Source organism: Gorilla gorilla, chromosome 23 (assembly GCF_029281585.2).
Source record: "Gorilla gorilla gorilla isolate KB3781 chromosome 23, NHGRI_mGorGor1-v2.1_pri, whole genome shotgun sequence".
Taxonomy (NCBI): Eukaryota; Metazoa; Chordata; class Mammalia; order Primates; family Hominidae; genus Gorilla; species Gorilla gorilla.
In genome coordinates this window covers 18,910,928-18,978,926 of record NC_086018.1, presented here as the reverse complement: position 1 = coordinate 18,978,926, position 67,999 = coordinate 18,910,928, and the positions used below count along the sequence as shown (strand labels likewise).

The following is a 67,999-nucleotide window of genomic DNA, read 5'->3' as shown; positions in this document are numbered from 1 at the left end:
ATAGTGAGGGCTAGGGCTTTATGGGGAGGGTGGATGGGCCCTGTGGCCGGGGGATGTTTAGGAGATCTTCCAAACAGAGCATTCCAGCCTGGGGGAACAACCCATCATAGACCCCACCCAGCACCGAAGACAGGGACAGGTGGGGCTGAGCCTGGAGGCTGGCAGGACCTGTGCGGCCGGCTGCGGTGTCAGCAATGCCACCGTGTGTGGAACCCTCTGTGCCTAGGTTCCTGGAGCCAGCTCCACCTGGCAATGTGCTTTGTTTCACAAGACTAGAGTTGGCCCATCTTGTTCCGCCTCAGATGGAACACCTGACCTCCTGCACACCCCACCCAGCCTCCAAATTCAACCACCCCAGTAGTGAGACAGGGAGAGTAGGGTGTGACCAGAAGGTGGAATGAGCTTAAAATAGGCTGCCGAGATATCTCTGAGCTTTTAAAAAGTCATATCTTTCATATCGTGTTCTTGTGAAATCTTCTCCAGATTTTTTACAATGACTCTGAAATTGATCAGTTAGCCTCATGCTTTCAAAATCCATAGCCGCAGTGAGCGAGAGGGGGCAGGTCAGCTAGAGGTGGAGGGGGCAGATGGGCCAGAGGCGCCTGGGCAGGGGTGGATGGGGCCTGGACAGGCTTAGTGACCCTTGCACCAGAACTCTCCAGACACCACCCCTTCGCCCACTCGTTAGGCTCCTCTGCCTTCGGGCCGGCTGGGCTGCCCATCCCCCCTCGTTCCCCTCCTGGGCAGGTCTGGACTGGACAGGTTTTGGGCCTCCAGGTCGTGCAGTCAGTCAGGGAAGGGGCCTGGTGCAGGCCACAGCCAGGCATCCACCTCCTTCCCAGCCCACCCCTACCCCCCAGCAGCCTGCCAACTTGCTAGACCTGTGCGGCCTTCCCTTCTGCTGAAAGTCTCCAGATTCTCAGGGCTCTGCACGGGGAGCCAAGCTGGGGCTTAGAACTGTGCTCCCTTGCCCCCACCCCCGACTTGTGCCCTCATCAGCTTTCTTTTTTTTTTCTTTTTTCTTGTTTTTTTTGAGACAGAGTCTCGCTCTGTCGCCCAGGCTGGAGTGCAGTGGTGCGATCTCAGCTCACTGCAACCTCTGCTTCCCGGGTTCAAGCAATTCTCCTGCCTCAGCCTCCTGAGTAGCTGGGAGTATAGGTGCGTGCCACCACACCCCGCTAATTTTTTGTATTTTTAGTAGAGACGGGGTTTCACCATGTTGGCCAGGATGGTCTCAATCTCCTGACTTCGTGATCCGCCCGCCTCGGCCTCCCAAAGTGCCGGGATTACAGGCGTGAGCCACCGCGCCCGGCCTATTTTAAATTTTTTTTGTAGAGACAGAGTCTCACCATGTTGCCTAGGCTTGTCTCGAACTCCTGGTCGCAAGTGATCCTCCCCCCTCTGCCTCCACCGTAGCTGGGATTGCAGGCACAAGCCATGACACCCCCCTTCTCATCAGCTGTCTGGGTCTTTCTCAGGGTCCTGACACCAGGCCAAGTGTTCTGCACACCTGACCTGCTCAAAACAAAACCAGTTCTGCCACAGTCTGGGAAAATGAGGCTCAGAGAGGCCTTGCAGCTGTCTGTGAGCAGGCTGGCATTTGGATCCAGTGACTGGGTTCTGGAGCCCAGTGGCTCTGTGGCCCTGCCTCTCCAGCCTTATGCTTCTTTAAAACTGCCCATGGCCTCTGAGGTTGAGGATTTAGGGGAGCAGGGCTGCCAGAGGGGTGAAGAAGGAGATCTTTCTGTGGGTGGGTGTCAGAATGACCGGGCCTGACACTGGTCCCTGCTCCCCTGGAAGGACAGCCCCTCTCGGTTATGTGGGGGGGTGGGCTGCCTATGGTGCTCTGGGGAGAAGGGAGGGAGAGAATGGGGCTGGTCGGGTGGGGTGTGGATTCCAGGCCTGCTTGGTCAAAAAGATACAGTATTTCCTATTCCCCCTTATACTGGGCAGGCAGGTGTGGCCCAGGCAGCTCTGCCAGGTGTGCAGTCCCTGGAGAATGACCCTTAAGTGCACCTAGGCTGCCCCCTGGCGGCAGCATGAGGTCCTCCTCCCAGGGCTTGTAACCCTCCCAGGGGGAGGAGGTCCACACCAGCTGATGGGTTGGCACCTGTCCCCAGTCCCTTTCTTCTTTCCTGTGCCACTGCTCCCAGAGTTGCCCAAAACACACGATCAGGTGCAGTGGCTTGAACGAAACCCTGCCTCTACAGAAAATACAAAAATTAGCCAGGCATGTTGGCTCATGCCTACAGTCCCAGCTACTTGGGAGGTTTAGGTGGGAGGATCAACAGCCCAGGAAGTCAAGGCCGCAGTGAGCAGTGAGCTGTGGTTGCGCCACTGTACTCCACACTGTAGCCTGGGTGACAGAGTGAGACCTTGTCTTTTTTTTTTTTTTGAGACGGAGTCTCACTGTGTCATCCAGGCTGGAGTGCAGTGGCGCGATCGGCTCACGGCAAGCTCCGCCTCCCGGGTTCATGCTATTCTCCTGCCTCAGCCTCCCGAGTAGCTGGGACTACACGCACCCCTCAGCCTCCTGAGTAGCTGGGACCACAGGCGCCCGCTACCACGCCTGGCTAATTTTTTTGTATTTTTAGTAGAGACGGGGTTTCACTGTGTTAGCCAGGATGGTCTCAATCTGCTGACCTCGTGATCCACCCGCCTCGGCCTCCCAAAGTGCTAGGATTACAGGCATGAGCCACTGAGCCTGGCCGAGACCTTGTCTTAACTAAAAATAAAAATAAAAAATAAAAAAAAATAAAAACCTAGGTAACATGCTGGGGGGTGATGAGGGTTATGGAGGAAAATAAAACAGGTGGGGGCTGGAGTGAAGAGTGGGGGTGCCCCTTCATAACTCTGACAAAGACTACAATGCAGCTGTCAGAAAAAAAAGCTGATTTGAGGCAATGGTCAGGGAAAGTTGTGAAATTAAGTAAAAAGTGATGGAACAGGCTAGGTGGGAAGTGGTGGCTCACACCAATAATCCGAGTGCTTTGAAAGGCCAAGCAGGAGGATCTCTTGAGGCCAGGTGTTTGAGATCAGCCTGGACAACATAGCAAGACCCTGTCTTTACAAAAAAATGTAAAAATTAGCTGGAGGCTAGGCTCAGTGGCTCATGCCTGTAGGGAGGCCAAGGTAGGTGAATTGCTTGAGCCCAGGAATTTGAGACCAGCTTGGGCAACATGGCAAAATTCCATCTCTACAAAAAAATTGCCAGGCATGGTGGCTCACGCCTGTGATCCTAACACTTAGGGAGGCCAAGGTGGGCAGATTACCTGAGGTCAGGAGTTTGAGACCACCCTGGCCAACATGGTGAAACCTCGTCTCTACTAAAAATACAAAAATTAGCTGGGCGTGGTGGCGCATGCCTGTAATCCCAGCTACTCGGGAGGCTGAAGCAAGAGAATTGCTTGAGCCTGGGAGACAGAGGTTGCAGTGAGCCTAGATCGTGCTACCTACTGCACTCCAGCCTGTCTGACAGAGCAAGAGTATGTTTCAAAAAAAAGAAAAATTAGCTAGGTGTGGTGACATGCACCTGTAGTCCCAGTTACTCAGGAGGCTGAGGTGAGAGGATCACTTGAGCCCAGGAAGTTGAGGCTATGATCGTGCTACTGCATTCCAGCCTGGGTGACAGCCAGATTCTGTCTCAAAAATCAAAACACAACAGGGCACAGTGGCTCACTTTGGCCTTCCAAAGTGCTGGGATTACAGGTCTGCACCACCATGCCTGGCCTGAGAGTGCATGAATTAAAGTTTCTATTCTCTTGCTAGTCTGTCATTGCTTCCCTAGTGTGTGGGAACCATACTTGTCCCCACTTCTCAGTCAGAGAGCAGCCTGCCAACCTCCAAGTCTGTTGCCCCTGACCCAAAAGGTCCCAGGCTGTCCTCTCGGCAGAAGCAGCTGTCTTGTGGCTTACTGTGCTCAGACTCCATTTCTAGGCTGTGGGCTCATCAGGGATCTAGTGCTTTGAAAAAGTGTAAAGGAGAGCAGCAGTATTATTCACAATAGCTAAAAGGTAGAAACGACTAAAGTATCCATTGACAGATGAATGGATAAACAAAATGCATTACATACACACAATGGACTATTATTCAGCCTTAAAAAGGAAGGAGGCCAGGTGTGGTGGCTCACACCTATAATCCCAGCACTTTGGGAGACTGAGGCAGGCGAATCACTTGAAGCCAGGAGTTGGAAACCAGCACAGACAGCATGGGGAAACCCCCTCTCTACTGAAAATACAAAAGTTAGCCAGGTGTGGTGGCACATGCCTATAATCCCAGCTACTGTGGAGGCCAAGGCATGAGAATCGCTTGAACCTAGGAGGTGGAGGTTGCAGTGAGCCAAGATCATGCCACTGCACTCCAGTCCGGGTGACAGAGTGAGACACTGTCTCAAAAAAAAAAAAAAGGAAACGTCTGGTGGAAGAAGGGAAGAAAATTGGCCAGGCACACTCTGGTAGGGGATGGTTGGATGATGAAATACAGACAATAGAAAAACCTAGATAAAGACCTGGCATAATGGCTCATGCCTGTAATCCCAGCACTTTGGGAGGCCAAGGTGGGCGGATCACCTGAGGTCAGGAGTTCGATACCAGTCTGGCCAACATGGAGAAACCCCATCTCTACTAAAAATACAAAATTAGCTGGGCGTGGTGGTGTGTGCCTGTAATCCCAGCTACTCGGGAGGCTAAGGCAGGAGAATCGCTTGAACCCGGAAGGTGAGGTTGCAGTAAGCTGAGATTGTGCCGTTGCACTCCAGCCCAGGCAACAAGAGTGAAACTCCATCTCAAAAAAATAAAAATAAAAATAAAAAAGAAATAGGCTGGGTGCAGTGGCTCACGCCTATAATCCTAGCACTTTGGGAGGCCAAGGGGGGGGCGCGGGGTGGATCACTTGAGGTCAGAAGTTCGAGACCAGCCTGGCCAACATGGTGAAACCCAATCTCCACTAAAAACACAAAAAATTAGCCGAGCATGGTGGTGGGCACCTGTAATCCCAGCTACTCGAGAGGCTGAGGCAGGAGAATGGCTTGAACCTGGGAGGTGGAGGTTGCAGTGAGCCAAGATCACCCCACTGTACTCCAGCCTGGGTGACAGAGTGAAACTGTCTCAAAAAATAAATAAATAAATAAATAAAACTTTTAAAAAGTAAGAAGAAGAAGAAGAAAAAATATGGAAATAAAAAAACAAGAAAAAAATAATAGGCCAGGCGCAGTGGCTCATGCCTGTAATCCCAGCACTTTGAGAGGCCGAGGTGGGCGGATCATAATGTCAGGAGTTCAAGACCAGCCTGGCCAACATAGTGAAACCTCGTCGCTACTAAAAATAGAAAGAAATTAGCCGGGCATGGTGGCGGGCACCTGTAATCCCAGCTACTTGGGAGGCTGAGGCAGGAGAATCACTTGAACCCATGAGGCGGAGGTTGCAGTGAGCCGAGATTACGCCATTGCACTCCAGCCCGGGTGACAGTGCAAGACTCCATCAAAAAAATAAATAAATAAAATAAATAAATATTAATAATAATTTTAAACAATTAAAAAATATGGTTTTTTTCTGAGACAGAGTCTCACTCTGTCGCCCAGGCTGGAGTGCAGTGGCATGATCTCGGCTCACTGCAACCTCCGCCTCCCAGGTTCAAGTGATTCTTCTGCCTCAGCCTCCCAAGTAGCTGGGACTACAGGCACGCGCCACCACGCCCAGCTAATTTTTGTATTTTTAGTAGAGACGGGGTTTCACCATATTGGCCAAGCTGGTCTCGAACTCCTGACCTTGTGATCCACCCGCCTCGGCCTCCCAAAGTGCTGGAACTATAGGTGCGAGCCGCGCACCTAGCCAAAAAATATGTTTTTTAAAATAATAGAGATGAGGCCGGGTGTGGTGGCTCATACCTGTGATCTCAGCACTTTGGGAGGCCAAGGTGGGTGGATCACTTGAGGTCAGGAGTTGGAGACCAGTCTGGGCAACATGGTGAAACCCTGCCTCTACTAAAAATGCAAACCTGAGCTGGGCATGGTGACGCATGCCTCTAGTTCCAGCTACTCGAGAGGCTGAAGCAAGAGAATCGCTTGAACCCGGGAGGCGGAGACTGCAGTGAGCCAAGATTGCACCACTGCACTCCAGCCTGGGAGACAGAGCAAGACCCTGTCTCAAAAAATAACATAACATAACATAACATAACATAACATAACATAACATAACATAACATAAAATAGATGAAGGCCAGGTGCAGTGGCTCACGCCTGTAATCCCAACACTTTGGGAGGCCAAGGCAGGCAGATCACCTGAGGTCAGGAGTTAGAGAGCATCCTGGCCAACATGGTGAAACCCTGTCTGTACTAAAAATACAAAAAAATTAGCCAGGCATTGTGGCGGGCGGCCAATAATCCTGGCTACTTGGGAGGCTGAGGCAGGAGAATCACTTGAACCTGGGAGGCGGAGGTTGCAGTGAGCCAAGATGGAACTACTGCACTCCAGCCTGGGTGACAGAGCAAGACTGTGTCTCAAAGTAATAATAATAGGCCGGGCACGGTGGCTCATACCTGTAATCCCAGCACTTTGGGAGGCCGAGGCGGGCAGATCACAAGGTCAGGAGATCAAGACCATCCTGGCTAACATGGTGAAACCCTGTCTCTACTAAAAATACAAAAAATTAGCCAGGCGTGCTGATGGGTGCCTGTAGTCCCAGCTACTTGGGAGGCTGAGGCAGGAAAATGGCGTGAACCCGGGAGGCGGAGCTTGCAGTGAGCCAAGATCGTGCCATTGCACTCCAGCCTGGGCGACAGAGTGAAACTCCATCTCAAAAAATAATAATAAAATAAAATAAAATAAAAATAAAAATAATAATAATAGAGATGAGGTTTCGCCATGTTACCCATGCTAGTCTCCAACTCCTTGGCTCAAGCGATCCATCCACCTTGGCCTTCCAAAGTGCTGGAACTACAGGCTTGCGCCACCACCCTGGCCTTAAACAATTATTCATGAAAGGAAGGAAATTCTGACACATGCTGCAACATGGATGAAGCTCAAGGACATTATGCTAAGGGAAGGAAGCCAAGGACCTGCCAGCCGAGGTCCCAGTCCGTCAAGGGCTCCAGTGAGCGAGCAGGATTGAGCAGGTCCCTGGACTGAGCAGTGGGAACTCTGCTTTGCTGTGAGTGTGGCACAGGTGGCGGCAGCCTGTGGAGTGCAGGCTCTGTGGAGCAACTGGACACTCTGTTGAACGAAGTGCAAGGTGGTAGGTTTTTGCTTTTTTTTTTTTTCTGAGACAGAGTCTCACTCTGTCTCCCAGGCTGGAGTGCAGTGGCATGATCTTGACTCATTGCAACCTCTGCCTCCCGGGTTCAAGCAATTCTCTGCCTCAGCCTCCTGAGTAGCTGGGATTACAGGCGTGAGCCACCACGCCCAGATAATTTTTAAAATATTTTTGGAAGAGACGGGGTTTTATCATCTTGGCCAGGCTGGTCTCGAACTCCTGACCTCGTGATCCACCTGCCTCAGCCTCCCAAAGTGCTGGGATTACAGGCATGAGCCACCGCGCCCGACCACAAGGTGGTAGTCTTTCTCAAGGACGCTGGGGCAACCCCATTGCGTCTTCACCAACACCCTGGTACAGATCCTGCAGCTGCAGTCTACCCCGCATACAACATGTTCAATGATCCGTAGCTAGACAAGGCATTGAAAACTATCCCATAGGCCAGGTGCAGTGGCTCCTACCTGTAATCCCAGCAGTTTGGGAGCCAGGCGGGTAGATCATCTGAGGTCAGGAGTTCGAGACCAGTCTGGCCAACATAGCGAAACACCGTCTCTTCTAAAATACAAAAAATTAGCTGGGTGTGGTGGTGCATGCCTGTAATCCCAGCTACTTGGGAGGCTGAGACATGAGAATCACTTGCACCGGGAGGCGGAGGTTGCAATGAGCCGAGATCACACTACTGTACTCCAGCTTGGGTGACAGAGTGAGACTCTGTCTCAAAAAAAAAAAAAAAAAAAATTAGCTGGGCGTGGTGGCATGCACCTGCAGGCCCAGCTACTCAGGAGGCTGAGGCAGGAAAATCGCTTGGACCCAGGAGGCTGCAGTGAGCCAAGATCGAACCACTGCACCACAGCCTGAGTGACAGAGTGAGACTCCATCTCAAAAAAACAACAACAAAAAAATCAACTATTCCATGGGAGGCAGAGGCAGGAGGATGGCTTCAGGCCAGGAGTTGGAGCCAAGCTAGGCAACATAGCGAGAATTCCTCATCTCTACACACACACACACACACACACACACACACACACACACACACACACATTAATTAGCTGGGTGTGGTGGCGCATGCCTCCAGATACTCAGGAGGCTGAGCGGGAAGGATGGTTTGAGCCCTGGAGGTTGAGGCTGCAGTGAGCCATGATCACGCCATGACAGAATGAGGACCAGGTGGAAGAACTGAAAACGTTGGGGATCCACACGTCCGCTCCATCCTTTCAGATGGAAAGAAATACCAAGACTCAAAAAAATGAGGGTGCCCAGGTCCTCACTGAGCAGAGATTCACTGCTAAAAAAAAGCCTTACCTATTTGGGTTTTCACTAGTAAGCTAACAACTGCTAGCACTGATCTTTATGGTTTGTAAGCAGTTGGTGATTTTAGTTTGTCTGGGTTTCAGCCATGAATATTCTATTGTAAACTTAATTATAACAACTGCACTGTAATAATTCAATGTCCTATTATGATGTTGTTATAGACAAAATTTGCCTTTACATTGTCATTTATTTTATTTTATTTTTCTTTTGAGACAGGGTCTCACTCTGTCACCCAGGCTGGAGTGCAGTAGCTCAATCTTGGCTCACTGAAACCACTGCTTCCCAGGCTCAAGCGATTCTCCCACCTCAGCTTCTCGAGTAGTTGGGACCATAGGTGTGAACCACCATACCAGGCCAATTTTTGTATTTTTAATAGATACGGGGTTTCAACATGTTGCCCAGGCTGGTCTTGAATTCCTGTGCTCAAGCAATCCACTTGCCTTGCCTCGCCTCCCAAAGTGCTGAGATTACAAGTATGAGCCATTGACATTTAATCTTCCTTCCTTCCTTCTTTCCTTCCTTCCTTCCTTCCTTCCTTCCTTCCTTCCTTCCTTCCTTCCTTCCTTCCTTTTCTTTTTTTGAGACAGAGTCTCGCTCTGTCGCCCAGGCTGGAGTGCAGTGGCACGATCTCAGCTCACTGCAAGCTCCACCTCCTGGGTTCAAGCATTTCTCCTGCCTCAGCCTCCGGAGTAGCTGGGACTATAGGCGCGGGCCACCATGCCCAGTGATTTTTTATTTTTATTTTTTTTGAGACGGAGTCTCGCTCTGTCACCAGCCTGGAGTGCAGTGGCGCATTCTTGGCTCACTGCAACCTCCACCTCCGGGGTTCAAGCAATTCTCTGTTTCAGCCTCCCGAGTAGCTGGGATTACAGGCACCCACCACCACACCCAGCTAATTTTTGTATTTTTAGTAGAGATGGGGTTTCACCGTGTTAGCCAGGATGGTCTCGATCTCCTGACCTCGTGATCTGCCCACCTTGGCCTCCCAAAGTGCTGGGATTACAGGCGTCAGCAACCACGCCCGGCCTCTTTCAGTCATTTCTGACGACACCGGAGAAGGCAGTGTCCTTCCCTTATTGTCTCTTTTTTTTTTTTACCTGGGTATTCTGGAAGTGTCTTTCCTCTGACAGTGTTGTTGGACGTGGGGAAGCAAAAGGGTATCAAAGAGAAGGAGAGAAGGGTAAAGACCGCCCCTCATTGCTGCCCTCCCAGAGGGGCAGCCTGGGGAGTCTATGGAGGAGGTGACTTTGAGCCATGATGTGACCTTAGATGAGGGGCCTCTCTGAGCCTCAGGAAGCTCTTCTGCAAAATGGGGCAAATAAAGAAATGCCCTCTGTGTGCAGTGGCTCAGGCCTGTAATCCCAGCACTTCGGGAGGCCAAGGCAAGAGAATCACTTGAGCGCAGGAGTTCCAGACCAGCCTGGGCAACATAGTGGGACCCCATCTCTACCAAAACATTTAAAAATTAGCCAGGCATCAGGTGTGGTGGCTCAGGCCTGTAATCCCAGCACTTTGGGAGGTTGAGGCAGGCGGATTGCTTGAGCCCAGGAGTTTGAGACCAGCCTGGGCAACACAGTGAGACCCCCTGCTTTTACACACACACCAAATTAGCCAGGTGTGGTGGTGCACATCTGTAGTCCCAGCTACTTGGGAGGCTGAGGTGAGAGAATCATTTGAGCCCTGAAGCTCAAGACTACAGTGAGCTGTGATTGTGCCACTGCCCTCCAGCCTGGGCAACAGACCAAGACTCTGTCTCAAAAAAAGGAAAGGGCCGGGCGCGGTGGCTCATGCTTGTAATCCCAGCACTTTGGGAGGCTGAGGTGGACGGATCATGAGGTCAGGAGATCGAGACCATCCTAGCTAACACAGTGAAACCCCGTCTCTACTAAAAATACGAAAAATTAGCCAGGCGTGGTGGCGGGTGCCTGTAGTCCCAGCTACTCAGGAGGCTGAGGCAGGAGAATGGCGTGAACCCGGGAGGCAGAGCTTGCAGTGAACTGAGATTGCACCACTGCACTCCAGCCTGGGCAACAGAGCAAGACTCCATCTCAAGAAAAAAAAAAAAAAAAACCGGAAAAGAAGGCTAGACGCAGTGGCTCACGCCTGTAATCCCAGCACTTTGGGAGGCTGAGGCGGGCGGATCACAAGGTCAGGAGTTTGAGACTAGTCTGGCCAACATAGTGAAACACTGTCTCTACTAAAAATACAAAAAATTAGCCAGGTGTAGTGGTGTGCACCTGTAATCCCAGCTACTGGGGAGGCTAAGGCAGGATAATTGTGTGAACCCGGGAGACGGAGGTTGCGGTGAGCCGAGATTGTGCCATTGCACTCCAGCCTGGGTGACAGTGCGAGACTCTGTCTCCAAAGAAAAAAAAAAAAAGGAAAAGAAATGCCATCCCAAGGTGATCCCTCACAGGAAGTGACTCAGAAAAGCAGTGAGCTACGAAAGCTATCTGAATGAAGCAAGATCGTCATCTGGGAGACACTGACTACCCACTCCTAGCAAAGGGCTCAGCAGCACACGGCCTCCCTGCGGGGATGCCCTCGGGGAAGATGTGGCCCAGGGGAGATTTTTGGACCTTGCTCCTCAGTCCTGGCTCTTAGTAGGACCCTCTGCAGCCAAACTAGCATATCTTGAGCCAGGCTGACCTTAAAAAGTAAGCATTCAGGGCCTAGGGACCTTGGGCAAAGCAGAGAAGCTGGTGTCAGATGAGGTGCAGCATGTACAGTAGGATAAGGTGTTCTCAGGTCCCCAGTGCAGCCCCAAGATGAGCCTGCAGTATTTTCCTTATATGATCTGGTCCTACTGTGGGCAGCGCTGCTGCCCAGAGCCTGAGAGGATTATGAAAACATGGCAACGGAAGTGAGGCCAGGGGACACAGCATGGGGGCATGAGGAGCAGGGGACAGCGGGTGGGGCTAGAGGAGAGGGAGGTTTAGGGAGGCCTCTGCTGCTGTGACTGTGAGCCCCAGCCAGTGATGACGTGGCCACCGCACAATCTGAGTTCTGGGAACCATGTGATGGAATGTGTTCTGGGAATAGATTGCAGCCAGGAAAAAAAAAAAGCAGAAGGGTGCACCCTCCCTTCCTCAGCCAGGAAAACATTTCTGTAGCCCTTGCAGACCCAATGCGCAGAAGTGAGAGGGAGGAAAGCCAGGCTCATGTTTCCTTGGTTGTGCTTCAACTTCTAAAATATGTTTTTTCTATGAACATTTTAATGAGGGGTTGGACATAAGACAGAAAAATAACATTCTGAGAGCTCGTTTGGAGGTTCTAGCAGGGGAGCGCAGCTACTCTTATACTCTTGACTGAAGACCGATCGTCCTCTATCGGGGATGGTCATCCTCTTTCATTGAGCACACAGCTTCTGGAGGGACGCACATGGAGTGGTGAGGGAGGAAGGGGATACCCGCCTAGTCAGCCAGATCAGCCGAATCAACCCTGATGATCAATGGGGTGACACATGTCGCAGCCAGATCACCCTCACATCCCAAAAATAACATTCAGAATGCTTTTTTTTTTTTTTAAGATGTAGACTTTTCTTGAGACTTTCGTACAAGGCAATGGATAGATAACCTTAACCGCCTAGACAAAACACACATTGGCCACAGAAAAAGGCGCTTCTCCATATACCTGCCATAGTTATCAGCAACTTTGAAATGACTTCTCAGACTCTCAGGGGTTGGCTTATTGTGTTTGCTTTTGCAAATAACTCAGGCTTAAGTCCTGCTACTTTCAGAGCCTAGGGGACGCTTAAGGACTATCATCAGTTTAAGACAGTGGCACTTGGAGCACATGCTACTTATGGTGGTGAGGAGGGGTGCTGGTGTGAGGGTCTGAACGCTTGCTTCTCCTCTGGCAGGGTGTGAGCAGCCAGAGGCCACTACCTGGCTTGCTCAGTGTCCATGGAGGGACATGTGATCCAGCAGGTGGGCAGGAACCAGGCCCCTGTGGCCGCCCAACTCTCCATAATAGAATCCTTGGTCATCCATGGGCCCGTAAACCATGACCACGTCTCCTGCCCTCAGCGCCAGCCTGCCCTTCCCCTGGCCCCCCATTTGCCCATCCCCAGGATCATAGTCCAGAGCTGCTATCATGATCTTTGAAGTCCACAGTGGGAGTCTCTTGGAGTTCCCCTGGAGCACCAGGCAGGAACCCTGGGGGTTGGTGAGCCCCTGAAAGTCCTCGAGGTGGGCCACAGAAGGCGGGTGCCCTTGGGCCAGAGAACGCCACCTCCTATCAGTCTGCTCTGTCCCCACCTCCATTTCAGCCACTAGGCGCCCAGGGATATTGCCCACTTGCCTGTTGCACTCGCTGAGGTAGAAATCATGGGTGTCCTGAGAGCCCCACACTCTTAGCAACTGCCTTTTCTGGAAGACCAGCTCCTCCTCTGCAGCCTTGAGGTTGGCAGACATCACCAGGGGGTTGTAATCAGAGAGGGCCACAAAGACCCTGGCTGGAGTGTTGGCCCCCGTCCCCAGCTGTTGGGGGCCACCCCTGGGCATCTTGATGACTTTGGCGGATGGAGCTGGACACAGTGCCGAGCTGGGCTCATGGAGCTGGCACTCTCTCTTGACCCCCAGAGCTTGTCCTTGCCTGCTGTGGGGCTCAGGCTCCCTCCTCTCCTCTCGCCTCTCTGTGCCCCACAGATCCAAGCACAGTGCCTCCTGCTCCTCCTTCAAAATGTTATGGAAGTCAGATGCATACTGTTGGCTGGCGCCCAGCTGGGGAGGTGTGAACCCTTGGGCATCTTGCTTTTGCCGAAGTACCCTCTCAAGGGCAGCCTTTTCCTGACACGCTTCTTTCCTGGGCCCACACTCGGTGCGTAGATGGATGAATCCTGGAGCAGGGCTTTTGCTGGTGCCCATGTGCTGGTAGCAATTTTCCTTCTCCCCAGGCTGGTCACTGACCGAAGGTGGCCTGTGGTTCTGGGGACTCTTCTGAAAGAGCAGGTCCTTTCTACAGCCCTCCCAGGCCTCTGCAAGCTCCTGGGCTTGGCTGCCAGCCCCTGAACTCGGACATTCTCCTTCTGAGCCCAGGTTGGACACTGGGGATTGCCTCCTTGGGGGTTCTTCAAAGAATGCTTCTAGGAACTTGGCCTGGGGCTCCCCGCAGCTTCCAGGGTTGTGGGGGCTGGCCTTGGCACTCAGAGGAGCCAGTGCCAGCTTCTGGGGGCAGACGGGGAAGGTGACTCTGTAGGTGGATGGGTCGCCACAAGTGTAGCTAAAGGGTGGAGTCTCTGGCCATCGGTGACACATGAAGAAGTCGTCGGGGATCTGAGCCGGCACTGAATCCAGGGACTCACCACAGAGTGACATGGTTCTCACTGAGACCTTCTGCCACGTGAGGGGCACCTGTAGCTGGGAGAATTCCAATAGGGTGCTCCCAGCAGTGGCATCGGCGACCTCACAAACCTTAAGCCCATCTGCATACACAGCATAACCGGTGACCTGGACTCCATTGGAGGACCCAGCTGAGTCAATGGTCACAGGGAGCCAGCTGACCACCAGGACACCTGGCGAGGCATGGCGCTCCACCAGCACATCCAGCGGTGGGTGGGGAGGTCCTGCCAAGAGTGTGTCGAAGGTCATGGTGGAGGACATAGTTCCCCAATACACCTGCAGCAAGTCCCATGGCAGCCGCACCTCCACCCGCGCCCGGTAGTGCGTGCCGGGGCACAGGCCCTGGAAGGTGTAGCAGCTCACGCCCGCTGGGGTCAGGGCATGCTCTCGGTCATCAAGATATACCACATGGGGGTGGCGGTGGCTGCTGTAGACCCAGGTGATGTTGGCTGATGTGGCTGTGACATTCTGCAGGTGTAGCTGCATGGGAGCCATACGGAGCACCCCTTTGGTCCCCAGAAGGGGTCTGGAGAGGCCCTGCTTCCCCATGCTCTGCAGCAAGCCCAGCTGGCAGGCTTCCATGTTGGTATCCAGGATCTCTGTTGCTACTTCTGTCTTGGAGCCCACCCTGACCATCTGGCACAGCCCTCTGTCCACCACTCCCTGGGCTTTCCCAGATAATAAGCTGTCTTCCTCCAGAGCTTCATCCTGCCCCGCTGGGAGTTGATTGGGGCCAAGATCAGGGCATTTGGCAGGCAGGCAGCCTGGGATGTAGCTGTCCGGAATCTGCTCCACGAAGTTGGAGGGCACCAGCCCCCGCCGGCCATCCTCAAGCTCCCCCTCATAGAAGCCATCCTCATCCATGTCCCCGAAGATATATATGTAGTCCCCAGCTGTGAGGGGCAGCTCACCCTCAGGGTGATCATTGGGCCCCTCAAATGGGTTGTAGTTATACTGAGCCATGAAGATCTTGAGTTTGGGGGCAGCAGGAGCCGCCGAGTCCCCCATTTCCAGGGCCAGGGACACGCTGTCAGGCTCCAGGTCATCCACCTCACTGGCTGTGTCCCTGTCCAGAGTAGGGCAGGATGGCACGGTGGCCCACATCGACCCCTCAGAGGAGGAGTTTGACTGGGAGCTGGTTTTCTTGGACAGAGGTTGGCTGGCAGGGACTGTCTCTGAAACTTGGGGGACACTGGCTGACTCCCCAAGGGCAACTGGGCTCTCCTCGAGGGAGGCTTCCCTTTTCTCCTGTATGTCTCTGTTGGGCTGTGACACTGCGTAGTCTTCAGGCCGTGCCTGGAACTTAGGCCTTCTGCTACCTTTAACTTGGGACTCCGGCATTTGACTGGTCTCCCAGGGCTGTTCAGGAGGGTGACCAGGCTGACACTGGAGCGCCTGTATCTCCTTCCAGGAAGCATGGAGGTCACACAGGGCCTTCTGCGGGTCGCGTTGCAGCTGCTGCTGCCTGTCCTGCCCGCGCGCCGCCTGCTGCAGCAGCTGTTCGGCGATCAAGCCGGAGGCATCGCGCTCTTGACACGCGCGGCCCAGGTGGCCGCGCACTTCGCTATTCTCAGCCTCCACCTTCCGCACCCAGTCGGTCTTGGCCTGCAGCCGCCCATTCTCCTCCGCCAGCCAGGCGTTTTTGAGCAGCGCCGCCTGCAGCTGTGTCTCGGCCTCCTCGCCACGTCGCCGCGCCGGGGCCGCCTGCGCGCCCAGCTCCTGGCACTCGCGCCGCCGCTGGTCCAGCTCGCGCTCCAGCGCCAGCATCTGCCGTCGCACCTCCTCGCAGGTTGCGCTCTGGCCGCCAGCCTCAGGCGGCGGCCTGCTGAAGCCGTTGCCCTGCTGAAGCATCAACTGCCTCTGCAGGCGCAGCACTTCCCGCTGGGACTCGCGCTGCAGGCGGTCTAAGTCTCTGACGTTGAGCCACTGGGTGCAGAGGCCGCCCCTTCCAGTATGCAGGTCGCTGCAGGGACCCGAGGCGACACGCGCCTGCAGGAGGTGGCACTCCTGCCGCAGCTCTTCGATCTGCTTGTCCTTGGCCAGCGGCGCGCTCGCCTGCTCCGACAGGTCCCGAGCGCGCTGGCGGGCAAAGACTTGGCATAGCTCCAGGCCGGCGCAACTCTCGCCGGGTATAGGCGCGCTCACGGCCCGGAGGTTGGTCTCCTGCAGCTTGCGGGCGCGGTCAGCTAGGCGCCGCGCGAGCCCGGTCAGCTCCGCGCGCTTTACCTTGAGCCGCTTCACCTTCTCGTCTGCCTGGTAGGGGCAGCCTGCACGCCGCAGCTGCTTGTTCTCCTCTTGCAGGGTATAACAGCGGCGCGCCAGCACCCACAACGCCTTGGCCAGCAGCCAGTTCAGCTTTATCAGCTCTTGGTGGCCCAGGCCCGGGGGTGAGGGAGTCAGGACTTCGCAGGGCTGGCTCTCAGAGCCTTCTCCTCCCCGCGGGTTGCTGAGTTTCCTGTGGGCTGATGGTGGTGGTGGCGGCGGGAGTGGCGATGGTGGCGGCGAGAGCCTCCGGGAGCCAGGGGTGGAGGTGTCTGGTGAGGAGGGCCGCTCCTCGGATTTGGAGGCCTTGGGGAGGCTCCGGGTGCTGTCAAGCGAGCGGGAACACGCAGGTGCGAAGCAATCAAGGGAGCTGGCGTGCGTGGAGCTGGAGCACGCAGAGGACACCAGGTCTGGCGAGCGGGAGCGCACACCGACTTCAGCACTCAGGCTGTCTAGAGATCCGAGTTGACAGGCGGGTTTGGGGGCGTGGCAAGAGCCGCTGGAGGTCTGGGGCAGCGGTTCTTCCAAGGAATGCACAGCTTGGGGGTCCGGTGATCCCGACAAAGCCGGGTGCCCGCGGAAGTGCGCCAGGATGTACTTGAGGAAGAGCTGGCGCCCCACCTCCAGCGCCGCCTGCAGATAGCGGATGCGCGCCGCCTGCTCGCCGTCAGTCTGCCAGCGAAGCTGCGCCAACACTTCCTGCAGGCGACAGCGGCACTGCGCCGCGGAAACCTCGGACGCCCCCGGGCGGCTACAGTGGCCGCGGTTCACCAGCTCCTCGGCCAGCTGGCGCTGCAGCTCCCGGGCTTGGCGCACCACGCCATCGCGCTCCCGCTGCAGCAGCTGCTGCAGCTGCCGCTGCTCGGCCTCCTTCCAGCGCAGCAGCTGCCGGATCTCGGCCTCGCGTTCCCGCTGCATCTCCTCTTGCAGCTGACGCAACTCCCGGCTGCGCTGTGCCTCCCACTTGGAGCGCAGATGGTCAGCCAGCTGCCGCCGCTCCCGCTCGGCCTCCTCACGCAGCTGGCGCTCCCGGGCAGCGAAGCGCCACCGTTCCGCCCGCCAGCCTGCCCGCTCCGCCTCCAGCTCCGCCCGTAGCTTCTCCAGCTCCCGCCTCTGGTTCTCCAGCACTGCCGCCGCGGGGCTGGAGCAGCCCGGCTTCTTGGGCGACGCGCCCAAGGGGCTGGGCGAGTCCTTGGCCATTGCGGCCGCGGCCCGGCTGGTCTCCAGACTTCGCCTGGCAGGCCTCAGCTCGCCAACGGCCGCCGCCGACCGCCCGGCGCGCCCCTTCCGGCGCCCCCTGGGGGTCTCCGCGTGCCCCTTCCGCCTCTTGGCGTGTTCCCCCGCCTCCTGCCGCGGATGTCTGGCCCAGGCGCCTCTCCACCTGGCAAGGCCAGGGCTGGACTCCCACACCCCTGCTCAAACTGGCCCATGTCCCTTCCAGGATGCACGGGGGCTTTTCCGGTCCCTACACTTTTCCTGCTTCTAGCACCAAGTCCCTTGTGACCCTCCCCAGGCACCCTCCCAGGCACTGTGCAGTCCCAAGCAGGCCGCGGTGCCCTGAGGGAAGTCTGGGCTGCTGCTCCTGTACTTGGAGAAAGGGGCAGGGTGTGTGTGTTAAGGCCACCCATGGGGTGTGGGCATACCTGGTCGTGGGTTCAGGTGGTGTATTTGGGTCAGGTGGCTGGAAAATGCAGCAGGATAGGCCTCAACTTGGCTAGACCTGGACTCCCCAGGACCCTTCAGCCCCCTAACAGCCCTGATCACCCAACTGGTCATCCACCTTTTGGGGAAAGGATGTGCCTGATACACATTTGTGTTACTGCGCAGAGTCGGCTCAGAGGAGGTGTAAGCGAAAAGACCCTCCCCAGCAAGGTGGCATAGGGACCCAGGGCCAGATAGGCATGAGGGGCACTGCCCAAACTGGCCATCTGGCCTGTCTACCTCCCACATCCAGGTACCACCTGGTGACAAACGCTGGAGCCCCAGTGTCTGGGCTACTCATTGGCATCTTAGGTAGAGGCCTCAGGATGGGCCAGGAGTGAGGGTGAGGCTTCAGCAGAAATGTTGGAGGCATCCTGAGCTGCAGAAGAAACACACACACACACACACACACACATAGAGCTGCAGAAGAAACATACATACATACACACACACACACACACACACACACTGAGCTGAAGGAATACACACATACACTGAGCTGCAGAAGAAACATACATACACACACTGAACTGAAGAAATACACACACACACACACACTGCCTCTCTGACTGGTGGCCACCTGTGTGGCTTGGGAGCTAAGAAGCCCTGCTTCAGTCTGGCTCCTCTTTGCCCTTCCTGTCTGCTCCTGGTGCCAAGTGGCTTTTGGGAGACATGGATGGACACCTGATACCTGGCAGTCTGCATCGAGACATTGATTTTTTTTTTTTTTTTTTTTTGAGATGGGGCCTCACTCTGTCGCCAGGCTGGAGTGCAGTGGCGCAATCTTGGCTCATTGCAACCTCTACCTTCCACGTTCAAGAGATTCTCCTGCCTCAGCCTCCCAAGTAGCTGGGATTACAGGCTTGAGCCACCATGCCCAGCTAATTTTTTGTACTTTTTAGTAGAGACAGGGTTTCAGCATGTTGGCCAGGATGGTCTTGAACTTCTGACCTCAAGTGATCCACCCGCCTCGGCCTCTTAAAGTGCTGCGATTACAGGCATGAGCCACTGTGCCCGACAAGACCTTGATATTGAAGTCACATCAGAGGCCCCTTGGCTTCTTGGTCTGTCGTATCTCCCTGTCCCCAGGAAGCACCTGGGATCTCTCACAACTGCTGTGTTCACTCAGCTTATGGCCCTCCTTTACAACACTCAAGTTTTTCAAATCAGTTTCCCCGGAACCCACAGAACATGCCTTTAGGCAGTGTCAAGTAACAAGAACATTGGGAATTATGGCTCCAGATGTTCTTTTTTTTTTTTTTGAGATGGAGTCTCGCTCTGTCGCCCAGGCTGGAGTGCAGTGGCGCGATCTCTGCTCACTGCAAGCTCCGCCTCCTGAGTTCACGCCATTCTCCTGCCTCAGCCTCTCAAGTAGCTGGGACTACAGGTGCCCGCCACCAGGCCTGGCTAATTTTTTTTGCATTTTCAGTAGAGATGGGGTTTCACCATGTTAACCAGGATGGTCTCGATCTCCTGACCTTGTGATCTGCCCGCCTCGGCCTCACAAAGTGCTGGGATTACAGGCGTGAGCCACCGCGCATGGCCCTTTATTTATTTTATTTTATTTTATTTTATTTTATTTTATTTTATTTTATTTTGAGACAGAGTTTTGCTCTGTCACCAGGCTGGCATGCAGTGGCACGATTTCGGCTCGCTGCAACCTCCGACTCCCTCGTTCAAGTGATTCTCCTGCCTCAGCCTCCTGAGTAGCTGGGATTACAGGCATGCGCCACCATGCCCAGCTAATTTTTGTATTTTTAATAGAGACAGGGTTTCATCATGTTGGCCAGGATGATTTCGATCTCCTGACCTTGTGATCCGCCCACTTTGGCCTCCCAAAATGGTGGGATTACAGGCGTGAGCCACCGTGCCCAGCCCAGATGTTCTTTATGAGAGGTGAGGCAGATGTAGTGTGTATGTGAGAGGAAGGGGAGGTGAGATGCAGGGATGGCCTTAGCCTTGAACTGGTGCTGGGCTCCTGGACATGGTAGCCACAGGGAGGACTATCTTGAGAGAATCTTCATCACAGCCCTGTTTTACGGAAGAGAACCTGAGGCTCAGTGAGAGCCACTGGCTTGCCAGGGCACATAGGCAACTGAGGCAGAGCTGGTGGGTGGGGTTTCACAGCCTGGATGCCCTGCTGCAGTCTCCAGTAGGGCCTCAACTGTCAGGTCAGGAGGGCAGGCTGGGCCGGGCATGGTGGCACAGACCTGTAATCCCAGCCCTTTGGGTGACCAGGGTGGGAGGATCACTTGAGCCCAGGAACTCAAGACCTGCCTGAGCATCATAGAGAGACCCTGTCTCTACAAAAAAAATTTTAGCTGGGCGTGCTGGTGCATGCCTGTAGTGCCAGCTACCCAGGAGGCTGAGATGGGAGGGTCACTTAAGCCCGGGAGTTTGAGACTAGCCTGGGCAACAGAGTGAGCGAAACCCAGTCTGCATTTCCAGCTGAGATGAAATGATTGCTTGAGCCTGCAAGGTGAGGTCAAAGTCACAATGAGCTGTGATGGCACCACTGCACTCCAGCCTGGGCGATAGAGTGAGATTCCATCTCAAAAAAAAAAAAAAAAAAAAAAAAAAAAGAAAGAAAAAGGAAAATGAAAAGGAGCAGGTCAAAACTCCTGTGCTGGCTGGGCGCAGTGGCTCACGCCTGTAATCCCAGCACTTTGGGCAGTTCAAGACCAGCCTGACCAGTATAGTGAAACCCCATCTCTACTAAAAATACAAAAAATTAGCTGGGTGTGGTGGCGGGCGCCTGTAGTCTCAGCTTCTCGGGAGGCTGAAGCAGGAGAATCGCTTGAACCCGCGAGGCAGAGGGTGCAGTGAGCCGAGATCATCCCATTGCACTCTAGCCTGGGTGACAGTGCAAGACTCCATCACAAAAAAAAAAAAAATTTTTTTTTTTTGTAGGCTGGGCGCCGTGACTCATGCCTGTAATCCCAGCACTTTAGGAGGCCAAGGTGGGTGGATCACTTGAGATCAGGAGTTCAAGACCAGCCTGGCCAACATGGTGAAACCCTGTCTCTATTAAAAATACAAAAATTAGCCAGGCATGGTGGCACGCGCCTGTAATCCCAGCTACTCGGGAGGCTGAGGCAGGAGAATCGCTTGAACCCAGGAGGTGGAGGTTACAGTGGGCTGAGATCGTGCCATTGCACTCCAGCCTGGGCAACAGAGAGAGACTCCATCTCAAAGAGAAATAAAAAAATTGTGGCCCAGAATGGTGTCTTAAGCCTGTATTCCCAGCCCTTTGGGAGGGGGGGATGGGTGGATTACTTGAGCTCTGAAGTTTGAGACCAGCCTGGGCAACATGACACCCACCTCTACAAAAAACACAAAAATTAACTGGGCATGGTGGTGCATGCCTGTACTCCTAGAGACTTGGGAGGCTGAGGTGGGAAGATTGCTTGAGCCTGGGACGGCAAGACTGAAGTGAGCCATGAGTGAGTCACCGCACTCCTGCCTGGGAGACATAGTGACACCCTGTTTCTAAAACAAACAAAAAAAGGCCAGGCATAGTGGCGTGTGCCTGTAGCCCCAGCTACTTGGGAGGCTGAAGTGGGAGAATAGTTTAAGCCCAAGAATTCAAAGCTGCAGTGAGCAATGATCATGCCACTGCACTCCAGCCTGGGCTACAAAGAGAGACTCCATCTCTAAAAAAAAAGTAAAATAAAATAAAATTTAAAATTGTTTTATTATTTATTTTTTGGAGACAGGGTCTTGCTCTGTCATCCAGGCTGGAGTGCAGTGGCGTGATCTCGGCATACTGCAACGTTCGCCTCCTGGACTTAAGGAATCCTCTCACTTTAGCCTCCTGAGTAGCTGTGACTACAGGCTAGCACCACCATGCCCGGCTAATTTTTCTTTTCTTTCTTCTTTTTTTTTTTCGCTTTTTTTTTTTTTTTTTTTTTTTTTTGTAGAGATAGGGTCTTACGATGTTGCCCAGGCTGGTCTTAAACTCCTGACCTCGAGCAATCCACCTGCCTCGGCCTCCCAAAGTACTGAGATTACAGGCATGAGCCACCACACCTGGCTAATAAAAAAATTAATAGGCTAGGCACAGTGGCTCATGCCTGTAATCCCACTAAGGAGGCCGAGGTGGGCGGATCACGAGGTCAGGAGTTTGAGACCAGCCTGGCCAATATGGTGAAACCCTGTCTCTACTAAAAATACAAAAATTAGCTGGGCATGGTGGCAGGTGCCTGTAATCCCAGCTACTCGGGAGGCTGAGGCAGGAGAATTGCTTGAACCCAGGAGGTGGAGGTTGCAGTGAGCTGAGATCATGCCATTGCACTCCAGCCTGAGCAACAGAGCGAGAGTCTGAGTCAAAAAAAAAAGAAAAAAAAATTAACAACAGGCCAGATGTGACGGCTCGTGCCTGTAATCCCACCACTATGGGAGGCTGAGACGGGCAGATCACTTGAGCTCAGGAGTTCAAGACCAGCCTAGACAACATGGCAAGGCTGCATCTCTATAAAAAAATTACAAAATTTAGCCTGGCATGGTGGTGCACGCCTGTAGTCCCAGCTATTTGGGAGGCTGAGACGGAAGGATACCTTGAGCCTGGGAGGCAGAGGTTACAGTGGACTGAGATTGTGCCATTCCACTTCCACCTGGACGAAAGAGCCAGACCCTGTTTCAAACAACCAAAAAAACAAAAAACCCAACCCCCCAAAATAAAAACAATAATAATAAAAATAAATAAAACAGAAATACCATAGGCCTGTTGGGAGGAGGTATGCAGGAAGTGGATGGGGAAAGACACTGCCCCTACTTGCTTCAATGGGCAGATCTACTCTTTTTTTTTTGAGACGGAGTCTCACTCTGTCACCCAGGCTGGAGTGCAGTGGTGCAATCTCGGCTCACTGCAACCTCCGCCTAACGGGTTTATGCCATTCTCCTGCCTCAGCCTCCCGAGTAGCTGGGACTACAGGCGCCCGCCACCGAGCCCGGCTAATTTTTGTATTTTTAGTAGAGATGGGGTTTCACCGTGCCAGCCAAGATGGTCTCGATCTCCTGACCTCGTGATCCACCCTCTTCGGCCTTCCAAAGTGCTGGGATTACAGGTGTGAGCCACAGCACCCGGCTGGCAGATCTACTCTTAAGTGTCATTTATCAGATTCAAAGAAGGGTTTTGGTTTAATAAAGCGTTATGCTCCTTGAAACAAGTTTGAGAACCCCTGGGTTAGAGGACCTCTTGCCCATTGTGTGCTCACACACACACGACACACACATACCCCATCCCAGTACGTAATGACTTCCCTGACCCGGACAGAAGGCGATATGTCCCCCTTACATCTCAGCTGGCTCCACATCGCCAGCTCTGTATTCCACTTTCCCTCTCTCTACAACCCCAGTCTATGACTTTTGGGCCATGGAGTCTGGGTTCCTGGGCAACCTGGTTCACATCCTTCTCCTGCCGGCATGGCCTGGCTCCATTTCTGTTCGGCTACCAAAGCCCCAAGCTTTGTAGAGCCTGCCTGGCCTTGAGGAGGGGAATGGGCTCCATCCTGAGAGCCTGCAGGAGGGTTTAAGCTTCCCATCCCCCATTGCTACAGTAGCTCCCCCAGCTTTTCATTCCATATCCTTTATTTTTATTTATTGAAAACTTAATTTTTGGCCGGGTGCGGTGGCTTACGCCTGTAATCCCAGCACTTTGGGAGGCCGAGGCAGGCGGATCACGAGGTCAGGAGATCGAGACCATCCTGGCTAACACGGTGAAACCCCGTCTCTACTAAAAATACAAAAAATAGCCAGGCGTGGTGGCGGGCGCCTGTAGTCCCAGCTACTTGGGAGGCTGAGGGAGGAGAATGGCGTGAACCTGGGAGGCAGAGCTTGCAGTGAGCTGAGATAGCACCACTGCACTCCAGCCTGGCAACAAAGTGAGACTCTGTCTCAAAAAAAACAACAACAACAAAAAAAAACAAATTTTTTCTTTGTAGAAACAGGGTCTCCCTATGTTGCCTGGGCTGGTCTCAAACTCTTAATCTCGAGTGATCCTCCCACCTCAGCCTCCCAGAGGGCTGGGATTACAGGCACGAGCCACCACACCCAGCCACATATTTTTTATTTTTGTTTCTATGTGTTTTCTGTCTGTTCTTTGCTGTCTCCTCCATGTCTAGAACAGTGCCTGGCACATGATAGGTGCTCAGTAAATACAGGACTGAAGAAGACAGAGGCAGACAGGCCAGATGTGGCTGCTGTCCTTAGGGAATTGACAGTCCATGATCTATGAGAATGAGCTGCAGACTGGGAGGCAGGTGTCCCAGCACGGGCTCACCAAGCTCCTACCCTCTCCCGGTCCAGCTTTCTCACCTATGAAATAAAAGTGAAACTGGACATGGTGGCCCACGCCTCTAATCTCAGCAGTTTGGGAGGCCAAGGTGGGTGGATCACTTGAGATCAGGAGATTGAGACCAGCCTGGCTAACATGGTGAAACCCCATCTCTACTAAAAAACACAAAAATTAGCCGGGCGTGGTGGCAGGTGCCTGTAATCCCAGCTACTTGGGAGGCTGAGGCAGGAGAATTGCTTTAACCTAGGAAGTGGAGGTTACAGTGAGCTGAGGTTGTGCCACTGCACTCCAGCCTGGGTGACAGAGCAAGACTCTGTCTCAAAATAAATAAATAAATAAACAAACAAACAATAAATGAAAGTGATGGATTACATGAATGGTTTTCAAACTGGGTTCCTCAGGGCTCAGTTTGGGGGAGAATGCAAAGGTTAAATACAAATAACAATGGGATGTAGTAACATTGGCGCTTGGGCGAGTGCTCTGGGTGAGGAATGTGGTGCTCATGGGGAGAAGAGCCGCATCAGAGCAGGCTTCCTGGATGAGGCAAGGAGGAAACACAAGAGCTGAGAGCTGAAGGAGAGGGAGTGAGGGCTGCCAGAGGAGCTGGGAGGCGATTTCAGGCAGTGGGAACTGGAGCTGCAAACCCCCAGCCTCCTGCAGTCTGGCTATCTGTACCAGCCCTCACCCATGCCCACCACCCTCAGGGCACGCACATCCCTTCTTGCACGGATATTTTCCCGTCCTATCATGACCCTCGTTTGAGGGTGCAGGGAGGACTGGAGCTCAGAGAGGGAGGGTCACCTGGCCAGACCCTAACCAGCTGAGTTCCAGTGGAGTTCCTTCCATCCCCCAGCACTGGATGGGGCTGGATACCTGGAGAGGGACCGTGCTGCTCTTCCTGGGCCCTGCAGCCTGCCTGGCTGGTCCACATCTTCCTGGGCCAGGAGGGCAGTATTGTGCGAGCTTCTAGCTCTCTGGCTGGGGCCCCCTGGCCTACTGGGCTGGCTTCCTGCCCTGGTGGCCCTGGCCCAGCTCCCCAGCTCATGTGCCTCTGCAGCGAGTGGGTCAGCCCCTTCCCATCTGCACTTTACAAGCCTCATCCCTGAATCCTCCCCATAGCCAGGGAGCCTGGCACTCTCCTCTCCAGAGAAGGAAACTGTCCAGGGTCACACAGGGACTTATGGGCAGGTCTGTGTGACCTGAGTCTGGGCTCTGAACTGGTGCTTGCAGGGTCTTGCCCTCTGGCTCTGGCAGCCTGAGTGTTACTGTAATTCCTGAGCCTTTGAACAAGCAGGCACTGCTTCCTGAGATCACCACTGCTGCTGTCAGCGTCTCTGTTTCCCAGCTCCACACTGCTGCCAGGACAGACGTATCTTCTGTCTTGTAGCATCTCCATTTCTCTTCCCTTTAGATATATATATATATATTTTTTGAGATGGAGTCTCGTTCTATCATCCAGGCTGGAGTGCAGTGGCGCAATCTTGGCTCACTGTAACTTCTGTCTCCTGGATTCAAGCGATTCTTCTGCCTCAGCCTCCCAAGTAGCTGGGATTACAGGCGCATGCCACCACGCCTGGCTAATTTTTGTATTTTTAGCAGAGACGAGGTTTTACCACGTTGGCCAGGCTGGTCTCAAACTCCTGACCTCAGGTGATCTGCCCACCTCAGCCTCCCAAAGTGCTGAGATTACAGGCATGAGCCACCGCTCCCGGGCTGGGTCTATTTCAATCACCCTCCTTCCTCTGCAGCCTGAAACTTGAGGCTTTGCCCACTTCCCAAAGGCACGAGTAGCAATGACCATTTGTTCTGTCATTTGGCCATAGCTCTAGGTCAGAGGACAGTCCTTCATCAAATGTTTGTTAAGCATCCAGTCTAGCCAGGGGATGACAAGGGCCAAGTAATGTGTTAATTTCTTCATTCACGAAGCACAGAGAATGGAGTAGAAGGAAGGTGGAAAGGAGAAGGAAGGAAAAGAGAGAAGAAGGAGGATAGAAAGGAAGGAAGGTGGGAGGGAGAAAGGAAAGAAAGAGGGAGTCCTTTAGGTTATCTAAGCCCCCTCAGGACTTGGTCTGGCCCTCACAGTCCAAGAACAGACTTGGGCTTGAGCCTCTGACCAGCCAGATGACTGAGAAGCTGAGGAACAGCTTGAGCCTCAGTTTTTTCCTCTGTAAATGGGGTTGATAGCAGTTCTGACCCAGCGGGCTGTTGGGGGAGTCACAGAGATGCTGGGTGCTGCCTTTGCACTCAAAAGGGTCCAGGCTAGGTGTGGTGGCTAACACCTGTAATCCCAGTACTTTGGGAGGCTGAGGTGGGAGAATCTCTTGAGTCCATGAGTTACAGACCAGCCTGGGTAATATAGAGACAAACTGTCTCTATAAATTTTTTTTTCCAAAAATTAGCCAGGCATGGAGGTGTGCACCTGTAGTTCTAGCTGCTTGAGAGTCTGAAGTGGGAGGATAACTTGAGTACAGGAGGTTGAGGCTGCACTGAGCCATGATCACACCACTATACTCCAGCCTGGGTGACAGAGCCAGAACCTATCTCAAAAAAAAAAAAAAAAAAAAAAAAAAAAAAAAATCAAAGGGGTCCAGCATGCATCTTACTGTCAGCTTACCTAAGGGAGCATGATAAATTGAGTCCCTGCCACGATGGACATGGGGAGTGTAGTGGGAGGGAATGGCAAAGGCACCACAGGCAGAGGGAACAGCCTGGGCACAGTGGGGGGTGTGATGTGGCACAGCACTGATCGTGGGAAGCGAGGGATGTGGGAGATGAGGCTTCAGGTAGTCAGAGGGAGGTTGAGGCAAAGTCTCACCTGCATGCTCTAGATGAGGTCCAATTCCTGGTACCCAGCTTCCTAGCCCAGTGATGGGCCACTTCTCTCAGGGCCACAGTTTTCTCTCCTATCAAATAGAACATGTTAGCACTGCTCTATGGTGCCAATGAAGGGTATAAGTGTCCAGTGCCCATTTCCTGCCCCAGCAGAGGCACTTTCTTTTCCCTGTCCTCTTGCCTACTGGGGAACTCCTTCCATCCCTGGTTCCTCCCCCAGCTTCTGCGAGGCCCCTCCTCTGAGCCCCCACACCTCATCAAACCCTCAACACCCTCTGGTGTTTTCCTTGGTGCCTCTTCAAGATGCTGTGAGCTCCTTGGGGGCAGGTGGTGCCTGTTTACCTCTTTTTTTTTTTTTTTTTGAGTCGGAGTCTCGCTCTGTCTCCCAGGCTGGAGTGCAGTGGCACAATCTCCGCTCACTGCAAACTCCTTCTCCCGGGTTCACGCCATTCTCCTGCCTCAGCCTCCCGAGTAGCTGGGACCACAAGCACCCGCCACCACGCCCAGCTAATTTTTTGTGTTTTTAGTAGAGATGGTGTTTCACCGTGTTAGCCAGGATGGTCTCGATCTCCTGACCTCATGATCTGCCTGCCTCGGCCTCCCAAAGTGTTAGGATTACAGGCGTGAGCCACCACGCCCGGCCTTTTTTTTTTTTTTGTATTTTTAGTAGAGATGGGCTTTCCCTGTGGTCTTGATCTCCTGACCTCGTGATCCACCTGCCTCGGCCTCCCAAGGTGCTGGGATTACAGGCGTGAGCCACCGCGCCTGGCCCTGTGTATCTCTTTTTCTGGACCTCGGCCCAAGGCCTAATAGGTGAGTGCCCAGGACTCCATGCTGACTGGAGGAAGGAACAGCATGTGGTCAATGTGAGCAGAAGGGCCTGGTAGTCCAGGAGAAGGAAGAAGCCACTTCTTTTCAAAAAAATTTATTGCCAGGCATGGCGGCTCACGCCTGTAATCCCAGCACTTTGGGAGGCCGAAGCGGGCGGATCAGGAGGTCAGAAGTTCGAGATCAGCCTGACCAACATGGTGAAACCCCGTCTCTACTAAAAATGCAAAAATTAGCTGGGCATAGAGGCGCGCACGTGTAATCCCAGCTATTCGGGAGGCTGGGGCAGGAAAATCGCTCGAACCCAGGAGGCGGAGGTTGCAGTGAGCCGAGATTGCGCCACTGCACTCCAGCCTGGGTTGACAGGGCAAGACTCCGTCTCAAAAAAAAAAAAAAAAAATTTATTACTGGCCGGGCGTGGTGGGTCACGCCTATAATCCCAGCACTTTGGGAGGCCAAGGCGGGCGGATCATGAGGTCAGGAGGTCAAGACCATCCTGCCTAACACAGTGAAACCCCATCTCTACTAAAAATACCAAAAAAAAAAAAAAAAAAAATTAGCCGGGCGTGGTGGCGGGCTCCTGTAGTCCCAGCCACTCAGGAGGCTGAGGCAGGAGAATGGCGTGAACCCGGGAGGCGGAGGTTGCAGTGAGCCGAGATCGCGCCACAGCACTCCAGCCTGGGCGAAGAGCGAGACTCCGTCTCAAAAAAAAAAAATAAAAAATTATTATTTATTTTATTTTGAGAGGGACTCTCACTCTGTCACCCAGGTTGGAGTGCAATGGCGTGATCTCGGCTCAAAGCAACCTCCACCTCCCGGGTTCGAGCGATTCTCCCGCCTCAGCCTCCCAAGTAGCTGGGACTATAGGCGCCCTCCACCACACCCAGCTAATTTTTGTATTTTTAGTAGAGACGGCGTTTCACTATGTTGGCCAGGCTGGTCTCGAACTCCTGACCTTGTGATCCGCCTGCCTCAGCTTCCCAAAGTGCTGGGATTACAGGTGTGAGCCACTGCACCTGGCCTATTTATTTTTATAGATATGGTGGTCTTTCTATGTTGCCCAGGCTGGTCTTGAACTCTGGGCCTCAAGTAATTCTCCCGCCTCAGCCTCCTAAAGTGCTGGGATTATAGGTGTGAGACTGTACCCAGCCAAAAAACTCTACTTCTGTTTTCCTTTTCTTTTCTTTCTTTTTTTTTTTTTTTGAGACATGGTCTCACTCACACAGGCTTGAGTGCAGTGGCACGATCACGGCTCACTGTAGTGTCAATCTCCCAGGCCCAAGTGATCCTCTCACTTCAGCCTCCCAAGTAGCTAGAATTACTTGGCCATCACACCTGGCTAATTCTTTTTTTATTTTTTGTTGAGACGGGGTCTCCCTATGTTGCCCAGGATGGTCTCAAACTCTTGGGTTCAAGCAATCCTCCTGCCTTGGCCTCCCCAAGTGCTAGGATTACAGGCATGAGTCACCACAAGGTTACTTCTGATGGGAGGCTTGGGGAGATGGCACAGAAAGGATAGGTCTGTATGAACAAGGTTTGGCTGAGTGCAGGGGATCGGGTATGACTAGAAGCCAGGCCTGCTAGAGGGAGCAATGAAGGTTTTAGAGCAGGAGAGGGGCCCCAAAGGCCAGGCAGCCCTTCCACTGGGACTGGGTACATTTCCTGAGTGCTTGTTTAGTAAAAGCACTCTGTAGCTCAGCGGCTTGACTCCCCACCTGCAAAGTGCAAGGGAGTCATCTTGCAGGCAGCGGTGAGGATGTAAGAAGATGCCATGGCAAAGGCTAGCTAGTCCTTGACATTGAGCCTCTGATGATCCCACTCTGTATTCTCAGCTTAGCACATCCGGGTCAAAGGTATGAATTGTGCTTCCTCAACTGGCTTGGAATTTCTCAGCGTAAGCGTCCCTTTCCTCCGTAATTCTCCACAGAGGAAAGCAGTTCCCAATACAGCTATGTTTTTTCTTTGTCCTGGGCCCAGTAAGGGCAGGTTCTGTGCTCACAGTAGACCCCAGAGTCAGTCCCAGGCTTCTAAGTCCCACCATGACCCTAGAGATCTGATGGGGTCCCTCATACATACGCTGAATGTGTATTGAACACCCAGTGTACTGGCCTTGGGGGAGGTAAAAGGCAGGCAGAATCGCTGATCACATGAGGCTTGTCATCTAGTTTCTCCCTCCTTTACTGTGTCAAGCCTGGGCTCCCAAGATGAGTGTGAGGCCAGCCTTATTCCAGGATATATATATCTATATATATATATTTTTTGAGACGGAGTCTTGCTGTGTTACCCAGGCTGGAGTGCTGTGGCGTGATCTCCGCTCACTGCAAGCTCCGCCTCCCCGGTTCACGCCATTCTCCTGCCTCAGCCTCCCGAGTAACTGGGACTACAGGCGCCCGCCACCACGCCCAGCTAATTTTTTGTATTTTTAGTAGAGATGGGGTTTCACCATGTTAGCCAGGATGGTCTCGATCTCCTGACCTCGTGATCCGCCCACCTCGGCCTCCCAAAGTGCTGGGATTACAGGTGTGAGCCACCGCACCCAGCCCCAGGATATATTATTTCCAGTTCCCTTTCCTTCTCTCCTTTCAGGAGAAACCCACTGTTCTTAGAAATGGAGAAAAATGTCCAGGCCCAGTGACTCACACCTATAATCCCAGCACTTTGGGAGGCCAAGGTGGGTGGATCACTTGAGGTCAGGAGTTCAAGGCCATCCTGGCCAAAAATGCTAAAACCCTGTCTCTACTAAAAATACAAAAATTAGCTGGGCATGGTGGCAGGTGCCTGTAATCTGGGCCAACAACAGTTGACCAGCTGGGGCCAGTGATGGCCTTTTATTGACTTTCCACTCATGAGAGATACTCCTCTACTGGGGGACCATCCTGGAGCCAGGATGGTCTCGATCTCCTGACCTTGTGATCTGCCTGCCTTGGCCTCCCAAAGTGCTGGGATTACAGGCATGAGCCACCGTGCCCGGCCCCAGAATTAATTTTTAAAAATTAAAAAAAATAAGTTAGAGAAAACCTAACTTACATCGAATTTTCTGGGGAAAAAGAACAAAATATTTTAGGCAAAACAGATCTTTCACAAGTCAGCTGGCTAGAGTCTAGAAAAGGCTTACAAATGGGAACACATATTCTATTTTATGTAATAAAGCTTTGCTCCTACCACCCCCAAAAAGGAAAAGGCTTATGACTATCATAAACACTTACAGTCTATGAGTTCCGCCTCTGGCCTCTGTGGCCACCCAGTGGCAGAGACATCCAGGTCAGGGCACTGATACCTGGTGCCCTGTCAGAGTAGGAGGCCCGGTGCAGGTGGCCCTGCAGGTGCAGGCTGGACCCAGCTCAACCATGTCTGCTAGACTGGTGTCTTTAGAGATAGTGCAGTAACCTCGAGGGAAGTGCCCTGATAGCAAAATGAGGCGAGAAGACACCAGCCTTCTCTGGCACAGCCTCAGGCCCCACAAAAGCCAGAGGGCACTCAGGCCCCTCTCTCCCGCCGGTATCCCAAGGGAGGCCTGTCACCCTTCCTCCTGGGTGCTCAGCCTCTGCACCTCCACATATCCCATCCCATGCTCCATTTGGAGAGAGTTGGGAAGCACACATGGCCAGGCTCTAGATTCACATTAACCAACAAAATCTCTGTGACCAGCCCCAGTCACATGGCCAGGTGGAACTGCCTGCTTTAATCCTATTTAACTCTTAGCTCTAATTTAACTCAGAAAGTATTGCTGTGTGAACCCTCTGTCCTCTAGATTAATCTCTAGCAGAACAAGAAGCTGAAGGCATTCATGTGCGGTTCAGCACCTGCAGAAAACAGAACTGTTCAGGAGTCCAGTATACGCTCCAGGTAAGTGCAACTGTGGCATCGCGCTGCCCGTGTCAGGCGGAGCTCTGTTTCCATCCTCTCAGATGGGGACATTCAAATCAAAATCTGATCAGTGACATATCAAGCACTGATGCCCATAAATCCATAAATTAAAAAAAAAAGCACAATAAGGAAACACTCATTTCAATGGCCACCTCTTCTTTGGGCCAAGGTGCGGCTTGCACCACTACCATTGTCAACAGACATCCACAGCAACCTGCATGTACTCATGTGCGTCATGAAAAGCGACAGCCGAGCTCTAAGCCTTCCCCTGCACTGTGGCTCCTATGGTCTAAGGGGTCACTGCTCTCCAGAAGGCTCGCACATACCCCGAGAGTTGTGTTCTGCTTGTTGTAGCCAGCAAAGTGAAGGATGCTCTCAGTGGCCATGGCCAGCCCCGTGTGCTGGGACAGTCCCGATACCCAGTTCTGATGTTTGTTCAGATATTCCTGAAATAGGAAAAACACATGGGGTTTCAGTTATTTATCTGATTTTTTTAGAGGCAGGGTCTCGCTCTGTCACCCAGGCTGGAGTGTGGTGGCACGATCATGGCTCATTGCGGCCTCGACCTCTTAGACTCAAGCCATCCTCCCGCCTCAGCTTCCCAAGTAGCTGGGACTATAGGGGCACACCACTATGCCTGGCTAATTCTGTAATTTTTTTTGTAGAGATGGTGTCTCACTATATTGCTCAGGTTGGCTTGAATTCCTGGGCTCAAGTGATCCTCCTGCCTCAGCATCCCAAAATGTCAGGATTACAGGCATGAGCCACTGTGCCTGGCCTTGCTATTTCATTTAAAGGGGAAAATAAAACTTTATAAATTAAGGTGTGGGCAAATGGACCAAACACTGGGTTTCTGTCCTGGGTCTGCCCCTCCCTAACTAGCTGTGGGACTGTCAGTAAGTCAAAGCCCCTCTATGACCAGCTACTGCTCATTTGACTGAGGATGAGGCCAATTCCCCGAGCGGCTGTCATGCAGTCACTGCAGTGTTGCACCGTCAACGGGGGAGGGCCATTTATTCTTTCAGCACATCCTTGCTGAGCATCTGCTGTGGTAGCCACCAGGCAAATAAGCTACAAAGCCTTGGCCTTGCGGTCAACAGGCAGGCTGCGTGGTGTGGGGCCTCGGTTCTTTACTGCAGCATACCAGCAGCCTGGAGTGGGTGAACTGGACAGCAGGAACGAAGAACACCTGTGTCCACCTGGCCACCCAGTGGGAGAAGGGTGCTGGGCAATGGGATACCTGGCAGAGCCCAGAGGTGTGAGGGAGGCCTCCTCTTCTGGGGACCACAGGGGGCTCAGCCTGCAGGAGTACCAAGGACAAGGGTCTGGAGGGTGGGGGCGAGCCTTGGCCAGATGCAGGCCAGGCGAGAATGGCCTCCAGGGTCACACAAAGGTGTTTACAGGAGTGAACCAGCTAATTCCCTTAAGAAGAAATGTACAGGAGTATGTACATGCAGAATTGTCTCAATGGTTTTGGGGGACTCCTGGGGCTCCAGAAACCCATCCTTGGACACCATGGCGATGAAGAGTGACTAATGATCAAGTTTAAAAGGGAAGTACACTGATCAGATATCCTATTAAAACCAGACTACTCTGGTGGGTGGAGGAGAGGGCAGATTCGGGGAAGGCTGAGGCTGGGCACGGAGGGTGGGGAATAAGCGCACTGCAGGGGAAGTGAAAGGGCAGGCCTGGGGCACGCCAAGGGGACACTTGGTGGAAAAATCAAGACTGCTTCAAGCCTTTTCATTTTCCATTTCCTTCTTAGGCCAGACCTGCGTGAGAAAGTAAAAAGCTCTATCAGCTGCTTTTTTTGTCCACTTAAACTTTCTAGGCATTAGAGGGGGCCTCCCCTCTTCAGACGATAGACAGCCTTGGGACCTGAGGCCCTTTTGCTGTAAACGAACAAAGGGAAATAGTTTCTTGCCACTGCCTTTCCACACAGCTCTCAGGGCTCTTGGAGCTGGCTGCTCTATCCTTCCTGGACTCCACAACCAGAAACACTTTTGAGCCTGTTTCATCTTTAAAGTGCTGCCAAGGTAAACCTCACAAGAGTTCCTCTCAGCACACCCACTCTCTGCTAACACAGATTCCTTCCAGAGGTACTTTTCTCATCTTTGATTCCTTTTAAGGCAATTCTTTCCTCTCACACCCTGTGGCATTACATGGTTTACCTCGTGGCCATCTGAGTTTCCAAACCAGTGTTTTTGTCTGAAAGACTCCCATGCACCTACATGTGCAGTTTATGTGGAGCTTTAATGGGACACAAGTCCCCAACCCTGCCTCTGCTCCACCAGCCTTGGTCAGGCCCCTGCCTTTGGGCATAGGTGCCAGCAATGCACTTGGCCCTTAGAGATGCTGCCATCTGGCAGCCTCCCACATCCACCACACAAGCCCTTGCTCTCGTGAGCAGCCCCCAAGTCTTGCCACAGACCTGGCACCTCACCTGGTGTGAGCCATCAGATGCCCTCCTTGTGCCCTGGCGAGCACTGGCCCCACAGGCGCTCCTAACACACAGAGCAGCCTCTGAGGCATCTATTATTCTCAGGCCCTAGACTGATGCTTCCAGTCTCCATTCACACTAGTGCTATTTGGATTTTGAGTTCTTCATGTCTCTGTAAAGCTTTTTGGGGAGTTTGAAGGAGCTTACGGTGATTGCCTTTTGATGGTTTCAAGTACCTGCAGGTGGGACTTGGTGACGGTAGGCGCCCACTTCATGGCCTCCTGCAGGATCATCCCACAGCGTGCAGCGAAGTCCTTCACAATGCTCTGGAAGAGGGTGAAGCTGCTTCTCAACAACCCGAGGTCGGTTCATCTGAGCTGCGGTAGTGACTGTCATGGGCTGAACTGTGTCTCCCCAAATCCCTATGCTGCACCTTAACTGGTACCAGTACCTCAGAGTGGAACTCATTTGGAGACAGGGCTTTAAAGAGGTGATTCAATTAAAAGGCTGATAGGGTAGGTTCTGATCCAGTCTGGCCAGTATCCTTCCTTACGTGTGTGGAGAGGAAATCTGGACACACAGAAATACTGGGGCAGGGAGGAGGGTGTGCACAGAGGGAAGAACACGTAAAGACACAGGGAGAAGGCTGCCATTCACAAGCCGAGGAGAGAGGTCTCCACAAAAACCAGCTCTGCCAACACTTTGATTTTACACTTCGGCCCTCAGAACTGTAAGACAATCAATGTCTGTCAAGACATTTCAAGCTGCCCAGTCTGTTGTCTTTTGCTACAGAAGCCCAAGAGACTAGCACAGCCACTAAGTTTGAACCTCAAGGCCCCTGGGGCCAGGAAGCCCACACACAGTATGATCTGTAATTCCTGCACAAGGTTTGTGGCAGAATCTACAAGAATAACATGTCACAGGGACACTGTGCAACTTGTGTCCTGGGTCTGGGACTGGATGGGAGGGCAGGCTCTGCGTGGCAAAATCCTCTTCGGTGCCACACCACTCTGTGGGAAACTCCCCATTGACAGCTGGTCTGGCAGGGAGGTCCAGAGCTAGGACATGACTCAGCCCAGGCTGAAGGAGCTGTGAGCTGAGTTGCAGTCTTGCCACAGTGAGGGCTCTGAGACCGAGGTGGGGAGAGGAGAGACCCAGTACATCCTCCTCTTTTGGAGTGATTTATTCTGCCAGTTTCCCCATTGGATAGCACAAGTCAAAGGCATGATCCCCTATTACCACTATAACAAAATGTCAGTGCACCTCAGAGAAGTGAAGTCCACCTGAAAATCATGCTTGTGCGATGCAGACTCGAGAAGCTATAAACTGGCTGGTAGCTGAAGACCTCTTTGGCAGCTAAACCGAGAACACAGCTGAGTCAACATGGCTGAGGTGGGAGAGCTGGGCTTGGAAGACAGAACGACCTGGGGGCAGCCGGCTCCCCTTGCACACGGTGGGGCCTGGCAATGGCTTGGTCTCCTCACTGGGGGATGGGGCCAGCACCACCCACACTTCAAATTGCTGGGGACTGGGTGAGCTCATGCAGGTTGACCATCTCGTGGACATACTCAGGGAATTGTGGTAAAGATGGCCCTTAATGCAGGGGATCGTGTCGGGCCTACCTCACGGGCTTCGTACGTGTCAGGAACCGTGATCCGGTAGGGGGCATCGGGGATGTCATAGTAAGGCTGATCCTTGTGAATATCCTGCAAGCACAGCAAGACTCCCTCTTCCAAACTGCCTTCCCCAAGTTGCCACTAGCAACCACATGGGCCACCCCTACCCACCACCTGTCTGTCTGTGACAGGCCTCCATACTTGATGCAACTTACTGCAAAACACCAGGTGGATTTGGGCCCCCTTACCCCCAACTCGACACCTGTAGCATTAATTATGTTCAGGCTTATTGTCAGAGAAGCATGCCACAACACAGGGCGGACAGGGCCGGCGGGGTGGTGGTAGAGCGGATGGTGTTTGGGCCCTAGGTCTCCTGGGGACGCTCACAGCGCTCAGTGACAGTGACAGGGTCTGCAGGATGTCCAGCATGGTCTTCAGCACAGTCCCACTCCAGAGCAAGTGGGGAAACCTGCACCAAGAGCCGGCTCTCAGGACCAAGAGCCAAACCTCCAAGGAAGGTCTGCTTCTAGGAGCCCCCTCAGCTGCCAGCCCGAGCCCATATCCGCTTCAGGCCAGCTGAAGGAGGAGGTCGGGAGGCCCTTGCAGCAGGATGCCTGGCCTCCTCAGGCTCACTGCAGTAAGGTGGGCAGTGCCTGATCAGAAAGGCTCCCCAGGACCCTGCCAGCCCCACTTCTTAGGGCCAGACACGTCCCAAGTGACCTGCTATAAACCTGACACCAACTGCCTTGGTTATGCACTGGCCAGGACACCCCTCACTTCCCAAAGCAATCCTCTTAGTTTCTGACCAGGGTTCTCCATTATTTCTCACATAATGGAGAAAACAACAGTATCTACCTGACACCCTGGGGTAAGACAGGTCATGGGCTCCGATGGCCCCAGGGCTGAAGGAGAGGTGTCTCTGTACAGCTGTGACCCACCAGTGGCCCACTGCTCAGGAAGCCCAGCTCAGACACACGCCACGTGTGTGCTGGACTCGTTCTCGTGACCCCTGGCTGGCTCCTGACCACCTTTGGTGGCGCTGCTGCCTGGACCAGGCACACAGTATCTGCAACAGGCTCCAGAACCACTGGATACCTCTGGGGAGCTGCAGGCAGCCTCCATGTGGTTGTTTTGCTGCCTCTGGCCTTCTCACCTTGGAGAAGCTGGTCCAGCCCACCTGTGAGAGTTCTCATCAGTGTGGGGACATGTCCCAACAGGGTCTGTTTTGGCTCCCAGAACGAAGAGCATACAGCACAGAAGGGTCTGTGTGGGCTTTTGTTCCTGAGAAGCCCAAAGATACTGGGCCCTGGGCTAGAAGATGGTGCACCAGGTCATGCCAGAGTGGGTGGGACTGAGAGACACAGGGATGTGGCACCCAGCAAATGTGCTGTAAGTAACATCGATAGCTCAGAATGAACAGAAGTTTCTGCACCAAAATTCAGACTCTGCAGGAAACTCACGGACATTGGAGGGAGGCTGCATCACCCTTAGGAGTTTTCATTCTGACTCCATTTTTTCCTAGACTAATAATATAAGGATGATTTTTCCCAGCATTTGAAATCACAGAAGTTTATACACATACACACAAAACATTAGCAGGAAAATGAGCTTACTTATCCACCAGACCAGATAGATACTTGTCTGCCACCCTCCTTATCCTCTTGTGGATGTGGTTGAAGTTCACCAACAGGAACTGAGCGTGCCGCTCCAGCTCCTCCTCGTTCTCCTTGGTCTTGGCCTAGAGATGCAAAAGAAACAGGTACCGCAGTGCCCCAGATGCCTCCAGCAGACAGACACGCATTCATGCTGGAGAGGCTTACTTTATCTGCCATCATGTTCAGGAAGGCATCGAATACTTTGTCCGCGACTGCAATCACACACTGCATCATCCCTGAAACGAGAAGGTTTCCACGGATAAGGTGCAGCAACAGAGAGAGAATCCTAGCAACTTTCAATCATTTTCTTTTGAAATGATTTTAGACTTACAGAGAGTGGCAAAGACAGCACAGAGCTCCCATATACACTTCACCTAGCTTCCCTGGATTTTAACATCTGCAGTAACCAGGCTGATGTGTCAAAACTGAGTCAGATATTGATATAATCCTATTACCTAAACTTCAGACTTCGTCTGGATTTCCCAGGTCTCCCACACATGCCCCGCTTCTGTTCCAGCATCCAACCCAGGACACCAGGTGGCATTTAATCTCTGTGTCTCCTACTCCCCTCCAATATGTGGTGACTCCTCAGTCTGTCAATGTCTTTTGTGACTTTGACACTTTTGAAGAACAGTTATTTTGTTGAATGTCCCCTAATTTAGGTTTGTCTGATGCTTGCCCATGATAAGACTAGGGTTACAGGATTTGAGGGAGAACTCCATAGAGTGGATGTGCCCTTTCTTTTTTTCTTTCTCTTTTTTTTGAGATTGAATCTCGCTCTGTCGCCCAGGCTGGAGTGCGGTGGCACGATCTTGGCTCACTGTAACCTCTGCCTCCTGGGTTCACGCCATTCTCCTGCCTCAGCCTCTTGAGCAGCTGAGACTACAGGCACCCGCCACCACGCCTGGCTAATTTTTTGTATTTTTAGTAGAGACGGGGTTTCACCACATTGGCCAGGATGGTCTTGATCTCCTGACACCGTGATCCCCCCGCCTTGGCCTCCGAAAGTGCTGGAATTACAGGCGTGAGCCACCGTAACCAGCCTGCCCCGCGTAATTTTTGCTGCTGATGATCCAAAGTGCACCCACTCGCCATCTCTGGTAGCTGGGAGGAGCAGGTTTTGGGGTGAAGGTGAAATAGCCGGAGTTGGGGATGTGTGTGGCCGGGGGGTACAGGTGCGACCACTTTGCAGTCCACTCCTGTGAGTAGGGCATTCCTGAGGGAGAGAAGGCCTGGTTAGCCCTGGGGCTCCTTCGAGGCCTGGCCCCAGGCCTTGACACCTAGAGCAGCCTGACACATGTGTGGATGGACTGCCAGGCGGTCCCCTTAGGAGGGGCTGTTCTAGCAGGGACCCTGGCTTGGGTGACCACCACCTCCTGCCACACTCCAGGATCCCTGTCCCTGCTGGAAGCCGGGCCCAGGGCCATGCCAGCCGTGAGGGGTTCCTCATGAGCCTCCTCCCCGGGACCCAGGCCCCATGCAGCTGCCCCCTCCCACCTGCCTGACCCCCCTGGCCTGCACTTCCCTCCATCCGAATCCTCAATCTCTGCCTGGAATTCCCTTCCCTCCTCAACCCCACCTGGAAACTCCCCTCCTCCTCCCACACAGCTGGGACTCCCTTTCTCCCACCTCTGGGGGCCCAAAGCTCTGGATGCCACCCCAGCCCTCAGCTGGCCTCACCTGTCTCCTCATAGCCCCACAGCTTGATGGTGTCTGTGTGGGCAGCGCCTCGATGTGCCAGGTCAGGCTGAGGTTGCCTGAGGTGTTGGCGGTGCCGTAGTATTGCCAATGCATCTCGTTCATCAACTCACTCTTCTCCTTCATCAACACTTTGTTGGGGTGCACTGGGCAGGGGAGGTGAGGGGTGAGTGAGGGCCTGGGCCCAGGGAAGCAGGGAGGAGGCCCTGAGGCTTCAAGGGCTGTGGGAGCCTCCAGGGCCAATGCATGGCAGCAGCTGGGTGATGGTCTCTCTGGCTCTCACGGCAGAAAAGGACGCTGAGGCCGGAGAGGCAGGGGCCTGCCCTCCCTCCACTGCCCATGCCTCTACCCTCCACCCGGCTTCTCCCCTGCCCTGGCGTGGCGGAGCTCAGTGGATAGGCACTGGCCCACCTCTCTAGGGACCCCTGCAGCTCCCACTCACTCTGGGCTGGGACCACGGTCTGGATGCCAGGGAGTGGAAAGGAGCTGAAGGAACTCTCGCAGGCGGGCAGGTCTCCCAAGGGACTGGTTCAGCCAGAGAGGCAGGGCACGGACGGGCCAAGTCTCGGTGTGCATAGATTAGCGCTGGGGAAAGTCCCCGTGGGGGCAGGCTGTGGGCAGGGAGGAGGGCTCACCAGCCAGCCAGGTGCCCGCACGAGGGAAGGAGTGGCCGTTGTCCAGTGACACAGTGAAGGGGATGCGGCCACTCTCATAGAGCAGAGGTGACACACAGTGCACTTGCCCGGAGGAGTCCACATGGCCGAGGGTCTGGATGCTCTCCTGTGGCATGCAAACCTGTGGGCATGGTGGTGGTAGGAGGTGCTGGGCCACTGCAGGCTGAGCCTCTCGACAGTCTGGGCCCCCAACCTCCCTGGGGAACCCATCCAGCCAGCTGTCCCTGTGCCCTCCTGCCTGTCCTGGGTTCAAGGGGCTCCACTCAGCCCGCCAGTGGGTCTGAGCCCTCAGCATGCACAGGGATAGGGGCGTGGGGCCCCAGTGCCCAGCCTCCTGCGCCTCCCAACCTGCAGATCACACTGGCGTCTGTGGGGCTGGACATCTTGAAGTGCTGCACCACAAAGTCCTTGCTGCCCATCATGGAGCCTGAGTAGGGCAATATCTCCAGGCAGAAGTCCTGGAAATCCAAGCAGCAGGTGCCAAGGCCGGAGCATGTCGGGTGGCACAAACACGGCCCGTCCAGGGCGCCACAGCGCATGGAGCAGCTCTCTTGGGCATCTGGAGGAGAGGATGCTGAGGGCCTGGCCCGGCGGGTGCTGGACTGGCTGCCCCATGTGCAGGGCCTGTCTCTGTTTCTCTCGCAGCCCATTAGATAGCAGCATCCCCAGGAAAATGCTGGCCGGGAACCGCACAGGCCACCACGTGGACATGGTAGAAAGTCACAGGGCCCGTGGGGATGGGATGAATCTTAGCACAGACCACCTGGCTGTTGCCCTGACTGACGGGCTAGAATGCAGCGAGAAGAGGCAAAAAGCTGCATCCGCTCAGCCCTGCAGGGTCAGGAGAAGCCCCCTGGGCATGACTGCCCTTCAGCCACCAAGTCCTCTATCCCACAGGTGGGGGTCCTCAGAGGGCCACGGTAGCTGGAGCCCTCGACCTCTCTTGGCTCCCCAGGGTGTCTGTGAACAGTGCGCCTTCTGGGGGCCCTGAAGACTGCAGAAGAACCCCTCTTGCTTGCCTGGACTGGGGTGGGGGATACAGCTGCCAAGAGTCCCATTCGAGGCCTGGTAGGGAATGGTGCAGGGTCTGCTCACTCTCCCAGGGACTGCAATTGAGACCCCAAAGAGAGCTCCGCCCTCAGGGCAGAAGGCCAGGGCTGCTCCCCTCCTTTCTGGGGGGAGGAGGGACATTTCAAGCAGGTGTCGAGCAGTGGGGAAAGGGAAGTGGGGGTGCACACTGCGAGGGGCTGTGGGTGCTGGGCCCAAAGCATCTCCTATGGGCCATGAGACCCACGGCAGGGCCACATTTCCAGGGACTGGCATGGAGGAAGAGTTGCAGGGAGGGACTGCGGCAGGTGCGTGCCCAGCTGGGGGCCCGGAAGGGAGACAGGTCCCATCCCCGGGCTCCAGAGATGCCACCACCCAGGGAAGCCTTGGCTGTCCCAGCCACACCTAATCCTGCCGCTCAGAGTTTGCATAATTTAATCAGTGTTCACCTCCCTTCTTGAGCAGATGAGGAAACTGAAGCTCAGATGCGGACAGGCAAGGCCAAGCCAGGCCCTTGGTGGCTTCTGGGAGCTCCTGCAGCCAGGGCGGGTGGTAAGGGCTGCGGCCTGGGACTGGTCATTTGGGCCCTGCCACCTGGGCTGGACATCCAGACAGGCGGGTGGTCCTCTCCCAGCTGCAGCTTCTCAAGGTGTCCAAAAGGGACCCTTGCCACACTTGCGGGGAGTCAGAACTGGCCCCAGGGCATGAGCTTAGGCCATCCGGTCTGTGATCTGCCCCAGCGCTTGCGGCCAGGCCAGCCCACTGTTCCCCGGCCTGTTCTCTCTCTTGCCTGGGTGGTGCCTGCTGGAACCACAGGGTGTTGGCAGTCACCTGTGGCTCCAGAGAGGTGGCCCCTACTGAAAGTGTTAGAGGCGTGTGCTGGGGGACTTGGCTCCTGAGTCCCCACACAGAGCTGTTCCAGGGAAGCCACACCCACATTTGATGTCTTCCCACCTCCCAAAGACATTTGGTGAGAGGCCCCCAAGACCTTCACCTTCTCAGGACTGTTTCCAGAGGGGAGAAAGTCCCTTAACCCACAATGGCGCTCAGGGCACTTCTGCAGGTGAGTGTCCTGTAAGTGGACGCTCAGGCGCTGAGCCAGGGAGAGCCTGTCTCCTGGCCCCAGGCTGGCGAGGGCATTCATCCCAGGCCCAGGGCTGAGGTTGCTCCCTACAGCACTGGGTGCAGGTGTCCATCCTCCTGTAGGTGAGGCTCCGGGGAAGGGTGCTGGGGGTTTGGCTGAGACTGTTCCCAGGAACTGGAGGAGGGAGAGGTGCTGCTTCCTGTTTCTGGCCTGGGAACCCTTGCTGCGCGTGTCTGGAGACGATGGAAGTCCGGTAGGGGCTAGGTGTGCAGTCTGGGAAGCTCCATACCACAGGCCCTGCCGTCAGCTGAGTAACTGCGGCTGGCTCATCTCAGCCCCCCGAAGGTGGGTTCAGCCAGACCCATATGGGGCCGCCAAGCCTCTGGTTCCAAAAGGGCAGTGCCCAGCCCTTTAGGCCTTTCTTCTTGGGTGGTGGGTGTGTCCAGCCCATGAGGGGTACAGGGCAGTGAGGAGTGTCCCCATCTCCATCCTGGACAGAGAGCCTGCTCCATGGGAGGTCCCAGGGGCCAGGAGGGCCCGTGTGGTGCTGGGAGGGGAAGAGAGTTGTGAAGGGTGGGTTTGGGTCCCTGGAACCTGTGCGTCCCCAAGACAGATGGGCCTGGAGCCTTCAGGGGCGGGGCCAGCTCTAGGGGCTTGTTTAATGCTCTGTGGTGGCTGCCTTAAAATACTTAATCATTTTTGGTCAGGCACGGTAGCTCAGGCCTGTAATCCCAGCACTTCGGGAGGCCTAGGTGGGCGGATCACTTGCGGTCAGGAGTTCAAGACCAGCCTGGCTAACATGGTGAAACTCCATCTCTACTAAAAATACAAAAATTAGCTGGGCGTGGGGACATGTCCCTGCCCCCTGCCCCTTGTGCACAACCTCTCCCTCCCCCGGTCCCTTGTGCACACCCTCTCCCTCCCCTGGTCCCATGTGCACACCCTCTCCCTGCCCCCTGCCCCTTGTGCACACCCTCTCCCTGCCCCCTGCCCCTTGTGCACACCCTCTCCCTCCCCCTGCCCCTTGTGCACACCCTCTCCCTCCTCCTGCCCCTTGTGCACACCCTCTCCCTCCCCCGGTCCCATGTGCACACCCTCTCCCTGCCCCCTGCCCCTTGTGCACACCCTCTCCCTGCCCCCTGCCCCTTGTGCACACCCTCTCCCTCCCCCTGCCCCTTGTGCACACCCTCTCCCTCCCCCTGCCCCTTGTGCACACCCTCTCCCTCCCCCTGCCCCTTGTGCACACCCTCTCCCTCCCCCGGTCCCATGTGCACACCCTCTCCCTCCCCCTGCCCCTTGTGCACACCCTCTCCCTCCCCCGGTCCCATGTGCACACCCTCTCCCTGCCCCCTGCCCCTTGTGCACACCCTCTCCCTCCCCCGGTCCCATGTGCACACCCTCTCCCTCCCCCTGCCCCTTGTGCACACCCTCTCCCTCCCCCGGTCCCATGTGCACACCCTCTCCCTCCCCCTGCCCCTTGTGCACACCCTCTCCCTCCCCCGGTCCCATGTGCACACCCTCTCCCTCCCCCTGCCCCTTGTGCACACCCTCTCCCTCCCCCGGTCCCATGTGCACACCCTCTCCCTCCCCCTGCCCCTTGTGCACACCCTCTCCCTCCCCCGGTCCCATGTGCACACCCTCTCCCTGCCCCCTGCCCCTTGTGCACACCCTCTCCCTCCCCCTGCCCCTTGTGCACACCCTCTCCCTCCCCCGGTCCCTTGTGCACACCCTCTCCCTCCCCTGGTCCCATGTGCACACCCTCTCCCTGCCCCCTGCCCCTTGTGCACACCCTCTCCCTCCCCCGGTCCCTTGTGCACACCCTCTCCCTCCCCCTGCCCCTTGTGCCCACCCTCTCCCTGCCCCCTGCCCCTTGTGCACACCCTCTCCCTCCCCCTGCCCCTTGTGCACACCCTCTCCCTCCCCCGGTCCCTTGTGCACACCCTCTCCCTCCCCTGGTCCCATGTGCACACCCTCTCCCTGCCCCCTGCCCCTTGTGCACACCCTCTCCCTGCCCCCTGCCCCTTGTGCACACCCTCTCCCTCCCCCTGCCCCTTGTGCCCACCCTCTCCCTGCCCCCTGCCCCTTGTGCACACCCTCTCCCTCCCCCTGCCCCTTGTGCACACCCTCTCCCTCCCCCTGCCCCTTGTGCGCACCCTCTGTACCCCCGTTCCCGCCCCAGCCTGTGTTTGCAGTGCTACAGGGTGGCTGCAGCCTTCGCCTCCCACAGCTCCTCAAGGTCAGAGGGCTGGGAACCCCTGGGATGTGGCTGGGATGAGGACCCTGCCCCTCGTCAGGCATTTCCGGGCAAGGGGCACAGAGACACAGCCAGCCCAGCAGCTGAGTCCCTCCTATCAGGCCAGGTGGGAAACTGAGGCATGAACACAACCCCAGACTGGAAATAACAAAGCCGTCATGTACTGTGTGCCTACTGAATGCCAAGCCCTATGCCCTATTCTTTAATGTCATCTTTAATGAGATGTCTTCACTCAGTTCACCACATGATAGTAGACAGGTATTTATGATGCACCTACTGCATGCTGGGCACTTTTCTGGGCCATGAGGACTCAGGGAGGTCCCTGCTCTGGTAGAAGTCAAACCCGACAGGAGACAGAGACTAGGGCCCCACACACCAGGAGGAAGAACCCAGTGCAGAGAGTGCCAGCAGGAAGCCACAGGGGCAGGGAAGGCGCTCCTGGGAGGGTGGGTGGCTGCGTCCTGAGGCTGAGCAGGGGGAGCTGGCCTCGGGACAGGATGTGCGCAGGCGTGGAGCAGGAAGTTCCTGGAATGATGGGCAAGAGGGAGCAGGTCACTGGGGGCAGGTCTAAATACTGGGGGCTGCATTGGGATAGCAGAGGCCTCGGGCAGCTCAGCATGTAGACTCCCCTCCCTGGCCCCTTCCCTAGGATGACAGTGGAGGTCCATCCCCAGGTGGTGGTGAGGACACTCCTGACACAGACACCCCAGCCCAGCTGGCAGGGGAAGGGGAGCCCCCAAGGACCCCTGTATGTTGGGGCGTGTCCCGCCAGGCGGCCCTCCGTGGTGCCCAGCAGCCGCCCTGCTTGCGGACCCTCTTTAGTCCCCACTGTTAAAAAAATAATTCAGTGAAAAGTGACACTAGCTGGGCATGGTCGTGGGTGCCTATAATCCCAGCTACTCGGGAGGCTGAGACGGGAGAATCGCTTGAACCAGGGAGTCGGAGGTTGCAGTGAGCCGAGATGGCGCCACTGCACTCCAGCCTGGGTGACAGAGTGAGACTCCACCTCAAAAAAAAAAAAAAAAAAAAAAAAAAAGGAAAGAAAGAAAAATGACACTTGCTAAAGCTCTGTAGGGAAGACTATCCAGGACCGTGTCACTAGGTATAAGGGACCATGGTGATGAGATTCTGCAGTGGGTAAGAGACTGGGCTCAGCCTCAAAGACAGCAAGGGCAAGTGGGATCAGACAGTCAAGGAGCAGGGTGGGGGGCAGCGCATGGAAAGTGACTAAGAGGAAGCATCAGCAGCCAGGGATTCTGGCTAAACTCCCCTAACAGAATTCTTGCTGAAGTCCGGCCAGGATGGCCAGACCGCACCTGGGGGACAGAGGGGGAACCTGATCAGATGTCAAGGATGGGGGGCTTCTTGCTAAACTGACTTTGCAGAATTCTTGCTAAAACTAGAGTTTATAAGGAAGTGCTCAGATGTGCCTAGGAGAAGGCTCAGGAGCCTAAACAAAGCTTGACCAAACAGAGAATCTTTGTCACCAGCTTGGTGAGAGTGAGGCCCAGAGTGGGTCAGGGCTTACCTGCTCAGGTCGTGCAACTGGGAGGGGTCCGTCAGGAGCCTGGAGTCTTCCCACTGGGGGCTGAGTCTGGGCCCTCAGGGCACATATAGGTAGATGCTGGCAGGCCCAACACCCCATGCAGTGCAGACTGGGATGCTGGTGTCTGTGGCACAGACTGGTCAGACCCACCCCAGGCTAGACATTCCTTGCAGGGAGAGCTGAGGCTGTTGATGCCAGGAACAGACAAACAAGGTGATCACCAGGTAATGAGCTCATTACCCACATCAGGCAAGGCCATTGCTGGGTAATCATTTGGCCTCCTGCAGAGCCACCTGCCCTGGGATGGTTCCCAGAGATCTGGCTAGCCAGTGCCACAGGAGGCCGGGGCACAGTTCCAGGGCCTAGTGGGCAAGGCAGGGGTATTCAGGGACAAGGTGTACCTGAGTCCCCACAGGAAGCCCCAGACCCTGCAGTAAGACCTGGAACAAGTCATTCTCCTCTCTGAGCTCTCAAAGAAGAGGTCAGCTCAGGGGTCTGGGAGGCAAGGTCTCCTAGAGTAGACTAAGCTGGCCGCTGCCATGGTAACACACACCCTCCTAGCCAGCCGCTGGTCCTGACAGATGAGGAAACTGAGGCTAGGTGTTTTCATGAGGCCTCTGAACCCAGAACCCAGTACCCAGTGTCCTGAGCAAAGCCCAAGCCAGACCTGCCAGCTTATGTGTACAGAGGCCCCACTATGCAGCCTGCACTCCTGGGGCCTAAAAGGACCATCACCTCCCCTTCTAAGAGGCTGGGCACAGGGGCTGGGCCCCAGCCAGGTCAACCTTCCTCCTCCTCCAAAGGCCCAGCAGCAGCTGCTCCCAGAGCAAGCAGCACAGTCGCAGCAAAGGTTGGACAAGTGTCCTGTGCTCTGTGGTCTGAGCAGAGGGCCAGGGGCCGTGACCCACATGGCCCCTCCAGGAGCAGCTCCAAGATGAGCCTTCCTGTCCCGACCAGTGTGTCCGGGACCTCAGGGTGGATCAGCCGCACCTGCCGGCTGCTCCTGTTCCTTGCTCTTCCTGGGGCTCCCCACCACCTTTGGGAGGCAGCTCCAAGACCCTGCTGCCTCCCTTGCTTACCCTCAGGCCCCTGCTGGGTGTGCCCCCTCCCCACACAGACCCCTGAGCCAGCTTCAAGGACTCTGCCTGCGTCTCTACATCCACTCTGATGACCGTGAAGCTACAGTCACACTCTCTGCCTCCACCCCCACCCTGCCGGGTCCCTGCAGCAGCTCTCAGAGGCCCCCATAGCCCCCTCCCACACACAGAGCTCGCCTGGCCCTGCCGTCTGAGCGCTCCCCTGGCTCCCAACTGCCCTTGGGCTCTGGGACATAAAACCTCCAGCCAAGGTGGCTACCAAGTTTTATTTAATAGCCATAGAGCACAAAAGGGATGACAATTAAGTCACACGGAGAGACTGCCCCATCGGGACCCCTGGCCAAGCTAAGCAGAGGAGCCCTGGGGTTTCCTCTGACCCCCCACTGTGAATGCATTACTGAGGGGCAAGGTGGCCAGTTGCCCACCCAGCCTGCACGTCTGCATGCACAGAGCTACAGCCTGGGCCCAGGGACAGCCCCGGGAGCCGGTGGCTTCCCACAGGCACAGCCAGCCTCCCCACCCCCACCGTGCCTGGCCCCCGGCCCAGGGCACACTGAGGGGAACAGGAGGGGAAGGAGCAGGCCCTGCACTGGAGCCTCAGTCAGCTCCTCTGTGCCAGGGGCAGCTGGGGCTGGCTGAATTTGAGGAACTTCCCGGAGGAACTGGAGAGCAGACCTGTGTGCGTGCCCCGCTCTGCCACGCTCCCTGAGGGACATACTGCTTTGGCCGGCCCCCCACCCCATTTCCTCTCCGCCAGTCCCCGGTGTCCACCCCAGCCCCGCTACCGATGAAGCTCAAGCCAGGGTCCCCACCACCTGCTTCACGGCCATCCCTGCACTTGAGCTCAGGGGCTCAAGTTTGTGCTGACACGCCTGCCTGTCCACCCCTCACCGACACCTCTGCAGTCCTCCTCAGGGCCCAATAGGGTCCCCAGGACCCCGCTCCCATTCTGCCCTTGCTCCTGCCAACCTGTCTTCTCTATGCCCATGACTTTGGGACCCTCTGCCACAAGTGCCAGCCCCCACATCTGTAGCCCCTGCAGGAACAAGCCCTAATCTGGACTCATTGCAATGGCTCAGGTTCTCTTCCAGCCTGTCCATAAACCTCCAGGCAGAGATCACAAAACTAACAGCTCTTTCTGCAAATCTGGAGTCTCTCTTGCACCTTCTTCACCATCCAGGCCTCCCTGTCACTCCTCCTGGGGACCTCAGAGATCTCTTCATTTCACAGGTGAAGACTTGCCTCAGAGAGGGCACAGCCCCTGGGTCACACAGCCCGTCTCCAGCAGGGCTGGGGAAAAGAACCCAGGGCGCTCTTGTTGGCAGTGTTTTAATGACTGGGGGGAGGGAGAGAATGGCTAATGAGGCTCTAGGGATCAGCAGAGCCAGCTGCTGGAGGTCCCAGAGGACGGGTGACTCAGCAGGAATGGGGGAGTCTGAGGGGTTGACAGAGTGCCCAATTCTCACCTCCTCCTGCACCTTCCAGAGAGACGAGCTGCAGGGAGTGATGGAGTGGATGAACATGACTAGAGGGACCCAGTCTTCTCCTCAGCAGCTGCTTGAGGACAGTATTAGCGGTCCCCTCAATCCCCCCCCCACACATGCACACATGCACTGACCTGCAGGGGCCAGACCCCAGTGGACCCGGGGACACAGCTTCCAGGGGCTGTCTTGCCATGTCCCTTCCCAGACCTGCCTGGATTCATGCCAGGCCACCCTCCACAATTTGCTGAGGGAGGCCCCAGGGTCCAGGGCACCCAGAGTGCTAACTAGCCCCTGGGGGTACAGGGAGAACAGTATGCTGTGTGGGGGATACTACTCTGCCCATACCTAGGGCCCTGTGGCGGCCACAGGCAGCACTGCTTATGCAGAGGCACTGGGGTGAGAAGGAGTAGGGTGCAGTAGTGAGGGCTCCACAGGGGGTGGAAGGGCTGCAGGGGAAGGCAGACCAGCAGGGATGCCATGAGGGCCTCAGATGCCAGGCTGCAGAGGTGGACGGGCGGGCCAGCTCCTCTCCCCAGCCTCCTACTGTAAAATGGGAGAGGATCCCAGCCCTGCTGATTCATCCACTCACTCCATGGCAAGACAGCCACTGACAGCTGTGTCCTGGGGCCCACCCGGGCCTGGCCTCTGTGCAGGCTAGCACTCAGCATGCTTAGTGCCACACTCGGCCCAGGAGAAATGACCCAGCCCTGGGCTCAGAGACCCCACAGTGGGTGGATGGAAAACAGAGTCGTTTAAATATAACTGTGAAGGGTGCTGTGGAGGAGGGGCTCGAGGCCCCCAGTGTGGGATGGGGTGGTCATGGAACGTTTCCCTACCTAAGTGGGAAAAGTGAGAGCCACCAGGAAAACGGCGGGGGTGGGGGGGGGAGAGGAACTGTGCAAAGACCCAGAAGGATGAAGAAGACTGTTGGATTAGAGGAGGTTAAAGACACAGACAGGCTTGGACATGGCGGCTCATGCCTGTAATCCCAGCACTTTGGGAGGCCGAGGCAGGCGGATCAGGAGGTCAGGAGATCGAGACCAACCTGAGAAACACAGTGAGACCCTATCTCTACAAAAATAAAAATAAAAATAAATAAAAAAAATTAGCGGGGCATGGTGGTGCACACTTGTAGTCCCATCTACTCAGCAGACTGAGGTGGGAGGATCGCTTGAGCCCAGGAGGTGGAGGCTGCAGTGAGCTATGATTGCACCACTGCACTCCAGCCTGGGCAACACAGCAAGATCCTGTTTATAAAAACAAAACAAAACAAAAAACCCAGCTTGAGATGGCCAGGGATTTCCAGAGGCCCTAGGCGGGCCGCCTTGGAGAGTAAGGGAGACCCTGAAGAGCTCGCATGGAAGGACCAGCAGCTTGGGGCTGGAGATGTCACCTGGATGGATTCCTCCAGCTGTGTGGACTAGGGGACAGGGTGAGGAGATAATGGCCTGGACTACATGGAAGAACGTCGCCCTGAGCCATTCATTGAAAAGGGCTGTGGGGTCCATGACCACTCCTGGCCTTCCCTTGACTATGATGGAGACAGTAGCTTCTAGTGTAAAATGTGAGCTCAGTTCCTGACTCGTGTCTAGCGGGTGGTGCCTGGTCTTTGGCTGGCGATGCTCCATGTCACCTATGCCCAGAAACTGGGCCATGCCCTTTGTGAGGACCTGCCCACAACGTCGTTGTTTCCGCAGGGTCCCCGGGGAACCGGGCTGCCCGGGACCAGGCCCTGCCAGGGTTCCCTGCGCCCCAGGCCGGAACCCCCAGGGCTTTGGTCGTTCCCACAGCCGTCCCGCGGGCCCCCTCCACGGTGCGTCGCCTGGGCCCCAGCGATGGCTAGGCTGCAGCCTGGGGCTCCCGGCCATCCCGGGCGCTGGCGGCGGTGGAGGCAGCAGGGCGGATGGCGGAGCCCGGCCGCCCGTGGGCCCAGGCGCGTAGTGCGTAGAGAGCCAGCGAGGTGCTGCGGCGCGGCACGGGCCGCCGGCGGGACCCGGGGCCGCAATCCAATGGGCCGGGCCAGGAAGACGCCCGAGCCCCGGGCCGGCTGGCTCGCCTGTTCGGCCAGCTCCGGGCCGAAGCGGCTTCGCGGTCCGAGGTGCCGCGGCTGCTGAAGCTGGTGGAGCGTGAGGGGGCCGGGGCAGCGGGCGCGGGCGAGAGGACCGGCGCGCACAGCCGCGGCTCCGTGTGCTCAGTATGCGGGGAGCCCCGCGGCAGGGCCACCTACCCGGCGGGGGTCCTGGAGGTGAGCGAGCGGCGGCTGCAGGAGGGCCTCCCGGCAGTGCGCGAGGAGCTGGGCGCCGGGATTGAGGCGCTGCGCGCGGAGCTTCGAGCGGAGCTGGACGCTCTGCGCGCGCCGCTGCCGCTGCCGCCGCCGTCCCCGCCTGCTCGCCGCGAGCCCCGCGCCGTCCCCCGCGCCGCGCCCCGCGGCCCGACCCTGCTGCGGACGCTCGGCACCGTGAGCGCACTGGTCGCCGCCTCCAGGCCCGCAGACGACTCCTCGGACGGCCCAGCAGAATGCGGAGCGCACCGATCCCCGGCCAGGAAGAACCACAAGAAGATGCCAGTGCCGCCTGGGGCCCAGCAAGGTGGCGGGGACTGAGGGCGGCCACACAAGGGCAGCCTAGGCGAGGTGCGGAATGCGTCGCGCTGGCTACTCTGGTACCCCCAGGACGGGGCAAGTGAGCAGATCGGTCCCCCTCGTGGAGCGTGGCTCTGAGTCAGAAGGGTGCCGCCAGTTAGGGCTCCGGTACTGGAGGGAGGGGGTGGGCGCGGGACGGGCGGAGGGTGGGCCACGTGCGTCTGGGGAGTGCGGATGGCAGCCGGGGTCCTTGCTAGAGACTGAGTCCGGCTAGAGAACAGGGTGGAGCCCCTTTGGACCTTAGAGCTGGGCCTTTGGGCCTTGGGTCTGGGTCAGCCTTTGGGCCAGGGCTGGGTCAGCCTCCAGGGGAACAGCCGAGACTCCTCTTCCTTGGGGTGACTGCAGGTTCTTTTTCTTTCAAGGTCTCAGTGACGAGGCAGGGTCTCCACGCACTGGAATAGTGTCAAACCACACACAAGGGCACAGAACCCAGGGACACAGGGCGGCTGAGACAGGCAGCTGGTGATGGCCCTCAGGACGGTGTCAACCAGTATGTAATCACATTCCACACGGCACCAACTGGACAGCGGCCTCCGGTCAGCCTCACTCTGACTGCAACCCCCTCTCACTGGACAGCATCACCTGGACACAGAGCCTCACCTAGTCTGTGTCCCGTGGACACAACTTTGCTTTGGACAGTGACACCAAGAATACTCACCCCTTTACTTAGCCAGACCACAGGCAGCCACCTGGACACAAACATCTCTCCAGAGTCACCCTCCACACAGACTCCACAGCAGAACTCCCAGGGAGGCACTGGGGCATGGCTTCAGAGCACCAGGCAGCCCTCCGCATTGCCCAGCACCCGCTCAGCCAGGGCAGCCTGCAGCGGAGCCTGGAGCCAGCAGCTTCTCATCTCTTGGCCTCGGGAAATGTAGCTGGAGTCATCATTTAGCAGAGCACGGTGTCCCTGGGTTGGCCACCCAGCTTAGTTTTAAAACAAAATAATGTAATCTTGGCCTAATGGTGGAATTTCTGACTGCTAGATGTTCTCCTTCCATCTGACCAGGGGATTCAGACACAATGTATAGGATGAGGGTGGGGGCCCTTCTCCCTCTGAGAGGAACCTGGAGAGGCCCGGGTTCTGCTGAGGTAGGAGAGGGTCACTCAGAGGGCTCCCACGGAACAGACAGGCACACTGAGGCCTCAGTGGGATTAGGGCAGGAAATGCCCCTCTTGCAGTGGGGGACCGCTCCAGGTCACGCACCCACCCCCTCCAGGCCACATTAGGCTAAGGTCACTCTGTGCATTATTTCATTATTTCACATGGAGGGTCGCCCACGGTTGACAGAACCACAAGCTGAGCCCCAGGCCCATCAGAGCGCAGTGCACACCTGCTAGGGTGGGGGAAGAGCGGGGGGCTGCTGCGGGGACCGAGGCTCTGGGGGAGGCCAAGACTGCGTGCCCCTTAAGAGGCTGCTGTGGGCCAGGCGCGGTGGCTCACGCCTGTAATCCCAGCACTTTGGGAGGCCGAGGCGGGCGGATCACGAGGTCAGGAGATGGAGACCATCCTGGCTAACACGGTGAAACCCCGTCTCTACTAAAAATACAAAAAATTAGCCGGGCGTGGTGGCAGGCACCTGTAGTCCCAGCTACTCAGGAGGCTGAGGCAGGAGAATGGCGTGAACCTGGGAGGCGGAGCTTGCAGTGAGCTGAGATTCCACCACTGCACTCCAGCCTGGGCGACACAGCAAGACCCCGTCTCAAAAAAAAAAAAGAGGCTGCTGTGGGCGGAAGTTACCCGTGAGCGGTATGGGGTGAAAGTGGGAGGCTCCAGCCTGGGGCACGGTGTGGAACAGGGTCATCTGAGGGTGCAGGGCAAAGAGATCAAAACGGGGTGGGAGAGGGGCAGCGCCTGCGGGAGGAGCCAGGCAAGGCCCGGGGAGGGGTGTGGGGGGCGACGGGGGACGGTGGCTCCACCTGCACCCACCGGATGGGTATGGGGTCCTCGAAGACGGTCCAGAGCACCGTGGGCTCGCAGTCAGGAGGGGTCAATGACCCAGCAAAGCGACAGTAGCTCGAGGTGTTCGGCCGCATCGACGCCAGAAGGAAGGTGGACATCAGATTCACTGAAAGCCCCGGGCGGCAGAGGGAGGGGGATTGGAACCAGCCTCCCTGTGCCCTGCTGGTGCCATCCCCAGCAAACCCCCGGCCCCTGAGCCGGAAAACGACCCGGTGGCTCCTCACCCGGCTCAGGCACCTTCCTCAAGCCCGACACTATGGCGCAGAAGTTGGTGTTGCTACAGTCCTGCTCCTGGGAGGGGCTCCAAGTGCGAGGGGTTCTGAGTGGGGGAGTCTCTGAAGAGGGAACTCGGCTGGGGTACTCTAAGCAGGAGGCTCCTAGTGGCAGGAGGCATCTGGCATCTGGGAAATGGGGTGGAGGGTTCTGGCTGCCACTGTCCCTGCCGATTCAGGCATTCCCACCGCCCCATCCTCCCACAGATCCTATAGACCCTAGAGATCCCCCCGACAGACTCCACAGGCCTGGCCTGTCCACTTCCAGGATCCCCATGGACCCCTTTTTTGGAAACATACATAGAATCACAGCCCTGCCTTCACCGCCAGCAGCACCTCCAGCAGCAGGGCCAGCACTCGAGTCCATCACCGTGGTGTGGTGCCTCCTCCATGCTCTGGTACTTTGTGTTACTGTGGACCACGTGCATCTGGGGGGAGGCACAGATGTGGGAGATACCCAGCTGCCCCCACCTTGCTCTCTCTCATCTCCGTGGGAGCACCCCGGCCACCCCACCTTGTGCCCAAGTCTACCTCCATAGCCTGGCGCTGCCTGTCCAGGCTGTGCTCTGAGTCTGCTCGCCTCGGGCCCCCCCACCCCCAGTTGAAGTGCAGCCGCAGTGCGCGGCAGACAGGCAACAGCAGCCCAGCCTCCCAAATCTCCAGGTGGTTCTGAGGATCAGTGTCCATTCAGAGTAGCAATGAAGGGGAGGAGGCACACGACACCCTCTCTACCTCACCACCTGCCCGCCTTGTGCCATTAGGGCACAGGGTATGAGCAGAGGCCCTTCCTCAGGCCAGGCTGCTCCCCAGTGGGGCCCCATTGCCTCCATGGAATGGAACCCATGGTGTCCATGGCTCCTGCTGGTCAGCAGAGCAGAGCTCCACAGACTGCAGGGGAAACCCTCCCCCCCCCCCACACCCAGCATGGCATGGAAGAGGGCAGAGGGCAGCCCTCCTGGGGTGGGGCTCTGAGCCCAGCTGTGTGTGGTCAGGGATCCTGGCCCTGCCAGAGACCCTGACTCCTGGTCCTCAGGGGCCATGGCTGGTTGTGATTTGTAGGGTGGGACCTGGCACCTACACAGAGGGCGCATCTGGACTGCTGTGTGAGGATGCTCCTTTCCTGTGAAGCCAGCCCCTGTGGAGGGTTTTTGGCCCTGTAGGGTGTCTCAGCTCCCGTGTGTAGGGGGTCCTGGTTCCTGTGTACACGCAGGAGCTCTCATGCCCTGTGTGGGGCTCCTGCCTCTGCCTAGGAGGGGTCCTGACCACAGGGTGCTGACCTGTGTGGCTGTCATTCTCCAGGGTCCAAGGTCCTGGAGGTGCTGAGTCATAGCCTCGGAAGATGAAGGGCCCTAGGGTAGAGTTCCGCCGGACCCTGTGAAAGTCAATGTCGATGAGGGACTGGCCTGGGCCCCCACAGGCAGGGGCCAGCTTCTTCCAGTGGGTGGGGACTGCTGGAACAAGGACTGGGGCCTTTGGGGTGGGGGTGGGGTCAGGGAGGCAGCCTGGGGGTGCAGCAGAGAGTGGCCCCCATACACCCAGAGGATAGCCCAGCCTCAGGAAACCCAGCTCCCTGCTTCCCCCACACCTGAACAGGTCACAGCACCCTCCTTCTCTTGTACCCTGCATCTGACCTATCCATCTAGTCTCCCGGTTGGCTGCCCCATGGTGAGATGAAGGCAGAAGAGTCTCCGGCACACAGTTGCACACCCACACTGGGACCTCTATCACCTGCACACACTTGGGCTGGCCACAGTAACAGGCACACCAGCCTTGACTGACTCGGGACCAGCGATCACAGCAGGCCCAGACTCACACACAGGGACAGTCACGCACTTGCACCTGATGCCCAGTCAGTCTACTGGGGCAGACGACTACAGACAGAAACGTGCAAAGGCCACAGAGTGCAGGGTGCAGATTGTCTCTTGGCCACTCTTGCACCACTGGCACATGCTCTGGTGGTCCCAGGACACAGACTGATCTCACTCAGCCTCACATGACACTCTGTCCTCACCACACTTGGGGTCCTGGGAGTCGTAGCACCAGGCACCTATAGAGACAGTGGGCAGGAGGCTGAGCTGAGAGGCCAGTCATCTGGGTCCTCTCCAAGCCCCATCCCATCAGCTGGGGTCCAAGAATGAAGTAGGCCAGGGGCTTAGGCCAGGGGAGGCCAGTGAAGAACCTTCTCTCCTGTCACCCCTACCCCAGTATTTTCTCTCCCCAGTCCCTCCCCACTCCCAGTGGCAAGACCTAAGGGGTGGTGGAGCATGGCAAGAGGGTAGATTGGAGACCAGACGGGAAGAGTCCTGGTGCTCACTCTCAGAGTCTGCGCCACACCAGCTGCACCGCAAGGCGAGCATGATGCCAGGGGCGTGCGTGGCTCAGTGGCAGCTGCAGCTAGGAAGGACTAGAAAGTGGTTAGACCGCGGAGCCAGGATGCTGGCCTGGCTACTACATATTTATTCATTAGCTAGCTGGGCTAGAGGCGTGGCTATTGAGGAGAGGATGGGAGGGGTCAGTGCCCAGGCAGGGCCACCAGGAAGAGTGCGAGCGCTCCAAACTCACCCAGGTGTGCTCTGGTCCCAGGGCTGCAACAATCGCTGAGGTTAATCCTGCAGGGGAGGGGTGACCTATTATTATCCCCACTTACAGTCCAGGAAACAGAGGCTGGGGACCAGAATGACACACCAAAGCCACCAGCAAGAAAGGTCAAATAGTGAGGGCACCTTGGACCCCAGCGCCCATGACTTTCGGGGCAAGGATGGGAGGAAGGTGTAGGATGTCTCTTGCCCCGCTGTGGGCCCGGAACTGCCACCCCATCCCAAGACCACAGCCTCCCTCCTACCCAGGCCCCCCTGCGGATCCAGGCCAAGACAGAGCCCTGCAGGAGGTCAGAGGAGGGGACTTCTTTGCACCCTGCGCCTCTTTCCAATCGCCAGAGGGCAGGGCCCTACCCACATTGGGGATGGGAAGTCAAATGCAGAAGTTAGGTGAAGTCAGTTCTTGGATACTCCTGTACTGTCACCCTGGTCTTATCTCATGCCTTAGCCCAAGCTGTGCACACAATGGGGTCCTAGGTCCCCCTCCCCTCCCAGATTCCGCCTTCCCAGGGATGGGACCCCCTAGAACCCTCGGGGGCCTAGGCAGTGGCCTCGCTGGCTCTCGCCTTCCTAGAAGCTGAGCAGGAGCTCCACTCTCAGCAGGGCAGGGTGCCCCAGATCCAGGGCTTGTGGCACGAAGGGGCTCCCCAAGGAGCTGTGAAGCCACAGGGCCAGGCTTGGGGCCAGGGCTGCAGCCAACAGGACACATCCTGGTGCTGCTCGGGGAGCTGACTCACGGCTCTGAAATCATTCAGTGATGTCCACATTCAGCCTTTGTTCATGATGCTGCTGCCTTTTCATGGCCTGAAATTGCAGCACACCCATTTTTGTGCCCTGACCCTCTGCTAATTGTCATAGATGTGTCGGTGATGGGACAGACTCACTTTCTCCACACACACAGGCCTGGTGGCCAGTACTGCCCAGCACTCGGGACATAGACAGACTCACTTTCTCCACACGCACAGGCCTGGTGGCCAGCAGTGCCCAGCACTCGGGAGCTGGACAGACTCACTTTCTCCACACGCACAGGCCTGGTGGCCAGCAGTGCCCAGCACTCGGGAGCTGGACAGGCTCACTTTCTCCACACGCACAGGCCTGGTGGCCAGCACTGCCCAGCACTCAGGAGCTGGACAGACTCACTTTCTCCACACGCACAGGCCTGGTGGCCAGCAGTGCCCAGCACTCGGGAGCTGGACAGACTCACTTTCTCCACACGCACAGGCCTGGTGGCCAGCACTGCCCAGCACTCGGGAGCTGGACAGACTCACTTTCTCCACACGCACAGGCCTGGTGGCCAGCAGTGCCCAGCACTCGGGACATAGACAGACTCACTTTCTCCACACGCACAGGCCTGGTGGCCAGCAGTGCCCAGCACTCGGGACATAGACAGACTCACTTTCTCCACACGCACAGGCCTGGTGGCCAGCAGTGCCCAGCACTCGGGACATAGACAGACTCACTTTCTCCACACGCACAGGCCTGGTGGCCAGCAGTGCCCAGCACTCGGGAGCTGGTGGGGGCTCCTCTCAGCTTGTAATCAGGACTCCCAGCCTCTGGGTGGACTCTCAATGCTGGTGGACTCACAGCCTGACTAGACACATCACCATCCAACTCCGAAAGGACAGCCTGCCCTCAGCAGGGCTTCCTCTCTCCAGCTTCGCCCCGGCACCTGTCTGTCCCTACTATCTTGCTGTGGCAGTGGCTTCCCCAGTGGACACAGCTTCCCCCTCCCCTGAGTGGCAGCCGGGCTCTCTCCTCTTGGCCCCAAGGGGCCCTGTGCCGGGCTCCCCCAGTACCACGCTCACATCCCTGCCTGAGAGGCTGGACCCCTGCAAGCTTCAGCTCTGCCCCTGCTGTGGGTGGCTGGGGAGCTCTGGGGAGCTGGGGTCCCCTCCCATGGGTAAGTGGTTCTAGACTATGGCAGCTGCTCTGTCCTGTGCTGGGCCCAGACTGCCACACCACCCACCCTCAAACAACCCGAGTTGGCTTTGGCCAAGGAACAAACCAGCCCCAAACTTAGAGGCTGGAACAGTGGCATGTTCTGTAGGCCAGGGGTGGGCTGGCTCAGCTGATGCTTCTGCTGCTGGCTGTGCCTGTGTCCCTCCTGCATCTGTGATCTGGGGCCAGTGGGGCCTAATGAGCTCATTCACGGCTGGTGTAGTAAAGGAGACTGCATCCCGGGTCCAGCGTCCCACAGGCCAGCCCAGGCTTGGGCACGTGGTGGGCTCAGGCTTCCAGAAGGCCTGGAGAGGGCAAGCCTCTGCTTGTGTCACCTTTGGTACCTCCCTGCTGGCAAAAGTGCCTCATGAGGCCAAGCCCAGATGCCAGGTGGAGTGAGCCACTGTCCTGTGCTGGGAGGAGCCGCAGTCACATGGCAGAGGCTGTGCACACCAGCAGGGGAGGGGGCAGCCAGCAGTGGCGCCCGGCTCTCGCGTTCATGTCCTGGGGTTGAGGAAGACACAAGATGGAGACCAGGGCGATGTGGCAGAGATGGGTGCCTGCTTTAGACTGGGTGGTCCTGGGTGATGCGTGAGCAGCAGGCGGAACTCGCCCCTGGCTGGGGACCCCAGTGCTGTGCAGACCAGCGAAGTCGGAATACCTGCATATAGGAAGCTGGAGATGAAACTTGAGAACTGTCACTGCATGGATATTTCAGACCCTGAGAATCTTTGTAAGACCCTATAAGGGGTGGTGTGAAGACAGGACAGAGTTGAGGGCCCCACCCCAATATCTGAGCAGTGCTAATAGATATATAATGCAAGCCACAACTGTAATTTAAAATTTAGTAGCTACGTTAAAGGAAAAAGATAAAATGAATTTCAAGAATAATTTTAATTAACCCAAAATATTCAAAATATTACTTCAAATTGTATTCCAATTGCTTTTAGAAAAGCAACGCGGCATTGTGCATTATTTTTCTACAAAGTCTCCTAAATCCTATGTGTATTTGACGTTTGGAACACATCTCGATTCAGAGCAGCCGCCTTCCGAGGACTCGGGGGCTGGTGGCAGCTGTGTGGGACACAGCAGCTGTGGGGATGGGGCAGAGCAGCAGCCCACAGAGGGCGAGGGCAGGGGCCGGAGACCAGTCATACCACAGAACCCTGGAGGGGCTTGAGGACGGGATGGCAGGAGAGCTGAGGAGCTTCTCTGTGGGGCAGGCTGCTTGGTGGGTCAGGGCCCGAGGAAGGACTGCACCTCCAAGAAGGGAGCTAGAGGAGAGGTGAGAGAGGAGAGGGGAGGGAAAGCAGGAGGGAGGCCTTGTTGGCTAAGGGCTGAGGCCTCCCCAGGGAGAAGAGTAGGGCAGCCCAGCAGAGTCCTGCTGGGAAGAGGCCTCACTGGGGCAGGGCCAGGCAGAGCCCATACCCCAGCCCCACCTTGCAGGGGATGAAGTCTGGAGAGTGCAGATGGGGCACCTGGGGTGGCAGGACAGGCTCAGAGCTGGGACAGGAGCCCTGTATCCCTGCACCGGGGACAGTGTCCTGGAACTGGCCCTCAGTTCCTGGCTTCACCTGCACAGGATGGAGGAGCTGGGCCTGCATCCTGCTGACCACCAGGTGTACTTTGGACAGCTGCTAGGCATGTGTGACCAGATCAGCTTCCCGCTGGGTGAGTGGGGCCCTCCCTGGTGCGATGGGGTACGGTGCTGGGCCTGGGCCTCATGGTGTATCTGCCTCTGTGCAGGCCAGGCCGGCTACCCCGTGTACAAGTACGTACCCTACGGCCCCGTGATGGAGGTGCTGCCCTACTTGTCCCGCCGTGCCCTGGAGAACAGCAGCCTCATGAAGGGCACCCATCGGGAGCGGCAGCTGCTGTGGCTGGAGCTCTTGAGGCGGCTCCGAACCGGCAACCTCTTCCATTGCCCCACCTAGCACCCGCCAGCCCACCCTCAGCCTCCAGCACCCCCCGCCCCCGCCCAGGCCATCACCACAGCTGCAGCCAACCCCATCCTCACACAGATTCACCTTTTTTCACCCCACACTTGCAGAGCTGCTGGAGGTGGAGTCAGGTGCCTCCCAGCCCTGCCAATGGTGGGGGCACTCAGGTGTGGGCCGACCCTGATACCTGCCTGGGATAGCTGCTGGTAACTGTTAGGAACTTTCCTCGGATGTGTGGGCCCAAGGCCCCCACCTCTGTGACCCCCATGTCCTTGGACCTAGAGGATTGTCCACCTTCTGCCAAGGCCAGCCCACAAAGCCCGAGCCCCTCGGGGAGCAGTGGCTGGGCTGGGGAGGCCTGCCTGGTCGATAAACCACTGTTCCTGCAGCTGAGAGCCCTTTGCCCTCACACAGGGTCAGCTCTGGGCAACAAAGAGGGAGTGGCTCAGACAGGGTCAGAGAAGTCTCATCCCAAACTCTGGCTTCCAGCATCATCTGTTCCTGGGGGCCAGGCCCTGCGCAGACCTGGCCACCCAGGGTGCTGGACACCCCCAACCCTGACTCCACAAGGACCCAGCAGGGCCCATGGGCCCAGGCCAGCACGGAGGGGACCCATGCAGATGCAGAGGCCAAGCTCCCCAGGTGGGCCTGGCACGCCTCCCCGCAGGGCTCCTCCTCAGGCCATTCCTGCCACCCTGAGTCCTCTATCCCAGTGACCTGCATCAGGCTCCTCCTAGTGGTTCCCACAGGACACTGACCAGGCTGCAGCAGGCGCATACTTACACCCCGGGACTTCTCCCATGCTCTCCAGCCCCCAGCCCCACAAAGCAGGCTGGATGTGGTCCTCATGCCCTGGGGCTTGGACGGGGGCCCCTGTACAGATGGCAGTGACAGCATCCTGGGACCAGGGCTGGGGCAGGAAAGGCTGGAGGGTCCCAGTCTCTGTGCAGGGGGAGGGGTGGTGGGCTGGGCACACAGCCCAGGAAGGGGCCCCCAGGTAGAGGCCTCTGCTGCAACAGAGGTGGGGGCCCTACCAGGGCCCCGGTTATGGCAGAACCTGCAGCTATCACACAAGCCACATGTGGGCCACACTGAGGCATCTTTATTTCTCTGGGTCACACAGAAGTTGGGCCTTGGAGCCTCTTCTGCATGGGGGCTGCAGCTGCCAAGGGAGCGGCTGAGACCAGACCAAGCACTTGGGTGGGCCCCAGTGCAGGTTGGGATATGCCCCGTGGAGTAAGGTGTGAGAACCCCCAGCCTCACTCTCTGCCTGGTCCTGAAGCAGACAGCAGCAGGCTGGCCCAGCCTCCCCTTTATGAGACTATCCTAGGGTTTGACAGCAAGTCCCAGATGAAGGGTGACAGGCAGCTGGGGTCCACCTGGCCTCTCCTCAGCAGGGGGAACCCCCTGCAGGCAGCTGGGAAGGCAGTGGCCAAAGGTCAAGAAGATGAACTCTGCCCAGACTTCTGCTGCCTGTGGCTATGGTGGGACAGGGCTGCCTTTCTGATCACACAGGGCAGCAGGCAACTGCCAGGGACCTCCTAGTCCCAGGGCTGCCTTCCCTGCCCAGCAGCCCCTCTGCTGCAGCTTCCAGATGAGTTCCAGCAGGTTCATCTGCAGCATCAGCTCCTGGGATACAGAGGGGCCCCATGAAGGGCAGAGTGACCCCCAGGCCCCTTTCATCCCGGCCCAAGGGTGCCAGACAGTGAGCCCACGGGGCGACCATCCTGTGAAGCCTGGTCATGGCCTGCCAGGACAGGGTGGAATCTGAGCTTCTGCCCCCAGCAGGGCCACTTGGAATGGCATGCGGGAGGGGAGCAGAAGAGGGCCCTGTGGGGCACAGCAGGCCTGGGGAGGGTGGGCAGTGCCCATGGCTGGCTGGCTCACCCCCCTGTAGGGAATGGGCCTGGCCTCCATGCTGGGAATGGCACAGAAATCCTTTCCAGAGCCTCAATCCTTCCACTTCACCCCCTATACCCTGAGCCTGGCTCCCCAGGGACCAGCAGTGAAATCCCAGATGGAATGGGGCCCAGGGGCCCAGGGGCACTCGGGCTAGGGCAGAGCAGGCCCAGGCACTGACCTGTGGGTTGGTGGTCACGTAGAAGCCAGCCACCCCCGCCTTCTCCAGTGTGCTCTGCTGGTCAGCCACCTTCCGGTCCAGCTCCAGGACGATCTTCCGGTCCATCGCCCGCTGCTCCTCACGGATCCGGTGCTCCACCACCTGCCGTGGGGCCGGGGGCGGCGGGGGAGGTGAGGGCAGCTCAAACACATGCTTCTGCTGCCGTCCCCAACAGCACCAGCTCTGACACCACCAATGCATCCTCACCACACCCAGGCCTCTCCTCGGCCATGTGAACCCCTGAAGGGGGCCCCAAGGGGCTTCCACGAATGCTTTGACTTGGGGCTGCCTTGGGACCACACACACATCTCCGCAGGCACACCCTGCCCCACGACTTGTTGGTTACATGCCAGTCTCTGGTTGTCCCTGTGCTCCCGGGGAGAAGGAAGGGCCCCTTCCTGGCTGGCCCCATCACCCCACCATTGCCTTTGTACCCCCCGAGGCCACCTGCTCTGTGGAGAACCCAACCCACGAGGGGCACTAATGGACTCCAGGGGAGCACCGATGGGCCTTCACCCTCCACCCAGTCCCAGCACACCTGGCACCCTCAGCGAGGAGCCACCTGGTGGGACTCACTAGGCCTCCAGTGTCCCACTCAGGCCCGGGGTGGCCACCCACACCTGAGCCCCACACACCCCTTCGGCTCAGCCCAGTCAGCAGAGCCAGGTGGTGCCCACAGGAGAGCTGGGCCGGCCACCCTGCCTGCACCCCCGGTACCTCTAGTTCTCGCTGCTGAGCCGCCTGAAGCACAGGCAGGTTGTGGGGCCGGCAGGCCTGCTGGGCTTCCTGGTGCTTCTGCCGCAGCGCCTGCCTGAGCACTGGGAGGGATGAGAGCCCGTCAGCAGGCGGTGGGACTCGGCAGCAGCCCTCACCCATGGGCACCTGCCTTGCCAGCGCAGCAGAGCAGCCAGGCCAAAGGGTTGTCTGCACTGGGGAGGATGCCCGCCTCCTCCATCCTCCCACCCCACTGTCACCCAGGGCTGGGCCCTTATCTGGTGGCAAGTCTCCAGGGGACTCCAGAAGGTGCGGGGCACTGAAAGAGAGTGGGGTGGGGAAGACTGGCCAGGTGGGGCCAAAGCTGCAGCCCCAGACCCAGGGCAGCTGGAGGAGGCAGGCGGGAGGGAGGCTGCAGTCTGAGGGCTTCAGGGCCCCCGTGGCCACAGGCCGTAGGACATCTACTCAAGTGTTGGAGACCACCTCAGGCAAAGGCATGGGAAAGGAGCAGGAGGAGCCGGGTCGCTGACCCTGAGCATGGGACCTCTGCCCACCAGGTGTGTGGTTGGCCCCTCCACCCTTGGTGCTGCCCTTCAGGGTGGGCAGCCCCCTCCCCCATTTGCAGCTCCCAGCCCCTACACAGCACCAGAGGGAGAAGGGTGAGCTGACCTGGGAGGCCCAAGTTTGGGATGAACCTGGGGTGTCATAAGCCTGTGAGGCTCTGGGCCAGGGAGTCTGTGTGGCTTTGAGGGGCTCACCCTCAGCCACCAAGCAAAGCTCCACTGTCCCTGCTAAACTGTGCACAAACACAGATGTGCAAACTCTAGTCTGAAGGGAGTGTACAGAGGAAGCGATCATGGGACATAAACCATCATGGCAAAATGGAACATGGAGCACCCCGCAGCTGGCGCCAGTGCATTAAGTGCCAAATGGCTACAGTTCCCCAGGAAGGAGGGGTCCCTGGCCACAACAAAACGCGAAATCCAACACTCTGTTCCTGGGAAGAGCCCTGATGTTGCAACTCTTCTCTGGTGGCAAGTCTCCAGGGAACTCCACGGCCCCTGAGGCTCCCCTGCAGGTAGCCTGGCTCCGGCTGTGCCTACAGCCTTCCCCAATCTCCTGTTTCTTGGCATTCTGTACACACCTCGACGATGGTATTTACCAAAAGCCCCCCTCAAGACAGCTCCATAACACAGGGAAGCAGGGAAATGTCATCTTCTTCACTCTGCTGATCAAACATTGCTACAAGTGCCAGGTCCACTACAAGATTCCACTAGATAGACAACCAAAAGGCAAGAAGAGAGCCACGCCGGCTGCCTGGGCAGAAGGGGCCTGGCCTTAGACACGACCGGGAACACAAAGGAGGCAGGAGCAGCCAGTCGCCCCTGCCAAATCAGCAGGAGAAGCAGAAAGTCAACGCAGGCATGCCTGCTGCTGGTGGAACCAGGACCTGGCCCAAACCTTCTGAAGCACAAACAGCATTGGGACCAGGCAGTTACTGAAACTCCCCATCCTGCTAGAAAGAACTACAACTCTGTGGAAAAATGGCCGATTCCAGGACTGAGACACGGAGAAAACAAGAAAAGATGAGCCTGAACACGTACCTGAACCAGAAAGCAAGAAAGTGCTCACAGAATGATGGGGCGGCATCTAAAGGTGCCTGGAGCGCCCCCAACTGGCCACACATGGCACAGTCTGAGCATTAAGGAATAATGAGCCATGCGCTTGGGATTAGTAAACTGCATGCATCTTACAGCTCAATAAAAAATTTTAAAAACACAGTCGCCCAGACATTTAGGGGAAGAAGTAATGCCAATTCTACACAAGCTCTTCTGGAAAACTGAAGAGGAGAGAACACTTCGAAACTCATCCTATAAGGCTGGCAAAAACCCTGATACCCAAACCAGATATTACATGAAAACTATAGACCACAGTTTATCATGAACATAGACCAAAACATTCTTAAGATTTTAGCAAATCAAATCCAGTGTACATAAAAAGGGTACTACAGCACGACCCAGTAGGATGGAATTCAAGTGACTGTAATTCACTGTAGTAATAGAAAATGATTCACCACGTGATCATCTCAAGAGCTGCCAAAAAGGGGACTGCCAAAATCCAACATCCATTCTTGATAGAAACACACCAATCCTGGAGCAGATGGACACTGCCTGCCTTCTGGGGAAGGGGGCCTTGCACCGCTAGGAGGAATTTTTGCCACATTAAACCTGCCTCTAATCAGGCTCCTACCAGCAGTCCAGTGTACAGTAAACCCAGAGAGTGGAGAAGCAGGTTAAATGCACGAGGAAGCATTTCCTCTGATAGATCCAGAGCAGGGCATTCTAATTATAGAATTAGACTCTATAAAAAGTCAATGCCACAATAAATGCTGGGGACTGTTCCAGAAGCAAAGAGACCAAAGTAACCAATTGTAGTACATGAACTTGGACTGGATCCTTACTTATAAAGCAACAATTTGCCACAAGTTAGGTACCATGATGTGGCCGTGCACTGAAAGTCAGCAGACACCCGGAACAGTTAATTTCTCAGGGGGCTACCCTCTGCAGCTGTGTAGGAGACCGCTCTTGTTCTAGAGCACTTGCTCCCAATCCAAGGCCAAGGCTGACCCCACCCCCCAGGTTGTCTGGAGGCATTCTTGGTTTTCAGGACTAGGGAGGGTACCCCTGCCATCCTGCAATGCGCAAGACAGCATCTCACCATAAAGACTTACCCAGCCACAAATGTCAACATGGCTGGGTTGAAAATCCTGGTCTCCAGGAATGCTGAAGACTCTTGGTGAATGCTATGCTGTCACATGTATGTATTTTGGGATATCAAGAACTAGAGCAAAATGTTAACTACTGAACTTTCGGTGGAGAGCACAAGCGTATGCACTACACTGTCTTTTCAGTTTTTCCAAATGTTTGAACTTTTAAAATAAGAAGTTTGGGAGAAATAAAACAGCAAAGGTGGAAATCTGATGGTGCAGGGGGACCTGCCCTATATAATTTGCAGGAAAGGGCTCCGAAGCCCAGGAAGCATGCGGCTCAAGTGGGAAGCTCTTGTGGTTTGGGAGGGCGCCACAGGAGAGAGTGCTTAGGAATTTGATGTGCAACTAGAATGAGGCCCTGCAGGCCTGAGAGGGAACTGACCCTGAAGGGCGCCGCACAGCTGCCAACAGACCTCCAACTACCCAAGGGCGCTGCTCAGCTGTCAACAGAACTCCAATTACCGGAGGGCAACGCAGTCAGATCTACCACCAGAGTCAGCCTGCCGGCCAACCAAGCACGGAGGCCTAGGGCCATCAGGCCTGGAAGGGCGTGAGGCACAGGGAAGCCCGAACAGGGAGTTTCTGCTAAGAAGGGGGTGGGCTGCGCAACTGAAAACAAAACTCGTTGGACACATTGGTCACCAAAAAGGCGCTGTCTCAGTCTCTGCGCCCTTGATTTTGTTAATCTTAGGGACCTCTTCCGAACACTCCCAAGGAAGGAGCCGAGCTGCACAGATACCAAGAGCTGCCGGGAGGCGCCGACCCCGAGGAGGCGGCACCTCCTCCCGCTGCCCCCGCGCACCTCGATGCTCGTTCTGTAGGCGCAGGCGCTGGTTGTACAGGCTCTTTTCGGTGAGGTGCTGGATCTCCAGTAGCCCCTGCACGATTTCGAACACGGTGCCGTCGAGAAGCGCCAGGGCCAGGTCGCTGAGCGTGGTATAGGACAGGCGCTGCTGGAATGAGCTGCGGGGTAGAGGAGCGCGGTGAGCCCCGGCGGGACATGATGCGGCCTCGGCAGGCAGCCGCCCGCCCCGCCCGCGTACCTGGGCAACTCCTTCACCAGGCTCTGTAACGCCGACAGCAGCTGGTAGTGTCGCTCCTGCTGCCGGGCACCGTCCGCCACCTCCTCCAAGGCGCCCGCGTAGCGCTCCATGGCGCGGATGCCCGCTAGCCGCCGGCTGCAGCGACGAGCGCCCCCAGCTCACGTCATCCCGACCGCGGCGCATCCCACCCCTTTTATGACAGTCCCGAGCGCAGCGCGCCCCGCCCGTCTTAGGACAGTCCCCGATCGCGGCGCGCCTCGCGCCTTCCCCGCCCCTTGCGTCATTCAGAAGGAGACGCGCCCCGTCCCTCCGTGGTGGCTGCAAGGAGGGTTTCGCTCAGCTGAGGCTCGTACCTTCCTGCTCCCCGGGCCACCTTAGAGGCGAGACTCCATCGCCTGGATATCGCAGGACCATGTAGAATCCCACCGGCCCTTGCTGAGTCATTGCGGGCTGAGGTCCGGGCTCCGCGCCGGCGCGCCTGCGAGGTGGACTGTCCCGGTCACCGGCCTTCCCAGAGGGAGGGGTCTCGGGCCAGAGCCCACAGGACCTGGGTCTAAGGCACCATCGCGGCCGAGCAGTGGCGCTGGGGTCTGTCTGCGTCCTCTCTGCCCCCGGAGTGAGACAGACAAGACCACCCTAGAGCCTCTGGGCCAGGAGAGTTGGAACCGGAGTCCCCATCTGGGCCTGCCGTGGTGGCCCCGGGGAGCCCGGCCCCCAGCCGGAACCGCGAGCCCAGACTGCGCTCTCCTCGCTCCCCAGACCAGCTGCTGGGCCGGGGCTGGGGAGCTTCTGGTGGCTGGTGTGGGCGGCAAGCCACCCAGGCGCTGATGCAAGAGACCGAGGACACGAGCTGTTCCAGTATAATAAAATATAAAACAAGAATAGTTATACCAGATATAGATCTTAGATATGATTATATATGAATATCAATAATCATTAGTTGGTAGCAATTACTCTTTATTCCAATATTATAATAATCCTCACTCTATAATCATAACCTAGGAAAAACCAGGCCATACAGAGATAGGAGCTGAGGGGACACAGTGAGGAGTGACCAGAAGACAAGAGTGCGAGCCTTCTGTTATGCCTAGACAGGGCCACCAGAAGGGCTCCTTGGTCTAGCGGTGACGCCAGCGTCTGGGAAGATGCCCGTTGCCAGGTGGGCCGTGGTCTAGCGGTAGTGAAAAGTGTCAAGGAACAACACCTGCTACTTAGCAGACCGGGAAAGGGGGCTCCTTTTCCCTGGGGGAGTTTAGAGAAGCCTGCTCCTCCACCTCTTGTGGAGGGCCTGACATTAGTCAGGCTTGCCTGCAGTTATCCGGAGGCCTAACCATCTCCCTGTGATGCTGTGCTTCAGTGGTCACGCTCCTAGTCCGCCTTTATTATGCCTAGTCATCCTGTACACCTGGCTCTGCCTTCTAGATAGCAGTAGTCAATTAGTGAAAGTACTAAAAGTCTCTGATATGCAGAAATAATGGCATAAGCTGTCTTTCTCTCTGTCTCCTCTCCCTCTCTGCCTCGGCTGCCAGGCAGGGAAGGGCCCCCTGTCCAGTGGACACGTGACCCACGTGACCTTGCCTATCATTGGAGATGACTCACACTCTTTACCCTGCCCCTTTTGCTTTGTATCCAATAAATAACAGCGCAGCCAGATATTCGGGGCCACTACCGGTCTCCGCGCTTTGGTGGTAGTGGTCGCCCGGGCCCAGCTGTCTTTTCTT

General features: G+C 56.4%; 5 protein-coding genes and 2 non-coding genes across 10 annotated transcripts; 4 read left to right on the top strand and 3 right to left on the bottom strand.

Moving 5' to 3' along the window:
* The first annotated feature begins 11,300 nt into the window (after positions 1-11,300).
* Positions 11,301-11,443, top strand: LOC115932010 (small Cajal body-specific RNA 17). Its single transcript, XR_004068399.2, has one exon.
* Positions 11,444-11,528: 85 nt separating this feature from the next.
* Positions 11,529-11,611, top strand: LOC115932007 (small Cajal body-specific RNA 18). The gene has a single exon (XR_004068396.1).
* Positions 11,612-11,764: 153 nt separating this feature from the next.
* Positions 11,765-17,471, bottom strand: LOC115931910 (RIMS-binding protein 3A-like). Its single transcript, XM_031005353.3, has one exon. It carries the CDS (start codon positions 17,361-17,363, stop codon positions 12,456-12,458), a length of 4,908 nt encoding a protein of 1,635 aa, XP_030861213.2. The 5' UTR covers positions 17,364-17,471; the 3' UTR covers positions 11,765-12,455.
* Positions 17,472-31,604: 14,133 nt separating this feature from the next.
* LOC115931965 (phosphatidylinositol 4-kinase alpha-like) lies at positions 31,605-37,904 on the bottom strand. Its single transcript, XM_031005654.3, has 7 exons — positions 37,563-37,904; positions 37,356-37,480; positions 36,130-36,211; positions 35,749-35,832; positions 34,363-34,452; positions 32,013-32,132; positions 31,605-31,622 (listed from the first exon to the last, which is right to left on the bottom strand). Exons 1-7 carry the CDS (start codon positions 37,629-37,631, stop codon positions 31,605-31,607), a joined length of 588 nt encoding a protein of 195 aa, XP_030861514.3. The 5' UTR covers positions 37,632-37,904.
* A 12,202-nt stretch (positions 37,905-50,106) lies between these two features.
* Positions 50,107-51,880, top strand: FAM246A (family with sequence similarity 246 member A). The gene is given in 2 exon segments (XM_055375057.2): positions 50,107-50,913; positions 51,285-51,880. A coding segment is annotated over 1 exon segment (699 nt). The 5' UTR covers positions 50,107-50,184; the 3' UTR covers positions 50,884-50,913; positions 51,285-51,880.
* Positions 51,881-58,567: 6,687 nt separating this feature from the next.
* On the bottom strand, positions 58,568-67,336 carry LOC115931912 (protein DGCR6-like). Of its 4 annotated transcripts, none has more exons than XM_063704960.1 (5): positions 66,279-67,327; positions 66,038-66,198; positions 62,469-62,569; positions 61,713-61,853; positions 58,568-58,966 (listed from the first exon to the last, which is right to left on the bottom strand). In XM_063704960.1, exons 1-5 carry the CDS (start codon positions 66,386-66,388, stop codon positions 58,844-58,846), a joined length of 636 nt encoding a protein of 211 aa, XP_063561030.1. In that variant the 5' UTR covers positions 66,389-67,327; the 3' UTR covers positions 58,568-58,843. The 4 variants fall into 4 exon arrangements, with proteins under 4 accessions (XP_063561030.1, XP_055231021.1, XP_055231022.1 ...); XM_055375047.2 differs by lacking the exon at positions 58,568-58,966 and adding an exon at positions 60,713-61,261 and having other exon boundaries at positions 66,279-66,490; XM_055375046.2 differs by having other exon boundaries at positions 66,038-67,336.
* On the top strand, positions 59,162-59,626 carry LOC115931911 (proline dehydrogenase 1, mitochondrial-like). Its single transcript, XM_031005354.3, has 2 exons — positions 59,162-59,363; positions 59,439-59,626. The coding sequence occupies exons 1-2, from the start codon at positions 59,162-59,164 to the stop codon at positions 59,624-59,626; spliced, it is 390 nt and encodes a 129-aa protein (XP_030861214.1).
* Positions 67,337-67,999: the final 663 nt, after the last annotated feature.

Bases quoted from the DNA above. Each gene is read 5' to 3' on its own strand.
- LOC115931910 (XM_031005353.3), bottom strand. From the start codon at position 17,363: ATGGCCAAGGACTCGCCCAGCCCCTTGGGCGCGTCGCCCAAGAAGCCG.
- LOC115931965 (XM_031005654.3), bottom strand. From the start codon at position 37,631: ATGATGCAGTGTGTGATTGCAGTCGCGGACAAAGTATTCGATGCCTTC. The intron at 36,212-37,355 runs GTAAGCTCATTT...CTCTTGGTGCAG, and splicing joins CTATCTGGTCTGGTGGATAA to GTTTCCCCACTTGCTCTGGA. The intron at 35,833-36,129 runs GTGAGCGTCCCC...CTGTGCTTGCAG, and splicing joins TGTCACTGTCACTGAGCGCT to GATATTCACAAGGATCAGCC.
- LOC115931911 (XM_031005354.3), top strand. From the start codon at position 59,162: ATGGGGCACCTGGGGTGGCAGGACAGGCTCAGAGCTGGGACAGGAGCC. The intron at 59,364-59,438 runs GTGAGTGGGGCC...GCCTCTGTGCAG, and splicing joins CCAGATCAGCTTCCCGCTGG to GCCAGGCCGGCTACCCCGTG.
- LOC115931912 (XM_055375045.2), bottom strand. From the start codon at position 66,461: ATGCGCCGCGGTCGGGATGACGTGAGCTGGGGGCGCTCGTCGCTGCAG. The intron at 62,570-66,037 runs GTGCGCGGGGGC...CATCCCTCCCAG, and splicing joins CCTACAGAACGAGCATCGAG to TGCTCAGGCAGGCGCTGCGG. The intron at 61,262-61,712 runs GTCAGTGCCTGG...TCTGTATCCCAG, and splicing joins ACGTGACCACCAACCCACAG to GAGCTGATGCTGCAGATGAA.